This window comes from Nicotiana tomentosiformis, chromosome 7 (assembly GCF_000390325.3).
Source record: "Nicotiana tomentosiformis chromosome 7, ASM39032v3, whole genome shotgun sequence".
NCBI lineage: Eukaryota > Viridiplantae > Streptophyta > Magnoliopsida > Solanales > Solanaceae > Nicotiana > Nicotiana tomentosiformis.
This window is the reverse complement of record NC_090818.1, coordinates 7,477,847-7,549,935: the sequence shown is the minus strand read 5'-3', so window position 1 is coordinate 7,549,935 and position 72,089 is coordinate 7,477,847. Positions and strand designations below refer to the sequence as shown.

The 72,089-nt window shown below is 38.3% G+C and overlaps 5 protein-coding genes across 5 annotated transcripts; 1 reads left to right on the top strand and 4 right to left on the bottom strand.

The window, feature by feature from the left end:
- Window positions 1–19,115: 19,115 nt before the first annotated feature.
- LOC138895218 (uncharacterized) lies at window positions 19,116–19,812 on the top strand. The gene is made up of 2 exons (XM_070179884.1): window positions 19,116–19,464; window positions 19,751–19,812. Exons 1-2 carry the CDS (start codon window positions 19,116–19,118, stop codon window positions 19,810–19,812), a joined length of 411 nt encoding a protein of 136 aa, XP_070035985.1.
- A 3,235-nt stretch (window positions 19,813–23,047) lies between these two features.
- On the bottom strand, window positions 23,048–34,741 carry LOC138895217 (uncharacterized). Its single transcript, XM_070179883.1, has 3 exons — window positions 33,612–34,741; window positions 23,238–23,928; window positions 23,048–23,092 (listed from the first exon to the last, which is right to left on the bottom strand). The coding sequence occupies exons 1-3, from the start codon at window positions 34,739–34,741 to the stop codon at window positions 23,048–23,050; spliced, it is 1,866 nt and encodes a 621-aa protein (XP_070035984.1).
- An 853-nt stretch (window positions 34,742–35,594) lies between these two features.
- Window positions 35,595–36,056, bottom strand: LOC138895216 (uncharacterized). The gene has a single exon (XM_070179882.1). It carries the CDS (start codon window positions 36,054–36,056, stop codon window positions 35,595–35,597), a length of 462 nt encoding a protein of 153 aa, XP_070035983.1.
- Window positions 36,057–52,377: 16,321 nt separating this feature from the next.
- LOC104093817 (2,3-bisphosphoglycerate-independent phosphoglycerate mutase) lies at window positions 52,378–58,579 on the bottom strand. Its single transcript, XM_009599630.4, has 9 exons — window positions 58,418–58,579; window positions 57,462–57,589; window positions 56,685–56,835; window positions 56,017–56,220; window positions 54,417–54,841; window positions 53,915–54,107; window positions 53,720–53,815; window positions 53,412–53,567; window positions 52,378–52,781 (listed from the first exon to the last, which is right to left on the bottom strand). The coding sequence occupies exons 1-9, from the start codon at window positions 58,577–58,579 to the stop codon at window positions 52,617–52,619; spliced, it is 1,680 nt and encodes a 559-aa protein (XP_009597925.1). The 3' UTR covers window positions 52,378–52,616.
- Window positions 58,580–63,082: 4,503 nt separating this feature from the next.
- Window positions 63,083–64,005, bottom strand: LOC104093814 (uncharacterized). Its single transcript, XM_009599629.4, has one exon. The coding sequence runs from the start codon at window positions 63,930–63,932 to the stop codon at window positions 63,288–63,290; it is 645 nt and encodes a 214-aa protein (XP_009597924.1). The 5' UTR covers window positions 63,933–64,005; the 3' UTR covers window positions 63,083–63,287.
- Window positions 64,006–72,089: the final 8,084 nt, after the last annotated feature.

Genomic DNA, 72,089 nt, shown 5'->3' with positions numbered 1-72,089 from the left:
TGCATAACTCGAACACAGACCCATACCAAGTCTGAAGGGGGTAACTAACTTACCCGGCAATGCCAGACTTAACCACATGAGTAACAAGTTGTTCATAAATTAATTAAACCACTCGAAGTCCACACACTTAATTCTTAGGACTGCAACTAACAATATTTTAAACCAGAGCAGGTAGATGAGATCACACGTAGGTATATACATAAGATGCTAGAAGTTCAGAAGACAGGATGAAACATCATAAACCAACAGACAATCCCAAATAGAGTTTCAGGATATAATATGATCTAAGATTAACTTAAACACAATCTTGTCAGTGAAATCTTGCAGAATCACAGGCGAAAACAAGTAAGATACCTAGCATGAGGGTCTGGTGCAAATATGATCAATAACAAATAGGCTAATGAACATAGTCTGTAACAATTCACTCAACTGAGCATGAAGACTTTAACATTATCAATCATACACGAAGGTTTAAATAGCACCAGGACTCATAATGGTCAAGGATATGTCAAATATAGGTTAACAGGACTAGCCTGCACTAGGCTTAATCACATATGGGGGGAAGAGGCTAGACATGAGGTTTTACCTAAGGTCTCAAATAACATTGCACAAGTCAAAGCATACATTAGAACTTAAATGACATGGAAAACAGGCCCTAGATAGTCAGTACAATATCAAGAACTTAGCAAGTTAGACAGGAATGACTTAACAAGGTCTGAAACACATGCATGGATTCATCACAAAGGTACATGACAAGGCAGGGAACGTGCATTAGTTCACAAGTAGTAGGGAAAGCATGCCTCGGCTAATAACATGATCAGAAGTTAATTCTAGAAAAGTATCAAGGTGCGCATGAATGACTCAAGAATTAGAATAGGTTCTGGGCATGACTCGACTCATCACAAGAGTACAGAACACGGCAAGAAACCAAACTCAGAATAAGCAACAGTAATAAGCATTCGAGCACATACATTAGCAAACATACTTAAGAAGGCAGAATCAAGGCAACAAATAGGCAAGTTAGACTACTAGAAGGTATAGAGCCTCAACAAGAGCTTCAAAGCATATAATGGCATGTTGGTTCATAAAAATTCTCAGAGACATAGATATGCAGAACAGGAATTCAAACGGAAAGAAATGAAATTGCAAGAGTCATAGATGCTTACCAGTTACAGATGAATGAACAAGTAAACAAGAGGAATAATTTCAGCAACACTCCAATGTCAATAGAAAACGAATAGTAGAACCCAGGAATCTCAGTGCATCAGAGTTCCCAAGGGTTTCGAATGAACCTCGGGTAGTACTCACACTGATAAAGGTTCGATAATCAATTTCGGTGGCCTTGGATTTCAGCCGACCAAAAGATTTAGCCTCAAAGTAGTATAAGACAAGAAAGAATAAGAGAACAGTAGTAGTTCCAGCGATTAAGGTCCATCCAAAGGGGAAATTAAGGAGGGGTTATATAGTGGTAGAAATCGAACAAGCAAACATGGAAAACAATAACTCAAATATAAATAAGGAAAGAAAATATCACATGCAATCGATAATAGAACCAGTAAAGAAAAAAAAAAGAAATTTCAAACCCTAGTTCGACGGAAATCAAAGAATCGACCAAAGATCTTGGTGAATCAGCCTCATATCACCTTGTCATGAACGTATATAGACGAAATATTGTCTAGATCTTGAAGATTGAAGACGATTGCACATAACTCAAGGCCTGGTACGTGCCAAAAATAGGCATGTACTAGGTGATACCAAAATCGTGGAAGTAACAAGGTGACAGAACATATATGGAAAGAAAATCATGGAGGGGTTCCATATTAAGGTCGGAATCGGAGAGGATTAAGGGATATGGCGGCTAGGGTTTTCTTAAATAAAAAGAGAGTAGAGAGGATTTAGGGGCAGCTGAAGAGTGAGAATGGGATTAGGGTTTGGGGTGAGGGGATATAAGGAAAGGTAGGGATTTATTATGGTCCGTTGATCATTTGAGATCAACGATCAGGATCAAAAAGAGAATGGGGCGGGTCGTTTAAATGGGTCATGACCGGGTTCATTAAAAGATATGATTGGTTTGGGCTGTGGGGGGTATTGGGCTAATAACTTGGGACAAATTTGATCCGAAATTAGCCCTATGTTGGGGCTATAAATTAAATATATGAAATACATTAAAAATAAATTATAAAAATGACTAGTAAAGAATAAAAAATATTATTTATGCAGTAAAATACTTCAAAATAATAGGTTAACATTATAAAAAATATAAGAAATATTATTTTAGCATAAATAAAATAATAAGTACAATTATGTATAGAATATAGGCCGTTATTGCAAAATTGTGTAAATAGCTTTAGAAATACAAATATACTTGTATAAAATAAAGTAAAATATCATGAAACATATACGTGGGTGCAAATAAGTGATCACAACAATATTTTAAAGGGGTAATTAATATATATTCAAATAATTTAAATGCAAGAAATCAATTTTAAAGCTTTAAAGATTATGATAAATTATGAAAAATACTTGTATGATTCTTGTAAATTGGTGATGATGAAGGAATGATATTTTAAAAGCATATATGACATTTATAAAAATATAAGGGCAAAATTGGGTATCAACAATTGTCCCTCTTTACCCGAAAATGATGAAAGAGTAGTCGGGTAAAGAAAATAATGACCAATTTTGTCCGAAGTAAGTGAGGAATGATGAGTTTTGAAAAAAACAATAGGGGTCCGAACCCTGATTCTTGAGTTGCCTACATATCCCTGGTGTTACGGGAATCAGGCCGTGTGTAGTTCTGGATCCAACGACGAACGAAACCGATGGAGTTATTATAAGAGTGGTTGTGTGTTTCAAAAAAGGATCTTTTGAGTAGGATAGTGTCGTGAATAACGAATAATTTCAGGTGGGGCTATGAATGCAAATTGAACATTACGGATGTACAAGGCAGATATTTGAACGGTTATAGAACAAAGGGTAATCAATTGCTGATTGTCGGTTACATTTGAGGTGATCGAAGGATGTGAACGTTGTGAATGGAAATCGGGGCGAGAATTACTCGTGTTTGTAGAACAGTTACCTCCCGAGTTACCTGCAAAACTTAGAACAAGATGCACGCGAATATATTTGGGTTTTTTCGAAAATTTAAACATGATGCAAATTCCCTTCGGACCATAAGAGTTGTCTTTGGACGATGAAGATGATGTCCTTAGGCTATGAAGTCCTGGGCCATGAAGCGTATGATAAGGGATTCGCATGCCATGAAATGGTGTCCTCGGGTCATGAGGATGGTGCCTCTGGACTATGACGCCTTTGAATAATGATATGCAGTTTTGAGAGATCGTTTGGCCATGGCATGATGTCTTCGGGATATAGGTATGATGCCCTCAGACTATGGTGCCTTCGGACAACGTGGCAATTTTTCAGCCCATGAAATGCAAAGGTGCAGCGATATCAATCGTTTGATAGAGGAAACATGCAATGCTAGTCATATGCAAGAATGAGACGAGACAAGGCTTAGTCTTGTATGTGATGAGGGTAATGCTTAGCCCGATGCAAAAAGTGGAGATAATGCTTAGTCTCATGCAAGAAAAGGTAGTGCTTAGCCTTATGCAGTATGGAGGCAGTGCTTAGCCTCATACGGAGAATGGAGACGATGCTAGTCTCATGCAAGAAAGGCGGTGCTTAGCCTTATGCAACAATGAAGGCAGCGCTTAGCCTCATACAAGGAATGGAGATAGTGCTTAGTCTCATGTAAGGAAAGGTAGTGCTTAGTCTTATGCAATATGGAGGACAGTGCTTAGCCTCATGCAAGGTGAGGGCAGTGTTTAGCCCTATGCAAGGAGTAAAGATAATGGTTAGTCTCATGCAAATAATGGCAATGTTTAGCCTTATGCAATAATGGAGGCAGAGCTTAGCCACATGCGAGGAATGGAGACAATGCTTAGTCTCATGCAAAGAAAGGCAATGCTTAACCTTATGCAATGATGGAGGCAGTGCTTAGACACACGCGAGGAATGGAGACAATGCTTAGTCTCATACAAAGAAAGGCAATGCTTAGCCTTATGCGAAGATGGGGGCAATGCTTAGCCCTATACAAGAAAATCAATGACTATGCAAGAGGGCAAAGTATTTCTTAGCTTGACGCGTTTGCATTTGGCGACTTTTGTCGGTGTGAAGATAGTGATCTTGTTGTGTGTGTATTTGCGGACGTTCTTCTTATATCTATTGTGCCTGTATCCAAAGGAAAATTGTGAGTTTGGAGGGGGAAAGGTTGGTTCATGCTCTCGATTCCTTGCTTTGCCTTTGCTCTTGTCTTGAGGTCCTGCTTGAATCACCCCGGGTAACATCTGGCTACTATAAGAAATGAAATTTTCGAAAAACATGCATTTGTGATAAATTGTTTATATAAAATATAGTTGGTTGAAATATGTGATAATGCATGAGAGCGAATAATTTTGTCGAATTGATGACTGTGCCACGCTTTTGAGACATTGCAACTTCCTTAACTCGAAATTTTGAGGATCCTCCTCAAAATTCTGCCCCAGTTTAAATGCAGACTTCTAGCGACATATTCCTTGACGATTCTAAATACGATGAGATTGGGCAAACTCGAGATCTTGCCCCAGTGTCTGATCAAGGGAAAATGAAGATTTTATTATGATGTGACCGAACCCATAGGACTGCCTTCGTATTCCCTCTTAAATGGGAATCAGGTCAAGCGTAGTTCAGGTTACATCAAATAGAAGTGCAAACATAGTCTCAAACATAGTATCTCTTGACCGCATCTAAATTGATAAGTTTTGGCCAAATCTCTCCATCCATCTTTGCGAGTATAAGTCCTCCTCATGTTAGTACTCGGTGAACCATGTAAGGCCCTTGCCAATTGGGTGAGAATTTCCCCCATTGCTTCATTCTGATGTAGGAAGATTCGTTTCAACACTAATTACCCCGTGTGAATTACCTTGACCTAACCTTTTTATTGAAGGCTCTTGCCATTCTGTTCTGGTAGAGTTAACTGTGACACATTGCGTTTATTCTTTTACCATCAATGAGAGCTAGTTGTTCATACCGGTTCCGTACCCATTCCACATCGCTGAGCTCGGCCTCTTGTATGATCCTTAGGGAAGAAATTTCCACTTCGGCAGGGATAACAACTTCGGTACCATAGACCAGTGTAAGCACGTAATTTTTGACCAGTCGCGTTTTCTAGCTGCTTTAACATTTTATACATATTTATTAGGGCTCGTCTTAATCTCCGTAGAATTTTAATTATTTTATAATAGTATTTTACTACTTTAATTTTGTTATCTTAGTATTAAAAAGAAAAACTAAAAAAAAAAAGTTAGTTTTATAATGTTCTTCATCATACTACGGTTTCATCTAATATAAGAAAAATTACTATTTTGAAGTACTAATATTTTAACTAGGAGTAATTATTATTACTTTGTGATATTTTATTTTATAGTGAAGTAAACTAAGACTGACCTTTTTCTTTTTCTTAATCCAAAATACTAAAATCTAAGTCCAATACCCTTCAACTCAGCAGCCCAACATCCCCTATCCCCTGAGCCCAATCCGTCGACCCGCTAACTCATCTGCTACCCGCTCCATCTCCCTTCTTAATCCTAGCCCTTCATCGCTTCTCATCCAATGATCCACATTAATTCCCCACCCCAAATAAAACATAACTTATTCTCCAAACCCTAATCCTAAACCTAAGAATCCCATCCCCAAACGGCAGCCCCCTTCTTCCTCCACCCTCTGCCCGCCCAAAACTCAGGCGAGTTCACCCCAAAATCATCACGTGGTCCCTCCTCTCAAAACCCTTCCATGTGGCCTAACAAATAGCCTATTTTGGTAGCCGAATATTCCCTTCCTCTTTCTCATCCGCGTTTTTTTCTCTCATACGTGAATCTCTTTTAACGGTAGATGATGGACGAAGGGTAGGATATGATTAATGAAAATTAATCATACCCCTCCATTTGCCCAGATTTTTACCGAAAATAAGGGAATTTGCAGATTTTTGAGGGATTTTTTCGAGATTGCTTGGGGAAAAAGGGAGAAGGTTCGAGACCCCCTATATATTGGGGTTATTTTTCAGAATTTTGGGGGAATTAATTTTTGGACAGAAAACATTGGGAGGAAAGAGAGAAGAAAAGTTCTAGGGTTCTATTCAATTTTCAAATTTTTCTAAGTTTAGTTTGAATTCCAGAAAAATGAAAAAAAAAAATAGTCGGAGTTTAGATTCTTGTTCGAGTTTTGTTTCCATTTCAAAAAATCAAAAAATACAAAAATATTTTTAATTTCTTCTCTTGGATTTCCATTTCAAAACCATGGAGTTCGATGGAGACGCTGTCGAGTTGAAGCTGTTGTTCGAGGTTGAAGGTCGTGGTTCACTGCTTCTATTTGAAGTTTCCTATTGAAGCTCGGATTTCGGTAGCTGTTTTCTTCCTTTCAAGCTCTTTGTCGAGCTTTCTCCTCCTTGTATTCACTTTCAGCATTAATCGAAAGCTTTGCGCGCATCCAAGTTTATCTCTTTGATCCTTCCTATTATATTATGGTATTGATCGTAATATGTTGTTAGTTGAGATTTTGCTAAAAATGGAAAATGTATGCAAGTTAGTTTAGGTGTGACTACTCTGTGATGCGATTTTCTCGTGAATCTTATTGATTTTCTTCTAGTTGTAGCATGTTTAAGTGAAACCAGATTAGTGGTATGTGTGAGTGAATGTCTAAATTAACAATGTATTTTTACGATCTTCATGGGTATTTTTGTTGATTACTGTCAGTTTCAGCGTGAAATGAGTGCTGGAATTTCTTTGAAATTATTCTCACTGTTGGTTTAGCTCAATCTTTCTGAGTTAAGTTGCAGTTTCTTGCCTAAATAAGTTAGATTGCTTGGGGGTTAAAATAGTAGATTCTCTGTTAAGTGGAATAGGACATTGAATTGCTTAAAACAAAATTTGAAGGAATGAAGTCCCGCAGTATGTTATTTTAGTAATCTTAAAGGTTTTAATAGCATTTCGTTTGGTTAAGGAGTATTCAAGGTTGTCAATTTCCATGCTAAGTCTAAGTTATGTGCAGTAAACGTCAAAAATGAGATTGAATGATCATTTATGTTCTTTGTTAAGTGCGCGCAGTTAGTCCCGATTCTACATTGTAATTTAGTAATGTGCTTTAAGTTTGAAGAAGCATAAATCAGGTCCTTTCAGTCTAATCTATGTTCGATAACTCATTATGCAATAAACCATCTGTTTTTAGCCTTTAAGAGTTAGTGGCTTTAAACTTTGTTCACATGCCAAGCCACCATTATTATTATGTTATTTTGCTGGACCATTTGCAGAAGAGTTGGAACATGTGATTAATTTGGGTGATAAGAGTATAATTTAGGCTTGATAAGTGGGTTAAAGAATGTGAAACTAATAAAATTAGGGTGGTAAAAAATTTACTAATGGCATTTCCAGTTGTTTGATTCACTCTTTTGCCCCTTTATGTTTTCGTTCCTTATTCTACAGTTTGGTTAGTTGCTTATTCATATCCTTTGAATGGTTTAAGTGCTCGTTGACCGAATGTCTATTTCTGATTTTTGTTTGTGTACACTGTTTATGTTCTTCTTTATGTGGAGGATTTGAATGAATTATTGTGGATGATATTGGGCCGTGGGAATGGGGAGAGACTAGCCCATTACTGATTAAATTTACTCATATACTTTTGGAAATGGCTTGGTCTAAAAATGAATTTAAATGTTAAAAAGAAACAAAAAGAGCATACCATGAACTATTTTTTTAGATTTCTTTTATCTACTTCATTTCTTTGAGCGCTAAGAGTATGTTTAGACCGACCGCACTCGGGTAGGCAAATTTTAGGTCTCGTCTTTTATTTCATTCGAGGCGAGAGGTCGTTCCCTTTAGTTTATATTCAGGGGAATGCCCCGTAGATTTTGTTTATATTTTTATACGGGGTATGACCTGTAGTGAATGTAATCGGAGGCCGTGACGGACATCGTGGGTGAACATAGTATAGATTTTTAGTATTGTCCTCTTATTTTATTTTTCTTTTATTTAGGTGGGGACAACCTCGAGTCTCTTGTGTGTTTATTTTCTTTCGCATATTTTTGTTTCAGTTTGAGTATCCTTTAAAGCCAACTAGATCATGTATGCAATCGTGACCTTCACGGGACTTGAAAAATGCCTAACACCTTCTCCCCGAGTCAAATGAACCCCCTTACTCGGAGTTTCTGGTGCAGACTATGCTTTAGAGTCTAAATGTATTTTGAAGGAAAATTGTTATTTTAAAAAAATGGTGACCTGGCACACTGAAATCAAATATCAGGTTGCGATTCTGAAAAATCCTTTGAAACACAATCTTTTGTCACTTTCGAATTTGAAAACCCTTTTGAGCTTACAAATCTTCTTATTCTATTTAAAGAGGGGTTAGTGAGGTGAAAAAAGGGGTGTGACAACCAGTAGGTAGGGGGTTGCCCCCGTGGACGTGCGAACAGTGGTGCGATACCAGAGCAAAGCAAACGGTAGCTTTTCATGCCATTACTTGTAGTTGTCCACCATTTTCCTTAATATCTTCTTGATATTCTTGTTGGCGGCCTCTACGGCTCCATTCATTTGTGACCTGTATGTTGTAGAGTTCCGATGCTTAATCTTGAATGTTTCACATATATCTTTCATCAGGTCACTATTAATATTGCGGCATTGTCAGTAATGATTGACTTAGGTACTCCAAATCGACAAACAATGCGGTATCGAACAAAATCTGCTATGACCTGCTTAGTTACAGTCTTATAGGATGGCTTCAACCCATTTTGTGAAGTAGTCTATAGCCACCAAAATGAACCTATGTCTGTTTGAAGCAGTGGGTTCGATTGGTCCGATGACATCCATGCCCCAAGAATAGAAAGGCTAGGATGAACTCGTTGCATTGAGTTTGTTGGGCAGTACTCGTATCATATCAGCATGTATCTGGCATTGGTGACACTTTTGAACATATTTGATGTAGTCTATTTCCATAGTCATCCAAAAATACCCTGCTCTTAATATCTTCTTGGCCAAAACGAAACTGTTCATGTGGGGTCTGCAAGTTCCGGCATGTATTTCTTCGAGCAATCTAGATGCCTCATTAGCATTGACACATCGCAATAATCCCAAGTCAGGAGTTCTTCTATACAGAATTCCTTCGCTTTGAAAGAAATAATTGGCCAATCTTCGGAGCGTGCGCTTCTGAGTGTGTGTAGCATTCTCTGGATATTCTCCCTTTTCCAAGTATTACTTGATGTCATGGAACCACGGATTTTCGTCAAACTCTTCTTCAACATGAGCACAATAAGCTAGCTGCTTATGAATTCCTATTGGGATAGGATCGATGAAATTCTTGTCTGGATGTTGTATCATGGAAGACAAGGTGGCTAATGTATCTGCAAACTCATTCTGAATCCTTGGAACATGTTTGAACTCTATCTTTGTGAACCTCTTGATCAACTCTTATACATAATGCAAGTACAATAATATTTTAATGTCCTTAGTAGCCTATTCTCCTAGAACCTGGTACACCAATAGATCAGAATCTCCGATTACTAGCAACTCCTGAATGTTCATGTCGACGGCCAACCTGAGTCCCAAGATGCCGGCTTCGTATTCTGCCATATTGTTGGTGCACGAGAACCTGAGTTTTGCGGATATCGGGTAATGTTGACAGGTTTCTTATACTAAGACAACTCTGATGCCCACTCCCTTGAAGATTGTTGCTCCGTCGAAGAATATCCTCCAACTATAGTACGCTTCGGTAATATCTTCTCCTACAAATGATACCTTTTCGTCGGGAAAATACGTCTTCAGTGGTTCGTATTCTCCGTCTACGGGATTTTCTGCCAAGTGATCAGCCAATGCTTGCCCTTTGACTGCCTTCTGAGTTACATAGATAATGTCGAACTTACTCAGCAATATCTGCCACTTTGCTAACTTACCCGTAGGCATGGGTTTCTGAAAGATATATTTTAGCGGGTCCATCCTTGATATGAGATATGTCATGTATGCACAGAAATAATGTCTCAATTTCTGGGCTATCCATGTCAAAGCACAGCAGGTGCTTTCCAACAAAGAGTATCGGGCTTCGTAGGACATGAACTTCTTGCTCAGATAATATATCGCCTGCTTTTTCCTTCCAGTTTCATCATATTGTCCTAGAACACAGCCAAAGGCCCCATCCAACACAAACAGATAAAGCAGCAGAGGTCTTCGTGGTTCTGGCGGGACCAACACGGGCGGTTTAGATAAATACTCCTTGATTTTGTCGAAGGCTTTCTGGCATTCTTCAGTCCAGCTTGTTGCAACATCTTTCCTCAGCATTTTGAAGATTGGCTCATATATCACCATTGATTGTGCTATAAAACGACTGATATAATTGAGGCACCCTAGAAAACTCATCACATCTTTCTTATTCTTTGGCGGTGGCAAGTCCTGGATAGCTTTGATTTTTGACAGGTCCAATTCACTACCTCGACGATTGACGATGAAACCTAATAATTTTCCAGCAGGGACTCCGAAGGCACATTTTGCAGGGTTCAACTTCAAGTTGTATTTTCAAAGCCGATCGAAAAATTTCTTCAGGTATGCTATGTGATCCGAACTCCTTTTAGATTTGATGATAACATCATCCACGTACACCTCTATTTCCTTGTGTATCATGTCATAGAAGATAGTCGTCATGGCCCTCATGTAGGTGGTGCCAGCATTCTTCTAACCAAACGGTATCATTTTGTAACAATATATTCCCCATGGTGTGATAAATGCGGTCTTTGCAGCATCCTCTTCATCCATCCAAATCTGATGGTATCCTGCAAAGCAATCCACAAAGGATTGGAGTTCATGCGTGGTATAGTTGTCAATCAGTATATGTATGTTAGGCAGCGGAAAATCATCCTTAGGACTTGCTCTGTTCAGATCTCGGTAATCGACAAATATTCTAACTTTCCCATCTTTCTTTGGAACCAGGTCGGGTATTCGACCACTCGGAGGACCTTGGCTTTAATTTGTTTGATGACCTCCTCTTTTATCTTCAAACTCATATCCGGCTTGAACTTTCTGAGCTTCTGTTTTACTAGTGGACACATGGGATTGGTAGGTAGCTTGTGAGCTACTATGGATGTGCTCAACCCAGTCATATCATCGTAGGACCATGCGAAAATATACTTATATTCTTTTAGAAACATGATATACTCTTCCTTCTCTATTGGTGATAGATGGATGCTTATTCGAGTTTCCTTGACTGTTTCGGAATCCCCTAAGTTAACGGCCTCAGTTTTCTCCAAATTGGACTTCAGATTATTTTCAAAATTCTCTACTTCTTGGACAATTTCCTCAGGTATTGCATCATCTTCCAAATCTTTCGAATCCCTGTCCTTATGTTGCGTTGTCTTATTACATGTTACAGTCGTAGGTTCATCAGGATATGTAATAATTATGCCAGGAACTCGGTGAGCCCGGGATGGTGCAGCAGTCCAGTTCTTGAGAATAACTCCCTTTTCCATTGTCTGAATGGTAAGGTGTTCCTCCTCCCCCTCCTCGACAATTGCTCTGCAGTCCATGTCTTCTTTATCCAGAAATAACTTCCTCATGCCAGCCAAAATATCATCTTCCTCAGATCTCTACATTATGTCAGCCTGGTGGAATATCTGGTGCCAAGGTAGTATGGGTTGTTCCAGCGGATAATAGGGGCGCGCCATGGCAGCATCTAATCCTGATATTCTTGCACGGTATATTCATACCTGAGTCCAAAGGTCGTGCCATGATACTGTGGTTGTACGGGTTTGGTGATTCCCTGAAGTTTTTTTACCAAGACCCTTGAATGGTTCATATCATGTCCACAACAATATGCTTTCTATCTTGTTGTTCCACCATCGATCCTTTTCAATTGCGTTAACCCGTTCAATGCGATGATATGCTTCTCCGCCTAACTTTCTCCCATTTTCGATGATTGGAACGGTCTGATTGGTGTAGATGGGGTTGCTTCCATCTCCATGAATGATCACCTCCTTATCATTCCACTCGAACTTCACACCCAGGTGTAGAGTAGAAGCCACTGCCCCAGCTGTATGTATCCATGGTCGTCCCAACAATAGGTTGTAAATAACCGATATATCTATCACTTGGAACTCAACATCAAACCAAGTCGGACCCATCTGTAGATCAAGGTTAATTTCTCCGATAATGGCTCTCTGATATCCATCGAATGCCTTCACATTCATGCTTCCCATTCGTATCATGTGCAGGACCTTACCTAATCTTTTCAGGGTAGTCAGTGGACATATGTTCTGACTCAAATCTCCATCTATCAGGACCCTGGTAATGAACTTGTCCTCAAATTGCACTATGATGTGCAATGCCTTATTGTGACTAAACCCTTCTGGTGGTAACTCATCTTCGTGGAAAGTAATTTTGTGACTCTCCAGTACTTGTCTGACCATGTTAGCCATATCTCCACTAGTAATACTGGTGGATACATAAGCTTCACTCAACACATTCATCAAGGCATTCTTGTGTGTGTATCAGTTTTGCAACAATGATAAGATAGATATCTGAGTAAGAGTCTTGTTTAAGTATTCAACAATGGAGTATTCCCTTGCTTGTATTTTCCTCCAAAGGTCGTCAGTGCTAGCCTCAACAACGGGCAGCTTAGGTGCAGCTTCTTTGCTCGTTCCTCCCAGATTCTTGGGTGTGTCTGCCAGTTCTAGTCATACCTTGCGCGGCACCTGTTTCTTCCATTTTGGCTTTTCCCTTTCTTTTTGCTTCCGCAACATAATCCTACGGGGTGACATCAGACTTGTAAGATGGTGTGGGAGCTACCATTACAGTGAAGGGTGTAGCTACCTCAACTTCAAATGGCGCCTGGGTTTGTACCACAACTATCATGAGGGTGGCCAGAGATATTTTAGGAGAGTCTCCCTCTCGAATGAGTCCGATGGACCTTTCCTGATCCCACTCCTCATCAGTTTCTATTATGTTCACTCCCTCACCTCTGTGATCCGGGAGAGGGTTGTTACGGACATTTGGTGTAGCTTCATTTGCTTGTATAACCTTAGTGTCGATCAACGTCTGAATCTTCTCTTTTAACGTACTGTATTTCTCAATGGTATGACACTTCATGCCTGAATGATAAGCACATATTTTGTTAGGGTTGATCCATTGGGAAGGATTTTCCACAACAACAGCAGGGATATAGGTGACGTAACCAATGACCGTCTCTCATACAGTTAGACTATGGGTTCAGCAATTGGGGTGTATTGTCCAGGAGGTCTGCGGTCGAAATTTGGATGTGGCTTTGGGTAGTTTTGGCGGGCGGGTAGAGGTGAATGGTAATATGCAGTTTGAGTGTTGTATGTATGGTAGGCGGTGGCAGGGTATTGATATTTTGGGGTGAGGGTTGATATGTGGGTAGAGGTGTTTAGTATGTGAGGGGAGACTTAGGGCCTTGGGCTACCATCACGATACCCACTTCTTTCTTCTTTGAAATACCTCATGATTGCAAGGCTTTATTTGTGGATTGCAGTGCCTCAAAATTAGTCACCATCCCGCTCTTGATTCCTTCTTCTATTCTCTCTCCAACTTGATGATGTCTGAGAACTTATGATTCTCGATGACCATCAATCTTTCATAATACTGTGGACCTTGAGCTCTAACAAAGAACTTGTTCATTTGTTTTTCTTCAAGTGTTGGCCTTACCTTTGCGGCCTCTGATCTCTAACGAGTAGCATACTCGTGGAAGGTTTCTGTCAGCTTCTTTTTGAGGTTTTGAATATAGAAAATGTCTGGCGCATTTTCTGTGTTAAACATGAATCTGTCCATGAAGTTTGATGCCATACTTACCCAATTTTCCCACTTCTTCGGGTTTTGACTGATATGCCTTGTATTGGACCATGTTGGAAACCTGAGGTATGACCTGTTTTCTTCCAGCTTGTCTCATTACCCTTATTGGAGCATAAGGGTAGATACCTCACAGCCCGATCAACACCAAGTGAGTAGTCCCCTTCGATCTGATGATGAACTCACTACTAGGAAACCATTCAAACATCCAATGCACCTGCTCGTCTGTCAGATTGCTGAAGAAACGCACCCAACCTATAGCATTTCTAGGCTTTGTAAACTTGTTTGGAATAAACGTCATTCTTTTGGGTGATGGTTGGCTATGTAGTCATATAATGGCCTTCGCAGAAGCTCTTGACGGTACTCTCCCCTTTGAAAGTGTTCCAGCAACAAACTTGTAGCAATAGATTACAACCCTCAAAGTGTCTGAATCCCTGCTTACACCGATCTAGAGTGTGGTACATCTCAGCTAAGATCATGGGGATGATAGTGTAAGTTTGTCCTTCGATTCCATCCATTAAGTTCCTGGCGACCATGGCTAAGTGAGTATGAATCCTTCCTCCTTGCATTGAAAATATCAACCCCAAGAAGCAGACAATGTACACATAAACCCGGCGATGCACCCATCTTAAGAAAGTAATGGCTAGTTTGTCGTGATGAAGGCGATATGATTTGTTATGCCCATAATGCTCGTAGAGAAACTCAAAAGGGATGTATGACTTCTTTAGACAGAGCAGTTCATCATTCATCTTAAAACCCATCATTTTCAGAAAACCGCAGGGGGTGCGATTTTCTGGCACTAGTAATCCCGGACTATCTGATAAGTAGGGATTTTGACTACTTATTTACACTCTTTTACTTTCGTTTTAGCTCAAAATTGCTTAAAGGTATTCCCAAAAATGATGAAATGTGCTTTCTTGCATGAGTATAGGAATATGAGTCAAAGAGATGAAAATCAACTCAAGAAGGAGTAATTTTGGACAAGGACCAAAACAAAGCTAAAAGGGCAAAATACGGACCGCACAATATTGAGTGCAGCTGCAGAACATGAGGAAGCCTCTAACAAAATTTCTATGCAAAGTGCGGACCGCATAATTATTGTGCGACCGTAGAAGATGAGGTTCAGAGAGATGGATTATGGAGTCATGAAGAAGTGCGGACCATACCATTATTGTGCGACCGCAGAATCAAAAGTGCGGCCACACTCAGAAATGTGCGGTCCGTAGAAGTCTTGCATGTCAAAGCTAAAATTCGAGAGTGTGGCCACACTCAGAAATGTGCGAATCGCGGAATTTGAAGAAGTGCGACCGCAACCCAAAATTGTGCGGACGCAGAAGTCCATCCTGTCAAGCTAGTGTCAAAGTGCGGACCACACACATAATTGTGCGGCCGCAGAATCTCCGCAGGGGCAATTTTGTCCGATAATTTTAGTTTGGTATAAATAGCTCTTTTTGTCAAATTTAGGTTAAGCAGAGAACACCTGAGAATAGATAGCCGTTTTTCTTTACTGTTTTGGGTAACTTTGTAATAGTTTATTATTTTAACATTAGATTTTCTTCCCTTAATCATCTATTATGAGTTTTATCTTAGTTTCATCTTTAATTTCTTCATTTTCTATGAGTGGCTAAACTCTTAGCTAGGGTTGTGACCCAACCCTAGTATGGATACTTAATGGGCGATTGATTTAGCGCATATTTATGATTGGGTATATGATATTTAGCCTAGTTCTTGCTTGAATTTGAGAATTGATGGTTGCAAACATTGATTCATGCCTAATTGACTTAGTCTCTACTTGAGAAAGAGAGACTAAGTCTAGAAAAACTTGGCTAACAAGAAATTGGGGTGAACTCAAGAAATTGATAGCCCATATTAAAGGGTCGAATCTAGCGATAGTAAGACCCGACTTGATCATCTATCACTTGTTTTGTGAAATAACCATTTGGACTTGAGAAAGCCAAATTGAGCAAAATCACTCAAACTACCGAGAGGTATAGAGTGAGTAATCGCGTGTGATTGCTATATTGTATCCCGACCAACCAAACATGCCCTAAATCTCTCAATCCGTTAGGTAACCCACTAAGTGGAAGTTACAACCCTAGATCTTTTATAACCTGAAAAACAACAATACCAAAAACATTGTTTCTTAACTTTACAATTACAACATTAGCATAAGATTTAGGAGTAGAAAAGAAACAATCGAATATGTGGAAGTACAATCTTGGGCACGTCATATACTTAGACTAGGTATATACCTAATACAACATAAAGCTCTATGTGGAATTGACCATGACTCGCGTTGGGTATTTATAATTGCATCGACCACCTCACAATCCCAATTAGTGGTGTGAGTTTGGGCGACATAAATTTTTGGCGCCGTTGCCGGGGAGCTAAAAACAAATTTAACTATATATTTGGTTTTGTGTGTGATTTGTCTTCTTTTCCTTTTGGGTTACTAACCTTTTTGTGAATCGATTGTAGGTACAAAAATGGCTCTAAAAAATGATACTCTCGGAAACATGCCTTTGGGGGATGTGGATGTGAAAGATGACCAAGTTGAGGAGGTTCCTCTTGAGCCTCAAGTAAATAGACAAGGCCTACCCCCTCAAGAAAATATTCTCGTTCCACCCCCAAATCCACCAAGAGCGGCTCCACACCGGGTGTGCTGAATGAAGGGTACGCAAGTGCCATAGTCCCGCCCCGCATTAGGGCGGGCAACTTTCAAATCACAAATGTTAAGCTCACATTGGTTGAGCAACAGGGATTCTTCACCGGGGCTCCGAACCAAAATGCGTACAAACATTTAAAAGGATTTTTGGATACTTGCTGGGGGATTAAACAGACCAACGTCTCCGATGATGCTCTAAGGTTGAGGCTATTTCCCTTCTCTCTACGGGGGAAAGCCTTGGACTGGTTAGAAAGATTGTCAAACCATTCTACCCAATTGGCGGAAAAATCCATTGCCAAGTTCTTTTCTCCCGGGCATATGGCTACTCTTAGAGACGAGATTCTAGCATTCAAACAAGAATCCAATGAGCCTTTGCACGAGATATGGGAGAGGTACCGCACTATGGTGAAAGAGTTCCCGAATAATGACATGACTGAGGCTATGATTCAACAAACCTTCTACAAGGGGATCAATACTACCAATCAATGCGTGGTCAATCAACTTTCCGGTGGAAATTTAATGACAACACCATATGCCGAAGCTTGTTTTGGCCTTAATTGTTAAACTTGAAAGCATGCCTACCTTATTATGTTGGAAATTACTATAATTGGACTCAGCTGTGAAGCTCGTCACTACTTTCAGTTCTTTATTTAGTATTGTTACTTGCTGAGTTGATTGTACTCATACTACACCTTGTACCTCGTGTACAGATCCAGGTACTTCTGGACACGACGGTTGCTAGTTCTCAGAGTTTTATCTGTTGGAGATTATCGAGGTAGATGCTTGACGCCCGCAAACCTTGACTCTTTTTCCTTTCAGTTTTTGTACTGTTCTATATTTTCAGATAGTATTTTTAGCAGTAAGATTTTGTTATCATTTAGATGCTCATGTACTCAGTGACACCGGGTTTTGGGAGTGTATTTATATCCAGTATTTGTGAGATTTTCTCTTAAACTTAATTATCATATTTTTCGTATTTAAAAGAAATTATGGGTTATTGATGTTGTTGGCTTGCCTAGTATTGAGATAGGCGTCATCACGACGGGATATGATTTTGGGTCGTGACACCTTCACCATCGACCATCATTCGTAAACGGCATTTAAGTCATTTTAAATAATTCAAATACATCAATTATTTATTATCACGTACTGTTATGAGTACATTGAATTTGTAGATGTCCAACAACTCATACATGAACCATTTTGGACTGTACATGAATATGTTTATTATACTAATGTAATATCTTGTAACCTTCAAGTAAATTGTACACTATATATATGATGTTTCCAATTACAAAGGGCATCAATAACATAGACTTGAATACAACTTGATAGAGGAAAAGTTTTATCTATATTTCTTGGCTTATATTGCTATAATTTTATAATACGTTATCAGCACGAGGTTCTAACCAACTGAGGTTATCTACTTCATCCGAATTTTATCTTCTTCCAAAAAGAGGTAGTTAATTTCTTTTCCGATTCGGGTATACATTCTTATGTTTATAACGTTTCTATTAGGATTTTTTTTAACCTGCAATTTAATTACCATATGCATAACTTATTTTGAATATAGTTATAATAATTGCCTTGGTATGAAAACAATAAGTTTCGGTTAAATTGTTATTTTATTATATAAACTACAAAGAAGTTTAAACCTAAACATAAATGGATAAGTATTAAATTGAATTATAATAATTAGACTAATTAAGCCCACATCCAAATAGTCTGACATAGTAGGCATTTAGAAGGAATTCTTGCAAAATTTTTAAAAGGTTTAAACGTGTCTTCAATGAATTTATCATCTAAGTGTACAAACTAATTAATGAATTTAAAATTAATGACTTAACTATTAGATGAATCGTATTCAATGTTGAAACTTGGCAGAATTCATATCATCTAATTTTATGCCTACTTAACTTATTGAAACGTCTTCTCAGTAGAGAAAAATATACTAGTATCTAATATGAGATTACTTCAACTTATTTATTCTTCGAAAATATACTTACATGTCTAAAGTTCTTATGTGTAATATTAAGCATTAATTTATCATCACACTACACATAAGTATTTGTTCTAACAATTATATATAGAGAATATTAATACACGATTATATTCTGCTTTGAATTTTTTTTTCATTGATAATAATTCTTATCATTCTAATTCACTTATTTTCTATGATAGTTTTCACTATGTTGAATTTGTCAAAACTTGAATTTGAGGCACTTGACATCTCTAGGAATAACTATTTGCTATGGATACTTGATGCTGAAATTTACCTTGACGCTAATGGTCTTAGTGACACTATTAAAGAAGGAAATGAAGCATCAAGTCAAAATAAGGCGAAAGCCATGATTTTCCTTCATCATCATCTCAATGAAGGGTTAAAAAGTGAATATTTAACCTTGAAAGATCCATTTCAATTATGATTAGTTTGAAAGAACGATATGACCACCTAAAGGCCACAGCATTGCCAAGAGCTCGTCGTGAGTGGATGCACTTACGGCTACAAGATTATAAGACCATAAGTGAATATAATTTTGTTGTATATAGAATAATTTCTCAACTAATGTGGGGAACCTATGAATGGTGAGTACATGTTGGAAAAGACTCTTTCCACTTTTCATACCTCAAATATAGTGTTACAACAACAATACCGTGAAAAGGGCTTTAAGAAATATTCTGAATTAATTTCATGCATTTTGGTGGTTGAACAACATAATGCCCTTTTAATAAAAAATCATAAAGCTCCCCTCACTGGATCAGCTCCATTTCCAGAAGCGAATCTGGTAGTGATAGATCCAAAGTCTGAAAGAAGACAAAATAATTATCGTGGGCATGGCAAGGGGCGAAATAATAATCGCCATGGTGGTGGTCGTTATAAACAAGAGAACAATAAGGGTTCTCAGAATAATACTTCAAAAGGCAAAGGTAATATTTGTCACCGATGTGGTATGAAAAATCATTGGGCATAAATTTGTCGTACACCTGAACATTTTATCAAACTTTATCAAGCCTCTATAAAAGGGAAACAAAATAAAGTTGAGACTCACTTGACCTTTCAAAATGATGTTGAAGCGGGCCCTGTGAATAATCATGATAAAGTTGAAGCAAACCTTGCCTATATAGATGATATATTTGAAGGCCTTGATTTTACTCATTTAGAAGCACACGTTATTTACGTACTCATACTACACTTGCTGCACTTTTTGTGCAGGATCTGAGACAGATACTAGTGGAGGACCTATCATCGCACATCCTCGTTATCCAGGGGAGTAGTTGTGAGCTGCCTTTCTGAGCCATCCTGCAGCTACCAGTGCCTCTTCTTCTATTTTTAATTCTGTCTATTTTCATTTCAGACAGTATTTGGAGTTTTGTATAACCTAGTAGATGCTCATACACTTGAGACACCAGGTCTTGGCACACACATTGGTAAAATTTAGTGTCTTATTATTTTTTCTTGGATTTAAATTTTATCGATATATATTTAATTTATTAGTTGGCTTGCCTAGCTATAGTGTTGGGTGCAATCACGACCTATATGTGAAATTGGGTCGTAACAACGTCAAAAACTGCTGAAATTACAATTCACACCTCGATTCGAACTTTTAAGTTTCAAACTTTTCAATCTATAAATCTTGTGCCGAAACATGTTAAATAAATCCGTTGCATAGTAGTTCAACTTCCTTTTACTTCTCTTCCTTCAAAACTCACGCATTCGAAAACAATATCTATAAAATTTGTTTATAAAAAGTTTGGTGATATGATGTTTAGACTATATTACATATTCACCGTCACCGTATAAATTAGTATTGGATAGTCGTTGAACTTCCTCCTCTGTTAGTAATTTCTACTTTACACTCTCGAACATTGCAAGTTCAAACTACATTTTGCTCATTTTGGATTACACATTTTAGTGTTTATTGCTAATCATGTTGTTAATTTCTTGACTTAATTACCTTATGCCTAAGTAGGCTATCTTTCTCCATAATACGTCATCAGGGGACATTTAACTCGGAAATAGGATATTTATAGCTTTGGAGTCTTACTGCTAGAAACAGTTTGAAATTGAATTGCAGCTTGTAAAACTATTTGATAAATTAGAATTTTTATTGAAAATGAAGGATTTAATTAATAGATTGGGAATTGTTGCATTAGAAGGATTTTTGTTATTTCTGCTAATTGAATGAAATTATTGTTAACTTTGTGAATCATGTTGATTTGAATAATTATAATTTATTCCATTTATTGTTGTTGACCCTTAGTGAGTGTCAAAGTCGGCAATCTCGTCTCTAGCACTTCGAGATTAGGCTTGACACTTTTTCCCTCTTTTTTATAGTGTTAGATTCTCATATTAATGCCTTAATAGCGTTATTTTATGTGTGTGATATATATTTTTGTGCAGTGAGTACTGTATATCCACCTTCCTAATAAGGGGCTGAAGTGTTGTATAAACAGATGGCCTCATGGTATTTTTATGCACATGGACTTTGTTTGTCCGATTATTTACCTCGATAAAAGATTAAAATATTTGTTGAAAAAATAACTTAAATTATTTTTTATTTATTTTGCGGATAAAATTCATCTCTGTAACAAGATCCAAGCTCTTGATAGCATCTCTTGAAAAGTAAGATCATGATATTTAAAAAGTCACACTTATTGGTTACATGTTAACCCCTTCAGTTGTTGTTCAATTAACTGAACTATGTGTATATGTAATAAAAATATTGAGCAAGATGTAAATAGGATAATATTCTTAAATTTGTACTCCATTACCTCACTATTCACATATCTCATACATGCACGTTTTAAGACATTAGAACACGAAAATTCTTAAGTACTCCTATGATTTATTTAGAATGCAAATATTTGATTTCTTGTTGGAACGGTACTGTGACTATTAGTGTTCTTGAATAGTATTTTTTTTTTTGGGGGGTAGTTTTTAATATTTCCCAAGTCTCAAAGAAGCATGAACAGTTTGACCGAGTGTGTAGTTGAGGACTATGTCATTGTATATTAATTTTATTGAGTTTCTGGTGTATACTTAACAAAGAATCTGATGATCTGATGAAGTGCATAAGCTTCTTTTTTTCATGTATGATTATTTATTATCCTTTTGAATACTTCTTTCGTTATATATAGCATATATACAAAGAGCATGTTGTTTGAAATTATTGGCTTTCACGACAAGCAAGAAGCCAAGGAAGCTAATATTTTCATAACTTAAATAATTGTTTTTAGAATAATTAAGTTTTTTATTTGCCATATAATATTTTTTTCGGAGCACACTTGTCAAATCAATTATACAATAACATATGCATCTAAATAGTTGCTGCCATGTGACCAGGAGATCACGAGTTCGAGCCGTGTAAACAGCCTCTTGCAAAAATACAGGGTGAGGCTGCGTACAATAGACCCTTGTGGTCCAGCCCTTCCCCGGACCCCACACATAGCGGGAGCTTCGCGCACCACGCTATCCTTTTTATTTTATTTTATATATATGCATCTAAATAGTTTAGTTCTTCATATTCATACGAACTAATGGCATCCAATTATTTTTAACCTCAACTATTAAATCACTAATCAAGGATCATATTATATGATTTTTATGGTGTTGTTAAGAAATGAGAGCACAATAGAATAATATACTAATGGAGACAAAATATATACGAGGGAGAATGATTTTGTTATTTCTTTTCTTGGTATGTTATTCATAGGGTCAAAAGTTCCCTATTTATAAATGTACAAATACATTCAAAGGTTATAAGTTAATGTACTTCTTAATTGAGTACATGAATACAAAGTACGTTAAATGGGCAGACAAATGCATTCATCTCACTCACATGCATTCATCTCATTTATAATACTCCCCCTTGGATGTCCATTTAAAAGATAATGTGCCTCGTTAAAACCTTATTAGGAAAACCCAGTGGGAAAAAGCCTAGTGAAAGAAAAAGAGTACACATATCTTGTAATACGCATTGAGTGCTGCCTCATTAAAAACCTTACCAGGAAAACCCAATTGGTACAAAACCTTGGTTAAGGGAAAAATAGTGCTCCCCCTGATGAGAGCTTTATTTGATATCTTGGAGACAACGCATTCCAATCTTATGTCTCAGCTTCTCAAATGTTGATGTTGGTAATGCCTTAGTGAATAAATCTGCTAGATTGTCACTTAAACGGATTTGTTGAACATCTATCTCACCATTTTGCTAAAGATCGTGTGTGAAAAAGAACTTTGGTGAAATATGTTTTGTTCTGTCTCCTTTGATATATCCTCCTTTAAGTTGAGCAATGCAAGCATCATTGTCTTCATACAATATCGTTGGAATCTTCGGTATTAAAGAAAGACCACATAATTGTTGAATATGTTGAGTTACTGATCTCAACCATACACATTCTCGACTAGCTTCATGAATAAGTATTATCTCTGCATGATTGGAAGATGTAGCAGCTAAAGTTTATTTTGTTGAACGCCATGAAATAGTTGTACCCCCACAAGTAAATAGATAGCCTATTTGAGATCGGGCTTTATATGGGTCAGACAAATAGCCTGCATCTGCATAACCAATCAACTGTGAATCAGATTCATAAGAATAAAATAATCCCATATCAATAGTCCCTCGGAGGTATCTAAAAATATGCTTAACATCATTCAAGTGTCTTGTTGTTAGAAAGGAACTAAATCTTGCTAATAAACTTACTGCAAAAGTTATATCTGGTCGAGTATTATTTGCAAGATACATTAGTGCCCCAATTGCACTAAGATATGGAGTGTCATCACCAAGAAGCTCTCCATCATTTTTATGAGATCGAAATGGATCTTTATTTATATCAAGTGATCTCACAAACATCGGGGTACTCAATGGATGTGCTTTATCCATATAAAAATGATTTAGGATCTTTTCGGTATAAGTTGATTGATGGACAAAAATTCCATCTTTCATATGCTCAATTTGTAGACCAAGACAAAATTTTGTCTTTCCAAGATCTTTCATTTCAAACTCTTTCTTCAAACAGTCTACTCCTTTTGGAAGTTTCCCAGGAGTTCCAATGATATTTAGATCATCAACATACATAACGATTATTACAAATTCAGATTCAGACCTTCTTATAAATACACAAGGACAAATTGGATCATTCTTATACCCTTCTTTCAGCAAATACTCACTCAGGCGATTATACCACATTCGCCCTGATTGTTTCAATCCATATAAGAATTTTTGACGCTTTATTGAACAAGTTTCCCGAAAACCTTTATTAGTTTCAGGAACTTTGAGCCCTTCAGGGATTTTCATATAAATTTTGTTGTCCAATGTGACATACAAATAGGCTGTGACAACATCCATTAGACGCATATCAAGTTTTTCATGGACTGCCAAATTTATAAGATACCTGAAAGTGATTACATCTACCACAGGAGAATATGCCTCCATATAATCAATTCCAGGTCTTTGCGAAAATCCTCGTGCCACAAGTCATGCTTTATATCTAACGACTTCATTTTTATCATTTCGTTTTCGCACAAAAAAACTCATTTGTATCCCATTGGCTTTATTCCTTCAGGTTCAGACTATACGTCCGAATACTTCACGTTTTTCAAGTGACGCTAATTCTGCCTGGATTGCGTCTTTCCATTTTTGCCAATCATTTCTCTGTCTACATTCATCAACGGATCTTGGTTCAAGGTCCTCATCTTATTGCATTATTTCAACAGCAACATTATAAGCAAAAATATTGTCAACAATAATATTATTTCGGTTCCACCTTTTTGCCGTAGAGACATAACTTATTGAGATCTCTCCATTCTTATTATTTTCAGGTACATGGACCTCCTCTGAGGTCTTATCATTTGTTATATCACAGGGCTCTTTTTGAGCAATTACCTCCATATTATGATCTCCTAGATCATTTTCTCCTTTTCGCTTTCGAGGATTTTTATCTTTGGAACTAATTAGTTTACTACGTTTCAAGCGTGGTTTAGACATATTTGCATTTATAGATTGACAACCGGGACATCAATTCGAATAGGAGCATTAGCAGCTGGAATATGTGACTTAGTCACCCTTGGTAGGTTAGTGAATGCATCAGATAGTTGATTTGTAATATTTTTCAAATAAATTATCTTTTGAACCTCGTGTTCACATTGATTGTTCGATAATCTAAATGAGATAGTGATAATGCATTCCAATCTATATCTTTTTGCAGTTGTGTAACGATCTAACCGAATATTTTAATTTTTAGAACCCCGCTCCCCTAAATAAAACTCCTTATATGTGCTTATAATAAATTATGACTTGCGAGAATGGTTGATTCGGGATTTGGAAGTGTTTGGGTTGAAATCGGAACACTTGGTTCCTTAAGTTGGCTTTAAAAGGCCAAGTTTGACTTTAGTCAACATTTTGAGAAAATGACCTCGGAATAGAATTTTGACGATTCCAACAGCTCCCTATGGTGATTTTGGACTTAGGAGCATGTTCGGAATTTTATTTGGAAGTCCGTAGTTAAAATAGGCTTGAAATGGCTAAAACAGGAATTTAAGTTTGGAAGTTTGACCGGGGAGTTGACATTTTGATATCGGGGTCAGAATCCAGTTCTAAAAATTTTCATAGCTCCCTTATGTCATTTGTGACTTGTGTGCAAAATTTGAGGTTAATCGGACTTGATTTGATAGGTTTCGACATCGAATATAGAAGTTGGAAATTTTAAGTTTCATTAAGTTTGAATTGGAGCGTAATTCGTTGTTTTAACGTCATTTTATGTGGTTTGAGGTTTCAAATAAGTTCGTATGATGTTTTATGACTTGTTGGTATATTTGGTTGAGGTCCCTAGGGTCTCGGGTGAGTTTCGGATGGTTAACGGATCAAAAGTTGGACTTAAAAAAGCTGCTGCAATTTTTTTCTCTTCTGTTAGATATTCTGGGATGTGATCGAGCCCAAGATCGAGCCTAGATGTTGAGCCCAGAGTTGACGGCTAGGGTCAAATCTAGGGACGAGTCTCAGGATCGAAGCCATGATCGAAGACCCAGCTCGAGGGCCATGATCGAAGGCAAGGCTCGAGGGCCAAGATCGATACCCAAGATCGAGGGTCACAAAATCGAGGCTCGATTCCATGATCGAGGCCATGACCGAGGCCCAGGCTCGAGGGCCATGATTGAGGCCACGATCGAGGCCCAGGCTCGAGGGCCATGATCGAAGCCACGATCGAGGCCCAGTTCCAAAGGCTGACTGGGCAGATCTATAAAGGAGGGAATTTCGTCCCATTTGCCATTTTTGACAAACTTGAGCTTGAGCAGAGGCGACTTTTGATAGATTTTCAAGGAAAAATATTTGGGTAAGTGATTCTAACTCAGATGTGATCTATATACACAAATATATCATTGTTCTCATCATTTAATTAGCGTTTTGAGATTTCTAAAAATATTAATCCTAGTAAATGCTCATGCACTTGTGACACCGGGATTTGGGAATAGTTATGAATTGTTTAGAAATTTAGTTGCTAAAAATATTTATCATTTACTCTATGAGTTCTATCTTTATTATTTCAATGAAGAAATTTTGATTTCAAAAATACTAAAAGAGGATTTAATTAACTATATAGTGTTGGCTTGCCTGACAGCGGTGTCCGGCGCCATCACGACCTTAAATAGATTTTGGATCGTGACAACATGTTATCAGAGCACTAGGTTCATGTAGGTCTCACGGGTCATGAGCAAGTCTAGTAGAGTCTTGTGGATCGGTACGTAGACGTCTGTTCTTATCTTCGAGAGGCTACAGGGTTGTTAGGAATACTTCCCTTCTTGATTCCTCATCGTGAGATTCGATTCCTTTTAGGCTTATGCCTTCATTTCCTTCTTATTCAATCTTATGCGATGCGAAGCGCTTGTTATACATTGGGGTTCGAGGAAATTTTTAATGGTACTACAGATGTAGTGCAGTATGCTTCTCCTGTGTAATTAATTGGGCTATTGCCGTCGCCTTGCGGAAGGCCGCTCTATCGTTTCAGTTCAGTAACAATACTACCTAAGGTTTTGAGATTTGGCATTAATTGTTATGACGATTCATGTGTTGTTATCGCACAGTATTTATGTAATGGTAGAATGCATGTCTATGTGTCAGGGAAGTAGACGACTTAAAAGAATATTTTTCCCAGTACATTATTCAGAGGTTCCATGTTTTATTTCCAGCAGAGAAAAGGCAATCGGACTATGAATGTTGAGGTTTGGGGTTGATGGAGTAACGAAGCCTGATATCTTCGAGCGTGGGAGAGTTCTCAATTTTGATGTGGTGTCATCGCCTTGTTAAATACGTTAAGGTTGGCCGGTGTTATAGTTTTCTTCAACTCGCTTTCACGGCGGGATGTTAGGAATTGGTATAGGGGAAGCAATTGTTAAGGATCACGGTGTGCAGTGGTTCACGGTCGAAGCAGTGTTCCTAGTATTGATGGCTCGAGAAGGATGATCCTCGGAAAGGTTTAAAGTTGGTAACGACCTATTGGTTCAAGTGCTACAGAGACGGAGTTTTAGTTAAGGCAACAACTGGACAGCGAATGATGAGGAAGAACATGTGGAAGGTGTCTTGTGGTGGTTAAGTTCCTAGAAGGCTAAGTGTGAGAAACAGAAGTCGAGTAGTTGCTTAAAGGAGAGTGGCAAGGTAGCATATGAGTTACGTGATAGGATAACTACACGAATTGAGGAAAATTTGAAGTTATTTGGGATATATGATGGATAGTGACTAGGTCTATGGACTTAGGTTGTAATATTAGCTGCTATATTGAGGAAGAGTGGATACAACATGAGGGAGTTGCTTGATATGAAGAATGATACGACATGACTTTGGATTGTAATGTATTGTCGCACCTTTAGTTGAAGTCCATGAGGAGTGAACGGACTAGTACAGCTGGTGAATGAGCTCGGACTCAGGATGATCTACTGATTTTGTAGTAATTGCACCCAGTGCAGCGACGTTGGAATATGTCAGCATGTAATTTTCACAGGTGGGTTATCTCCTGTGAGCAGGTTATCGGTCGCGTGGTATTGGCAAAGCTTCTGCGAAGAATTCTACTGGCTACCCGGTAACAGATTTAATATGTAAATGTGGCTAGTGGTTCGGAGTGTTTATTAAAGGTTAATAGAAGGATTTTGAGAAATTTGGCAAGTTGCATGTGCAGGATCATGTCAACGATGAAGAAAGAATCTCGGTAGATTCTAGAGTTATGTAATTTTAGCTTCAAGCTAAGTGGGAAAGCCCCACCATCTACAATTGGATTGTATGGTTGTCTATTTATGAGGTTCCTAGTTATCAGTGTATTGGTGGGTCATTGCAACTAAGGGAAGAAAACATCAGTGGTAATTTGAGCAAGGATTTGGGGAATGTGTGCCATATTTGGCCTTATCGATTCATATTCTGGTTTTTGGAAGACTCGGAGTTTATGTTTTGTGTAGATGTAATGCACAGGGAAAGTAACATAGTCGGATGTTTCCTTGAGAAAGTGTCCATATGCTAGAAGGGCCTTCGAGTTGATCATGTTTGTGAATAAGTCAGAGCAAGTGACTCTCAATAACGGTCTTAGAGGGTTCAAAAATTTAAAGTACGGTGCCTAAGGATCTTGAGTCCATAGTATGGTTGAGTATCGAGCTTTTGCAGCAGATTATGAAACGGGGCTCGGAGTACTCTGCGTTATCTTCCGGTTGTGGTGTAGCATTATAGAAACGGAAGAAAATAACTTCGGATTCATAAAAGAAGTATCAGAATGGGTGTACCAATTGAAGATGTAAAAGTGCGCACAAGGAGGAGTATTAGATGATTTGTGGGTTTTGAAACAACGTGGTCTCGTGAAATAAGGTCACTCAGGATGAGTGCGGATTTGAGTTCGTGATGTAATGGATGGAGGTATTATTATTTCTAAGGAAAGTTGAGAATAAATTGAGAAAAATACGAGTCGGCTAACAATGGTTGAATAGGCATGATGGTGACAATGATCAGTTCCTTCAACACATAGAGTTATGCATGTAATTTGTGGCAGTACGTGTGAGGCTTGGCGGCCACTGTAATTGATTTTATTTGGAGGAATTCAAGTATTATGGCATGTTATGTGTAGAGGGATCCCGGAAGAGTTATGGTGGTTTAGACCACTACTTGAGGCCGGTACTTTCTGCGGATATGGGAATTCAGTCACGTGTTGCAATGGTTCTCTTGAAATGAGTTAAGTAGAAGGTTGCTATATGATGAAGTGTTTACCTATTAGTGGTTCGGGAGTTATGATGAAATTCTTGTACTCCTACATATTTGTGTGATTAAGTGTATTAAGTAGCATGAGATTCAAAAGTTGAGGATTTAAGATTTCGGTTCGTTGTTGACAAGGATGTCACAAGCTCGGACGATCAGAAAAGGAGTTAGAGGTTTAAAGCAAGCTGGTATTGTCTTCAGTGTCACCTGAGATCGGTGTTATGTCTAAGAGGCTTTGTGTATTGAATTGCAGATCCTTCATTCTCCTTGCAGTATTAGTATGGTCGGTGGTATGGATGTGCAGACTTGTTATCTGTTGCAGAAGGTCGTGGGAGCGTATTTCACAAGAGAATTGTATAAGTATGACAAGTAGTCACCTGATTGATTAAATATTTAACAACCAAGTATGAAGATTGTGGCGATATCACTAATTCGAGAATTTTTGCCTAGAGGGCGCTCAGCTCATTTGGTTGTGGAATGTGGATGTTTGTTCTAGTTATGATGGTTGCTCTTGTGTGTTATGGGAAAAAGGGTTATTATGGATCCTTGAAAGGTTATTAGCCTAGTACGATGCGATCAGAATCGTCTTGAGGTCTGTGGATGGATTTAAATATGAATACAGGCTCTATATCAGACCGGATGTGTTGATTTCAGCATAAAAGCTCCCTATGGAGGAGTATTCGGACGTTGGATGTCGCTTCGTCATCGGTTATTTCATTTAATACTATATTGTGTCATGTTAGTTGTAAAACGACTTGATAAATTTCTTTTGTGTTGAGGTTCCGCTTAGCGATGGTGTTATGCGAGCAGGATGGCTCTCGAGATTCAGATCATATATCGCACCTTAGTTGTGCTTGAGTTTTGTAGCATATGGCGCTGTCGGTCCTTCCAAGGATGGTATTATGCATTTAGTGTGCTTGTGTCCGATATTCAGATATTTTGTAGTAATGAGCATTCTAACTTGGTAAGTATTTCCTTATAGATTCATTTTGTGCGGATCGGGTGGCACGCCGCCACAGGTATGTTGTTTGGATCAGGTTGCACGCCGCAACAGTGTGATATTGAGTACAGTTCCCTATATTCTATTTTGTGTGTTTGTGTCCCATTTTATTTTTTGAGGAAGGTTCATGACACCTTTTCAGCTGTCTAATTAGTCATGTGGGTTGAGAAATCCTTTCCAAAGTTCGTCTTTCCTTATGTATAGCAATTGAGTCTGTAGCTTATTAGCTCATTGTGGCGTCATATGAGGCTTTTTGTCGTGTATGAGGTGGCTTATTGCTTGGGCAGCTTGTACTGGGGTGAAACGAGATTATTGGACCTGGGATCAGTACGATCATATTTTTATTTTATGAAATATATTAAAGAGCAAATATCGTTATTTAGTTCATAATGAGGCAATGGTTCTTGTCAGAGGGAGAACTCAATAATTTGTTAACTCAACAGTTGGTTATGAATTTCTACACATTTCTTCCATCGTGGAAGCATTTCAAGAGTTGGAACATAACTTATATGTATCATGAGGTGTGTTTTGAACATTAGATTCGTGGAATTTTGGCTATTGTTATCGGAGGATGTTATTATGGTCATGTGAATGATGCGGTGCATGGTCTAAATTCAACAAAGGTATGCAATCCTGTATTGGTGCATCGTGTAGTGATTGATACGGTGTTCATAGGTTGGAAACGGGCATGGTGGAGAATTCTGGATGTTAGAATTGGGCTCTAAGGTTTATTTGCTTAAATAAAGGGGAGAATCTTCATATTGGCTCGAGTTAATGTGCTCAATTGGGTGTGGTAGCACGGATAGGTGCACGAGGTGTTAAACAGTGATTTTGGATAACTACGGAACACTCCTTAGCGCGTTCGAGGACAAACATATATTTAAGTGGGAGAGAATGTAACAACCTAACCGGTCATTTTGACTTTTAGAACCCCGCTCCCCTAAATAAAACTCCCTATATGTGCTTATAATAAATTATGACTTGCGGGAATGGTTAGTTCAGGATTTGGAAGTGTTTGGGTTGAAATCGGAACACTTGGTTCCTTAAGTTGGCTTTAAAAGGCCAACTTTGACTTCGGTCAATATTTTGGAAAAATGATCCCGGAATAGAATTTTGTCGATTCCAACAGCTCCCTATGGTGATTTTGGACTTAGGAGCGTGTTCGAAATTTTATATGGAAGTCCGTAGTTAAAATAGGCTTGAAATGGGTAAAACAGAAATTTAAGTTAGGAAGTTTGATCGGGGAATTGACTATTTAATATCGGGGTCGGAATCCAGTTCCAAAAGTTTTCATAGCTCCGTTATGTTATTTATGACTTGTGTGCAAAATTTGACGTCTATCGGACTTGATTTGATAGGTTTCGACATCGAATGTAGAAGTTGGAAATTTTAAGTTTCATTAAGCTTGAATTGGAGCATAATTCATGGTTTTAACGTCATTTTATGTGGTTTGAGGTTTCAAATAAGTTCGTATGATATTTTAGGACTTGTTGGTATATTTGGTTGAGGTCCCGAGGGTCTCGGCTGAATTTCGGATGGTTAACGGATCAAAAGTTGGACTTAGAAAAGCTGCTGCAATTGTTTTCTCTGCTGCTGGATATTCTGGGTTGTGATCGAGCCCAGATATCGAGCCCATGATCGACGGCCAGGGTCGAAGCTAGAGATGAGTCTCAGGATCGAAGCCATGATCGAAGTCCCAGCTCGAGGGCCATGATCGAAGGCAAGGCTCGAGTGCCAGGATCGATACCCAAGATCGAGGGTCACAAAATCGAGGCTCGATGCCATGATCGAGGCCATGATCGAGGCCCAGGCTCGAGGGCCATGATCGAGGCCCAAGCTCGAGGGCCATGATCGAAGCCACGATCGAGGCCCAGTTCCGAAGGCTGCCTGGGCAGATCTATAAAGGAGGAAATTTCGTCCCATTTGCCATTTTTGACGAACTTGAGCTTGAGTAGAGGCGTCTTTTGATAGATTTTCAAGGAAAAACATTTGGGTAAGTGATTCTGACTCAGATGTGGTGTATATACACAAATATATCATTGTTCTCACCATTTAATTAGCGTTTTGAGATTGAAATTTGGGAAATATTTTTAGAAATCTCATAGAAATGAATTTTTGAGATTTCGGTATCGATTTGGAGTCGGATTTGAGTGAAACTGGTATGGTTGGACTCGTAATTGAATGGGTTGTCGAATTTCGTAACTTTTGCCGAATTCCGAGATGTGGGCCCCACGGACGGAATTTTCATTAATTTTTGGGATTTATATTAAAAAATATAGTATTTTCTTATGAAATTGATTCCTATAATTTTTAGTGATTGTATCGAATTATTTTGGCTAGATTCGAGCGAGATAGAGTTGGATAATCGTGAAAAAGGCCTTCTAGTGGATTAAATTGGAGCAAATTGAGGTAAGTCTCTCGTCTAATCTTGTGAGGGAAAAATTACCCCATAGGTAATTAAAGTAATAATTGTGGCTAATTGTGGGAGCTACGTATGCATGAGGTAACGAGAGTCCGTGCGTAGATACTATTAATACTAAAGTCCGGGTAGTTTAGGACTCAAAGCATGAATTGCTTATGCAAATTGTATTCTTTGTTTAATTTATATATACATATATATATAGTGAATTGTTACATAAAAATATTAAAAGATGAAAATCTCACATGCTTAATTTTTTGTTTAAATTAATTAAATGTTAAAAAAAATTATTTATCCTCTCGAATTTATCTTATTATGAATATACTCTCCTTCCGGAGGTACATAAGAAAATGTCCTCATTTCTTGTGGAGCGGGCTGAATGTCTCGGCAGAATAGATGCATCTATGGATCGTGCCGCACGTCCCTCGGCAGTGTACACGGCACTCTGGATCGGGTTGTACGACCTCGGCAGAAATCATGCCTAATAATAAAAATTACACGATACTTTGCTATTGTAATTGCAGCTTGTGAATTTAATTAATAGATTGAGAATTGTTGCATCTGATGGAATTTAATTGATAAATTTAAAATTATTGGAATTTAAAGAATTAATTATCTCTTCTTGTTAAGGAAATTATGGTTATTCCTGTAAATGAGGCTAATTGATAAATTGGAAATTTATTGGAATTGAAGGAATTTAATTATTTCTGCCGGTTAAAGAAAATCATTGTAAATTATGTAAATCATGTTGATCTAGACATTGCTATCTTTATTTCATTTATTATTATTGACTCTTAGTGAGCGTCAAAGTCGGCCATATCGTCTCTACCTCTTCGAGATTAGGCTTGATATTTATCGGGAACACGTTATTTTTGTACTCATGCCGCACTTGTTGCACACTTTATTGTGCAGGTACATATAAATCTAGCGGCCTTGTGGGCACAGAGGTTGGTTAATAATTGTGGGAACATAGGTAAGCTGCATTCTGTATTTCGATCTGCAGCCAACAGAGTCTCCTTCAGAGTTATTATATTTTCCTGTCTAATTTGTATTTTGGACAGATGCTGTATTTTATTTTTAAAAAATGCTTGTGACACCGGGTTTTGGGAATGGTTATGAATTGTTTAGAAATTTAGTTGCTAAAAATATTTATCATTTACTCTATGAGTTTTATCTTTATTATTTCATTGAATAAATTGTGATTTCAAAAATACTAAAAGAGGATTTAATTAACTATATAGTGTTGGCTTGTCTGACAGAGGTGTCTGGCGCCATCACGACCTTAAATGGATTTTGGGTCGTGACAAGTTGCTTATTTTCTCCCCCTAATATTGGGTATACTGATTCATCAAAATGACAATCGGCAAATCTTACCGTAAATAAATCTCCAGTTATAGGTTCTAAATATTTTATAATAGAAGAAGATTCATACCCAACATATATCCCCAATCTTCTTTGGGGTCCCATCTTTGTGCGTAGTGGTGGAGCAATTGGAACATATACTGCACATCCAAATATTCTAAGATGAAAAATATTTGGCTCCTGACCAAAAGCCAATTGTATTGGGGAGACTTTATGATAACTTGTAGGTCTGATCCGCACAAGAGCTGTTGCATGCAAAATAGCATGGCCCCATGCCGAAATGAGAAGTTTTGTTCTCATAAGCATTGGTCTAGCAATTAATTGGAGGTGTTTGATCAATGATTCCACTAGACCATTTTGAGTATGAACATGAGCAACTGGATGCTTAATTGTTATCCCAGTTGATATGCAATAATCATTAAAGGCTTGAGACGTAAATTCACCAGCATTATCAAGACGAAGTGTCTTAATTGCATAATCTAGAAATTGTGCTCTTAATCTTATTAATTGAGCTAGTAACCTCGCAAAGGCCAAATTGCAGGTTGATAACAAGCACACATGTGACCATCTTGTAGATGAATCTATCAAAACCATATAATATCTGAATGGTCCACATGGAGTGTGTATGAGCCCACATATATTACCCTGTATACGTTTCAAAAATGCAAGAGATTCAGCTCCAACTTTAATTACTGATGGTCTAATAATAAGTTTTCCTTGAGTACATGCAGCACAAGAGAATTCTTTAGTTTGAAGAATCTTCTGGTTCTTCAATGAATGACCATGTGAATTTTCAATTATTTTGCACATCATATTATAACCGGGATGGCCCAACCGGTCATGCCAAATAATAAAATGATTAGTAAACTCCTTGTTTACTATGGCATGTGATTCAAATACACTAATATTAGTGAAGTATAATCCGGAGGAAAATGCGGGAAGCTTTTCAAGCACATACCTCTTTTCCGCTTTTATTGTAGTAATATAAAGGTATTCAACCTTTCTTTCATTAGTGGTCTCAATATGGTAGCCATTTTGGCGAATACCTTTTAAACTGAACAAGTTTCTTTGAGACCTACTATAATATAATACATCATTAACAACCAATATAGTTCCTCCTAGTAGTAATACAGTCGCTCTTCCAGATCCCTCAATTAATTTTGTACTACCAGATATTGTTATGATATTGGATTCTTTCATAATTAAATAAGAGAAATATCTCTTATCTTTTAATATGGTGTGCGTCGTAGCACTATCCAGAAGACATATTTCTTCTTTATTATTCGTACGGACAACTGAAGACTGGGAAGTTTTCATATTCTTCAAGAAGAAAAAAAATATATCATAAGTAATATTGAAAAATTTAAGAACAAAAGAAACTACATTTATGAAATTAAATACTGACAACATAAAAAGTTTTATTCAAAATATGAACTTCATAAAAAGAAATGCATTTATTCTTATAATTTTTCCCAATAATAAATCTTCAGTTATGATTCTCAAAGAAGTCTCCAGCTTCTAAATGAGTAATATCTTCAAGGCCTTCAAAATTATCATCTTAGGCAAGGTTTGCTTCAACTTTATCATGATTATTCATAGGGCCCGCCTCAACATCATTTTGAAAAGTCAAGTGAGTCTCAACTTTATTTTATTTCCTTTTTATAGATGCTTGATAAAGTTTGACAAAATGTTCAGATGTACGACAAATTTGTGCCCAATGATTTTTCATACCACATCGGTGGAAAATATTACCTTTGCCTTTTGAAGGATTATTCTGAGAACCCTTATTGTTCTCTTGTTTATAACGACCACTACCATGGCGATTATTATTTTGCCCCTGGCCACGCCCACGTATATTTATACGGCCACGATAATTATTTTGTCTTTTTTCAGACTTTGGATCTATCGTTCCCAGATTCGCTTCTGGAAATGGAGTTCATCCAGTGGGGCGGGTTTCATGATTTTTCATTAAAAGGGCATCATGTTGTTCATCCACCAAAAGGCATGAAATTAACTCATAATATTTCTTAAAGCCCTTTTCACGGTATTGCTGCTATAACACTATATTTGATGCATGAAAAGTGGAAAGAGTCATTTCCAGCATGTCCTCATCATTCATAGGTTCCCCACATAATTTTAGTTGGGAAATTATTCTATATACAGCAGAATTATATTCACTTATGGTCTTATAATCTTGTAGTCGTAAGTGCATCCACTCACGACGAGCTCTTGGCAATACCGTGGCCTTTAGGTAGTCATATCGTTCCTTCAAACTAGTCCATAATTGAAATGGATCTTTCAAGGTTACATATTTACTTTTTAACCCTTCATCGAGATGATGGCGAAGGAAAATCATGGCTTTCGCCTTATCCTGACTTGATGCTTCATTTCCTTCTTTAATAGTGTCACCAAGACCTTTAGCGTCAAGGTGAATTTCAGCATCAAGTACCCATGGCAAATAGTTATTCCTAGAGATGTCAAGTATCATAAATTCAAGCTTTGACAAATTCGACATAGTGAAAACTATCATAGAAATAAGGGAATTAGAATGACAAGAACTATTATCAATTTAGTGCAGTACTGTAACGACCCGACTTGTCGTTTTAAGAATTTACGCCCCGTTTAGTGATTTAAGGTCTCGAGCAGCTTCGCAATATGTATTATGACCCGCGGGTGTGGTCGAGTTTGACTTACTAAAGATTCGGAGTTGACTTCTAAGCAAACGACTCCGGAATAGAATTTTGATGATGTCAATAGCTCCGTATGGTGATTTTGCACTTAGGAGCGTGTCCGAAAAATTATTTGGAGGTCCGTAGTGGAATTAAGCTTGAAATGCCGAAAGTTGAATTTTTGGGAAGTTTGACCGGGGTTGACTTTTTGACAACGGGGTTGAAATGCGATTCCGAGAGTTGGAACAGCTCCGTTATGTCATTTGAGACGTGCCTCCAAAATTTAACGTCATTCCGGGTTTCTTTGATAGGTTTCGGCACGAGTTTTAAAAGTTGGAAGTTTTGGAAGTTCGTAAGTCCGATTCGTGGTGCGATTTGTATTTTCGGTGTTATTTGATGTGATTTGAGACCTCGAGCGAGTCTGTGTTAGGTTGTGGAACTTGTTGGTATGTTTAGACGGGGTCCCGGGGGCCTCGGGTGTGTTTCGGATGGGCTACAGGCCATTTCCATTTATTTTTGAACTGCTGTTTCTGTTTTCTGGTGTTCTTCTTCGCGTTCGCGAAGATCACCTCGCGTTCGCGAAGTGTTACTGCTGAACACTTTATACTTCTTCTTTGCGTTCGCATTAAACCCATCGCGTTTGCGAAGATTTGTCTTTTCCTCCACCGCATTCGCGATTAGACACTCGCGTTCGCGAAGCTCTTCATGGCAGCCTCATGTTTCTTTTTCGCGTTCGCGAAGGTTTCCTGCTCTTATTCTTCGCGTTCGCGGCCCTTTGCTCGCGTTCACGTAAGTCATTCGTGGGCCATTAGATTTTTCCTCTCCGCGTTCGCGAACAACCCATCGCGTTCGCAAAGCACAACTGGGCAGTTCATTTTTCTTCTTGGCGAACGCGATCCTTTCTCTGCGTTCGCGATGCACAATCACCTGGGCAGAATATAAGATTTTCAAATCGAGGGTTAGGCAATTTTTATTACATTTTGACTTATAGAGCTCGGTTTTGAGCGATTCTTGGTGGTTTTTTCAAGCAATTCAATTAGGTAAGTGTTCTTCACTTAGTATTTAATATATTCCACTATTTTTATCTTCATTTTTATCATTTAATTTGTGTTTTGAGTTGAGGAAAATGTTAGTTTTGAAGAAAACTTTCAAAATGAAAAATCACAATTTGAGGGACGAAATGATATCGGAATTTGATGATTTTAGTATGGTTGAACTCGTGAGTGAATGGGTGTTCGTATTTCATAACTTTCACTGGATTCCGAGACGTGGGCCCCACAGGCAAATTTTTGAGTTAAATTCGGATTTTTATTGAAAAATATAGTATTTTCTTATGAAATTGATTCTATAATTTTTGTTGACTGTATCGAATTAATTATGATTAGATTCGAGTCGATCGGAGTTGGAAAAATCGAGAAAAAGACATACTACTTGATTTAAATTGGAGCAAGTCGAGGTAAGTGTCTTGCTTAACCTCGAGTGGGGTAATTTTCCCTTAGGCATTGAGTCTTATGTGCAATTTGTATAATTGAAAACCATGTACGTGAGGTGACGAGTACGTACTTGATTTATATGTGCAAATTTTATTGAGTTAGAGTCTTGAGCATATTGTGTAGTAAATTGGATAATTGTTGGCATATATTTATTCATCTACTTGTCGTGCCTAAATCCTTGTTGTTGACTTTATTGTTATATGACAATGTGATGTAATTGTTGTTTGATTATTTATGAAATTTCATGAATTTGCTGGTCTGATAATTATTGGAATTTAATTACATTTTGGATTTTCCCCTCTGCAAACAATTAATTAAATGAGCTTAAGAAGAGGTGTTTATATAATTATTAAAAATTTAATTTTTATGAAAATTTTACTTTATGTTGAGTAATTTCTATCTCTATTCATTGTTTTTGGGTGTTGTACATATTGTGTAGAGCTTTTGGCTATTTATTGTGAAATTAATTGACTTGGTTGTAGCTTTGAAATTTTGTTGTGGCCATTGGGCAAATTGTGATATGAATTAATTTTTGTTATGTTGTTGTGATAATTTTCCGTGTAAATTATTGTGTTATGTGAGTTGTTATTTTGGGGAGATAAGGGTGGCATTTCACCGTTGATATTATGTGGTTATAAGGGTGACATTTCATTGTTGTTGTGTTTGTTGGATTATTGTCTGGGCGGAGCAATAAGGGTGGCTATAGGAGTGATAGGAGTGACAATATGAGCGATAAGGGTGGCTACTGATATTGTCTGGGCGGAGCGATAAGGGTGGCTAAAGGAGTGATAAGGGTGGCAATAGGAGCGATAAGGGTGGCTATTGTCAGAGACGATATGTGATGATGTGGGGTTGTGATGTTGATAATTTTCATGTGATGTTGTGATTTTTTTGTGTTTATTTCTATAGCTTGTGCAACTTGTCTTGTTGTTGGTAAATTGATAACAATCTGATTTATATTGAAATTGAGAGCCTGTGGCTATTGCCAGGCGGATTATAAAAAAAATAAAATGTGGGCACGAGGTGCCGTGAGTAAATAATGAGAATATTTGGCACGTGAATTGTTCGTGCAATTGTGATATGAAATGAGGGCACGAGGTGCCAGGTAAATATGATGATTTAATTATGGGCACGAGGTGCCGTGGAAATATGAAAATGGGCTGAGACCCGTATTTACGAAAAATATGAAAATGGGCTGAGACCCGTATTTTTATGATTATGAAATGAGGTGTCACATAGTGACTTTTTAATTGAAAGAATTATATTCAAAATATTTATTTGGAAGAATTTTTACTTAGAAAGTATTATATGAAAGAATTTTATTTGAAAGATATTTATTTGAGAAAATTATATTTGAAAAGATTTATTGAAAGAATTATATTTGAAAAATAATTATTTGAGAAAATTATATTTGAAAGAGAGTTATCTGGAAGAATTATATGTGAAAGACATTTATTTGAAGGGCTTGATTGTCACGACCCAAACTAACCTCTGTCGTGATGGCGCCTATCATGGAGCTAGACAAGCCGACTAATTTCCAAAAACAAATCGATATTTTCAGTTCAAAGATAATTTCAAGGTTATTTAACATAAAACCTCCATTTAAAGAGTTCCAATTAAAGAAAAACAGAAGTGCAGAAAAGAAAAGCCTGACATCGGGGTATCACTAGTCATGAGCATCTTCTACAATCTGTCTAATAATATCAAGGCTAACTCAGCCTGGAAAATAGCTAAATACAACTAGAGGAAGATAAGAGGGAGAAGAGCAGGGGCTACGATCGCCAAACAGCTACCTTGCTATCTCCAAGAAAATCTGTAACCAGAACACTCAATAACCGATACCGTGTCCAGCTACACCTGAATCTGCACACAAGGTGCAGGGAGTAACGTGAGTATGCCAACTCAGTAAGTAACAACAATAAATAAAGACTGAGCAGTAGTGACGAGCAATAAAGCATATAACGTTCATATCAGAAAATCTCAGTAAAATACCACATGCTTTTAAAAAATCAGGATTTGAATCAAATTATCTAGTTTAAACCCAGTTCTAGTAGAAATCATTTAAAGACGTTTTTCCAACAGTTTTTCAAACAAAGGCTCAATGCAAAGGTGAGCAAAAATGATGAAATCATAAACAGCCCCTCGGGCAAAACATCACTCATATACAGCCCCTCGGGCAAACCTCACAGTCAATCATGCCACTCAGGCATACCTCACAATCACTCTTGCCACTCGGGCATACCTCACAATCGCTCATGCCTCCCAGTCACTCAGCACTCGGCACTCGCACTCAGTAGGTACCTACGCTCACTAGGAGTGTGTACAGACTCCGGAGGGGCTCCTTCAGCCCAAGCGCTATAATCTGCACGGACAACTCACATGCCAAAATAATAAAGTATGCTGCAGGCGGGCAGCCCCGATCCACACTCATCCTTCCAAATCAGGCCTTCGGCCTCACTCAATCATAAATATGCTGCAGGCGGGCAGCCCCGATCCACACTCATCCTCACAAATCAGGCCCTCGGCCTCACTCAGTCATAAACCTCTCAAGCCTCTCAGGCATTTCAATAAAACAGGGCATTCGGCCCAAAACATTTATATTCATCAAAATAGAGTCATAAAACTGAGTTATGCGGTAAATAAGTATAAACATGACTGAGTATAGATTTTCAATCGAAAACAATGAGAGGATGGTAAGAAACAGCCCCTAAGGGTCCAAACATGACATTCAGCCCAATTTACAGAAATTCTTTCTAAAAGATATAAGTATCATATGGTTTCAACAAAGTAGGCAACTTTACAGTTGCTACGGGACGGACCAAGTCACAAAAACCCAACAGTTCACGCCCACACGCCCGTCACCTAGCATGTGCGTCACTTCAAAATAGTAGAATGATACGAAAATCCGGGGTTTCATACCCTCAGGACTAGATTTACAATCGTTACTTACCTCAAAACGTGAAACGTTTTACTCTTCTATGCATTTGCCTCGCAATTCGGCCTCCGAATGCCTTGAATCTAGTCACAAATAATTCGTTTCAATCAATAAAATTTATTGGAATTAATTCCATAAAAAATGCTAAATTTTCATAAAAATCCGAAATTTAGCTCAAAAATCGCCTGTGAGGCCCACGTCTCGGAACCCGACAAAAGTTACAAAATCCGAAAGCCCATTCAACCATGAGTCTACCCATACCAATTTTACCAAAATCCGACCTCAACTCGACCCTCAAATCTACAAATCTTATTTCCAAATTTCTAAGTTCCAATCTCCGATTTACACCTAAAAATCATGTAATCTAGTCGGATTATTCGGTGATAATTCAATATTATGGAGTAGAAATGATCACAAGGGACTTATCTCAAGTTTTCCTTGAAAATATATCAAAAATCACCTCTCATCAAGCTCCAATTTGTCAAAAATGGCAAATGGGACGAAGTCCATATTTTTATAATTCTGCCCAGACAACCTCGGTTCTGCCTCGATCTTGGCCTTCGATCTTGGCCTTCGATCGAGGTCCTCGATCATGGTCCTCGATCCTGGCCCTCGATCCTGGTTCTCGATCCTAGGCCTTCGATCCTGGTTCTCGATCCTAGGCCTTCGATCATGACCCTCGACCCTAGGCTAGATCATGGCTTCGATCATGGCCCTCGTATCTGGGCTCGATCATGGCTTCGATCATGGCCCTCGATCATGGCTTTGATCGTGGGCTCGATTTCTGAGAGATTTCTGGGCTCGCATCTCGCAGAAGAAATTTCCAACATAAGGAAATTGCAACAGCTATTGTAGTTCAATTTTTGATCCGTTAACCATCCGAAACTCACCCGAGGCCCTCGGGACCTCAACCAAATATACTAACAAGTCCTAAAACATCATACGAACTTAGTCGAATCCTCAAATCACCTCAAACAATGCTAAAACCATGAATTACGCCCCAATTCAAGCCTAATGGACATTGAAATTTCTAATTTCTACAAAAAAAACTCCGGAACCTATCAAATCACGTCCGATTGACCTCAAATTTTGCACACAAGTCCTAAATGACATAACAGAGGTATTCCAATTTTCGAAATCGGATTCCGACCCCGATATCAAAAAGTCAACCCCCGGTCAAACTTCTCAAAAATAAAACTTTCGGCATTTCAAGCCTAATTCCTCTACGGACTTCCAAATAATATTCCGGACATGCTCCTAAGCCCAAAATTACCATACGGAGCTATTGGAATCATCAAAATTCAAATCCGAGGTCGTTTACACATAGGTCCATATCCGGTCTACTTTTCTAACTTAAAATTTTCAATCATGAGACTAAGTGTCTCATTTCACTTCGAGTTCCTTCCGGACTCGAACCAACTAACCCGATATAACATAATATAGCTGAATAACACAAAAAGAAGTAGGAATGGGAAAAACGGGGTTATAACTCTCAAAACGACCGGTCGGGTCGTTACATCCTCCCCCTATTAAACATTCGTTCGTCCTCGAACGGGTCTAGAAACAAACCTGGAGTCTCGAATAGGCGTGGATATCTGCTCCGCATCTATCGCTCGGTCTCCCAGGTGGCCTCCTCCACAGGATGACCTCTCCATTGCACCTTCACTGAAGCTATATCCTTTGACCTCAACCTTCGAACCTGTCGATCCAAAATAGCCACCGGCTCCACATCATAAGTCATATCACCCTCCAACTGAACCGTGCTGAAATCTAAAACATGGGACGGATCTCCAATATACTTCCGGAGCATGGAAACATGAAACACTGGATGCACACTCGACAAGCTGGGTGGCAAGGCAAGCTTATAAGCCACCTTTCCTATCCTTTGAAGCACCTCAAAAGGCCTAATAAACCGGGGGCTCAACTTGCCCCTCTTCCCAAACCTCATAACACCCGTCATGGGTGATACCTTTAGCAAAACCTTCTCCCCAACCATAAAAGACACATCACGGACCTTCCTATCCGCGTAGCACTTCTGCCTGGATTGCGTCGTGCGAAGCCGCTCCTGAATTAATTTCACCTTATCTAAAGCGTCCTGGACCAAGTCTCTACCTAAGAGCCTAGCCTCACCCGGCTCAAACCATCCAACCAGAGATCTGCACCTCCTCCCATACAAAGCCTCGTACGGAGCCATCTGAATACTCGACTGATAACTGTTGTTATATGCAAACTCCGCGAGTGGCAGAAACTGGTCCCATGAACCCCCAAAGTCAATGACACAAGCACGCAACATGTCCTCCAATATCTGAATAGTGCGCTCGGACTGCCCGTCTGTCTGAGGGTGAAAAGATGTGCTTAACTCAACCTGAGTACCCAACTCTCGCTGCACGGCCCTCCAAAACTGCGGTGTGAACTGAGTAACCCTATCTGAAATGATGGAAACTGGGACACCATGCAGGCGAACGATCTCTGGGATGTAAATTTCAGCCAACCGCTCTGAAGAGTAAGTAGTACCAATTGGAATGAAGTGCGCGGACTTGGTCAGCCGATCCAAAATAACCCAAATAGCGTCGATCTTCCTCGAAGTCCATGGGAGCCTAACTACAAGGTCCATAGTGATCCGCTCCCACTTCCACTTTGGGATCTCTAACCTCTGAAGCAAGCCACCCGTCTCTGATGCTCATACTTAACCTGCTGACAGTTTAGACACCGAGCCACAAACCCAACTATATCCTTCTGTATCCGCCTCCACCAATAGTGCTGCCTCAAATCCTGGTACATCTTCGCGGCACCCGGATGGATGGAATACCGCGAGCTGTGGGCCTCCTCAAGAATCAGCTCTCGAAGCCCATCTATATTAGGCACACATATCTGGCCCTGCATTCTCAGCATGCCGTCATCACCAATAGTCACATCCCTAGCATCACCTCTCCGAACCCTATCCTGAAGAACGAGCAAGTGAGGGTCATCATACTGACGCTCCCTGATACGGTCATAAAGAGAAGACCTGGAGACCACACAAGCCAATACCCGACTAGGCTCCGAAATATCCAATCTGACAAGCTAGCATGCTAAGGTCTGAACATCTAATGCCAAAGGTCTCTCTGCTGCTGGAAGATATGCTAAACTCCCCAAACTCTCTACCCGGCAACTCAAAGCATCGGCCACCACATTGGCCTTCCCCGGATGGTACAAAATAGTGATATCATAGTCCTTAAGAAGCTCCAACTATCTCTGCTGACGCAAATTAAGATCCTTCTACTTTAACAGATACTGCAGACTCCAGTGATCAGTATAGATCTCACAATGAACCCCATACAAATAATGACGCCAAATCTTCAAGGCGTGAACAATGGCTGCTAACTCAAGGTCATGGACAGGATAGTTATTCTCATGGGTCTTCAACTGGCGCGAGGCATAGGCAATCACCCTACCCTCCTGCATCAAAACACAACCAATGCCTATCCTCGAGGCATCATAATACACGGTGTAACAACCTGAAGCTGATGGCAGAACTAACACTGGAGTTGTGGTCAAAGCAGTCTTGAGCTTCTGAAAGCTCTCCTCACATTCATCCGACCACCTGAATGGAGCACCCTTTTGGGTCAATTTGGTCAAGGGCGATGCAATAGATGAAAATCCCTCCACAAAGCGACGGTAGTAACCCGCCAAACCAAGAAAGCTCCTAATCTCCGTGGCTGAGGACGATCTGGGCCAACTCTGCACCGCCTCTATCTTCTTCGGATCTACCTGAATACCCTCACTGGACACCACGTGCCCCAAGAATGCTACTGAACTGATCCAAAACTCGCATTTGGAGAACTTTGCATAAAGCTTCTCCACCCTCAATCTCTGTAATACAATCTTTAAATGCTGAGCATGCTCCTCCTGGCTACGGGAGTACACCAGGATGTCATCAATAAATACAACAATGAATGAGTCCAAATAGGGCTGAAATACACTGTTCATCAAATGCATGAACGTTGTTGGGGCATTAGTCAGCCCAAAAAACATCATCAAGAACTCATAATGGCCATATCGGGTTCTGAAAGCTGTTTTAAGAATATCTGAATCCCGAATCTTCAGCTGGTGATAACCGGACCTCAAATCGATCTTGGAGAACACCCTCGCTCCCTGAAGCTAGTCGAATAAATCATCAATACGAGGAAAAGGATACTTGTTCTTGACTGTGACCTTGTTCAACTACCTGTAATCAATACACATTCTCATGGAACCATCCTTCTTCTTCACAAATAGAACCGGTGCACCCCATGGTGACACACTAGGCTGAATAAACCACTTATCAAGGAGTTCCTGAAGCTGTTCTTTCAATTCCTTCAACTCCGTCAGTGCCATACGATACGGTGGAATATAAATGGGATGAGTGCCCAGCACCAAATCAATACCAAAGTCAATATCCATGCCATGCGGCATGCCCGGTAGGTCTGCAGGAAACACATACGGAAAATCACGTACCACCAGAACAGAATAAATGACAGGAGTCTCTGCACTAACATCCCTCACAAAAGCCAAATAAGATAGGCAACCCTTCTCAACCATGCGCTGAGCCTTCAAATATGAAATCACCCTACTTGGTACATAATCTACAGAACCGCTCCACTTAACCCTCGAAATTCCTGGCATAGCCAATGTCACCGTCTTAGCGTGACAATCTAGAACAACATGACATGGAGATAACCAATCCATACCCAATATCACATCAAAGTCAACCATACTGAGCAACAATAGATCTACTCGGCTCTCCAGACCCCCAATAGTCACCCCACATGACCGATATACGCAGTCCACAATAATAGTATCGCCCACAGAAGTAGATACATGTACAGATGAAACTAAGGACTCACGGGGCATATCCAGAAAATGGGCGAAATACGAGAAAACATATGAATACGTGGAACCAGGGTCAAATAATACTGAGGCATCTCTGTGGCAAACTGAGACAATACCTGTAATCACAGCATCTGAAGCAATAGCATCTGGTCTGGTAGGGAGAGCATAGAAACGGGCCTGACCACCCCCTGATCTGCCTCCCCCTCTAGGGCGACCCCTAGCTGACTGACCTCCACCCCGAGCTGACTGGGCGGGTGGTGAGGTAGTTGGTGCTGTAGTCGGAGGCTGACTCCTCTGCTGAGATAGACCTCTATGACTATGAGGGCATTGCCTCCACATATTCCCAAGCTCCCCACACTCAAAATAACTCTCTGGTGCTGGCGGCGGAAACTGAAGGGAACCCCTAGCACCGGGATGACTGGTAGAAGAACCTGGTATGGAAGAGCCCTGAACAGGTGGAGCACGGGACGTACTCTGAACTGGAAGGGAACTAAGTGATGAGTGGCCCTGATGAGAACTGTGAGAACCATGGCCAGATGATGCACCCCGATGAAATGGCCAAGTTGACTGAGCCTGTCTGAAATGACGACCTCTACCGTGCTGGAACTGACCCCCAAAAGGAGCACCGCTAAATCCACCCTGACAACGAGGCCTCTTGGCCTCCCGCGAACCATCTCAATCTGCCGAGCAATGTCGGCAACCTCATCAAAGGTAGCACCCGAAACTCGCTCCCTGGTCATGAGCAACTGTAGCTGATAAGTGAGGCCATCAATAAACCTCATGATCCTCTCTCTGTCCGTGGGAACCAACCAGATAGCATGACAGGCCAACTCAGAGAACCGCATATCATACTGCGTCATAGACATATCACCCTGGCGAAGCCGCTCAAACTGTCTGTGTATCTCCTCTCTGAGAGATCGAGGCACGAACTACTCCAAAAAGACCATGGAGAACTGCTGCCAAGTAAGGGGTGTTGCGCCAACAGGCCTACGCCTCTCGTAAGTCTCCCACCATCTGAGTACAGCCCCAGAAAACTGAAAGGTAGTGAATGAGACCCCACAAGTCTCCAAAATACCAGCAGTACGGAGTATCCTCTGACACCTGTCCAAAAAGTCCTAAGCATCCTCTCTCTCTGTGCCACTGAAAGGTGGTGGCTGAAGTCTCCCAAACCTCTCCAACCTGCGCTGATCATCCTCAGGCATAGCAGGAACCACATAATCCTAAGCAACAGCAACAGGCTGGGCTGGTGGTAGCTCTGGTGTCTGAAGTCCCTGAATAACCTGCTCGGGTGTGCGAGCGATAGGAGTCTGAGTGCCTCCCCTGGCCTGAGAAGTGGTTGCGGCCGTCGAAATAGAGAGCTTCTGAGCAAGGCCAGTACACGCTGTCAGAATCTGAGCTAGGGCCTCCTGAAGGCCTGGAATCACAATAGGCACATGTGGTGCCTGAGCTGGTGCATCAACATCTGGAACTTGGTCCTGATCTGGGACAACCGGTGGATCTGTAGGTATTGCCCCAACTGATGTACGGGCTGTACCTCTGCCCCTACCACAGCCTTTACTGCGGCCTCGGCCTCTCGCGGCCCTGGCTAGTGGTACTGGTAGCTGGCCCTCCTTACCGGTAGTACGAGTCCTCACCTCTGTGAGAGAATAAAACAACACATGTTTAATTACTAGAATCAACAAATTCGCACGACAAGAATCCAAGAATGTGAAGTTTCCTAAAGGTTCTGCAGCCTCCTGAAGATAAGTACAGACGTCTCCGTACCGATCCGCAAGACTCTACTAAACCCGCTCATGACTCGTGAGACCTATGTAACCTAGGCTCTGATACCAATCTGTCATGACCCAAACTAACCTCTGTCGTGATGGTGCCTATCGTGGAGCTAGGCAAGACGACTAATTTCCAAAAACAAATCGATATTTTCATTTCAAAGATAATTTCAAGATTATTTAACATAAAATCTCCATTTAAAGAGTTCCAATTAAAGAAAAATAGAAGTGCGAAAAAGAAAAGCCCGACATCGGGGTGTCACTAGTCATGAGCATCTTCTACAATCTGTCTAACAATATCAAGGCTAACTCAGCCTAGAAAATAGCTAAATACAACTAGAGGAAGATAAGAGGGAGAAGAGCAGGGGCTGCGATCGCCAAACATCTACCTTGCTATCTCCAAGAAAATCTGGAACCAGAACACTCAATAACCGCTACCGTGTCCAGCTACACCTGAATCTGCACACAAGGTGCAAGGAGTAACATGAGTACGCCAACTCAGTAAGTAACAACAATAAATAAAGACTGAGTAGTAGTGACGAGCAATAAAGCATATAACGTTCATATCAGAAAATCTCAGTAAAATACCACATGCTTTTAAAAAATCAGGATTTGAATCAAATTATCTATTTTAAACCCAGTTCCAGTAAAAATCATTTAAAGACGTTTTTCCAACAGTTTTTCAAACAAAGGCTCAATGCAAAGGTGAGCAAAAATGATGAAATCATAAACAGCCCCTCAAGCAAAACGTCACTCATATACATCCCCTCGGGCAAACCTCACAGTCACTCGTGCCACTCAGGTATACCTCACAATCACTCTTGCCACTCGGACATACCTCACAATCGCTCATGCCTCCGAGTCACTCAGCACTAGGCACTCGCACTCAGTAGGTACTTGTGCTCACTGGGGTGTGTACAGACTCCGGAGTGGCTCCTTCAGCCCAAGCGCTATAATCTGCACGGACAACTCACGTGCCAAACTAATAAAGTATACTGCAGGCGGGCAGCCCCGATCCACACTCATCCCCACAAATCAGGCCTTCGGCCTCACTCAATCATAAATATGCTGCAGGCGGGCAGCCCCGATCCACACTCATCCTCACAAATCAGGCCCTCGGCTTCACTCAGTCATAAACCTCTCAAGCCTCTCGGGCATTTCAATAAAACAGGGCATTCGGCCCAAAACATTTATATGCATCAAAATAGAGTCATAAAACTTAGTTATGCGGTAAACAAGTATAAATATGACTGAGTATAGATTTTCAATCGAAAACAATGAGAGGATGGTAAGAAACAGCCCCTAAGGGTCCAAACATGGCATTCAGCCCAATTTACAGAAATTCTTTCTAAAACATATAAGTATCATATGGTTTCAACAAAGTATACAACTTTACAGTTGCTACGGGACGGACCAAGTCACAAATCCCCAACAGTGCACGCCCACACGCCCGTCACCTAGCATGTGCGTCACTTCAAAATAGTAGAATGATACGAAAATCCGGGGTTTCATACCCTCAGGACTAGATTTACAATCGTTACTTACCTCAAAACGTGAAACTTTTTACTCTTCTATGCCTTTGCCTCGCAATTCGGCCTCCGAATGCCTCAAATCTAGTCACAAATAATTTGTTTCAGTCAATAAAATTTATTGGAATTAATTCCATAAGAAAATACTAAATTTTCATAAAAATTCGAAATTTAGCTCAAAAATCGCATGTGGGGCCCACGTCTCGGAACCCGACAAAAGTTTAAAAAATCCGAAAGCCCATTCAACCACGAGTCTACCCATACAATTTTACCAAAATCCGACCTCAACTCGACCCTCAAATCTACAAATCTTATTTCCAAATTTCTAAGTTCCAATCTCCGATTTATACCTCAAAATCATGTAATCTAGTCGGATTATTCGGTGCTAATTCAATATTATGGAGTAGAAATGATCACAAGGGACTTACCTTAAGTTTTCCTTGAAAATATATCAAAAATCGCCTCTCCTCAAGCTCTAATTTGTCAAAAATGACAAATGGGACGAAGTCCCTATTTTTATAATTCTGCCCAGACAACCTCGGTTCTACCTCGATCTTGGCCTTCGATCTTGTCCTTCGATCGAAGTCCTCGATCCTGGTCCTCAATCCTGGCCCTCGATCCTGGTTCTCGATCCTAGGCCTTCGATCATGACCCTCGACCCTAGGCTCAATTATGGCTTCGATCATGGCCCTCGACTCTGGGCTCGATCATGGCTTCGATCGTGGCCCTCGACCCTGGGCTCGATCATGGCTTCGATCGTGGGCTCGATTTCTTAGAGATTTCTGGGCTCGAATCTGGCAGAAGAAATTTCCAATACAAGGAAATTGCAGCAGCTATTGTAGTTAAATTTTTGATCCGTTAACTATCCGAAACTCACCCAAGGCCCTCGGGACCTCAACCAAATATACCAACAAGTCCTAAAACATCATACAAACTTAGTCGAATCCTCAAATCACCTCAAACAACGCTAAAATCATGAATTACGCCCCAATTCAAGCCTAATGAACTTTGAAATTTCTAATTTCTACAAAAAAAAACTCCGGAACCTATCAAATCACGTCCGATTGACCTCAAATTTTGCACACAAGTCCTAAATGACATAACAGAGGTATTCCAATTTTCGGAATCAGATTCCGACCCCGATATCAAAAAGTCAACCCCCCAGTCAAACTTCTCAAAAATAAAACTTTCGACATTTCAAGCCTAATTCCTCTACGGACTTCCAAATAATATTTCGGACACGCTCCTAAGCCCAAAATCACCATACGGAGCTATTGGAATCATCAAAATTTAAATCCGAGGTCGTTTACACATAGGTCCATATCCGATTCACTTTTCCAACTTAAAATTTTCAATTATGAGACTAAGTGTCTCATTTCACTCCGAGTTCCTTCCGGACTCGAACCAACTAACCCGATATAATATAATATAGCTTAATAACACAAAAAGAAGTAGGAATGGGGAAAACGGGGTTATAACTCTCGAAACGACCGGCCGGGTCATTACATTGATTTAATTGGGTGTACTTGTGTTTATTAATTATTGAGTGATATTAATGGTATTCTTGTTGTCTGTTGTGCATATCACTGGTTGTTCCATGTTGTCCTATTATTATTTGTTTCCTATTATTTTGTATATTATATTGCACAGGTTATTAGGCTAGTGAGTGTCTTGACTGTACCTCGTCTCTACTCCATTGAGGTTAGTCTTGATACTTACTGGGTACCGACCGTGGCGTACTCATACTACACTTCTGCACATTTTTGTGCAGAGCCAGGTATTGAAGATAACGGACTTGAGCAGAGTTAAAGCGGGATCGTAAGTATTCAAGGTAGAGCTACTTGGTTGTCGCAGTCCCTTGGAGTCTTTTCATTTCATTGTACTGTTAACTTGTAATCAAACAGTATTGTATATTCGGTCCTCGTGATCATTCTATGTCTTCAGTTAGAGTTCGTGACTCAGTACTACCAGTCTTGGGAGGTTGTATATTGTAATTATTTCCGTTGTTAGTTTCAAAAAAAAAATAGCTTCAAAAATGTAATGAAAATCGGCTTACCTAGTCTTAGAGACTAGGTGCCATCACGACTCTTGTGGTAAAATTTTGGGTCGTGACAAATACATAATTGTGTATTAATATTCTATATGTAAAATTATCAAACAAACAATTATATGCAGTGCGATGATAAATTAGTGTTTAATATTACCCACAAAAATTTTAGACATGTAAGTATATTTCCATAGAATAAATAAGTTGAATTAATATGTACTAGTATAATTTTGTTCTACTTAGAATACGTTTCAATAAGCTTAGTAGGCATAAAACTAGATGATATCAATTCCGACAAGTTTCAACATTCAATACAATTCATCTAATAGTTCAATTATTAATTTTAAAGTCATTAATTAGTTTGTACACTTAGGTGATAAATTTATTGAAGACACATTTAAACCTTTTGAAAATTCTACAAGAATTCCTTCTAAATGCATATTCTGTTAGAATATTTGAATGTGGGCTTAATTAGTCTAATTATTGTAATTCAATTTTAATCCTTATTTATTTATGTGTAGGATTAAACTTCTTCGTAGTTTATATAATGAAATAATAATTTAACCAAAACTTATTGTTTTCATATCAATGCAATTATTATAATCATATTTAAAACAAGTGATGCATATGGTAATTAAATTGCAGGTTAAAGAAGATCCTAATAGAAACGTTATAAACATAGGAATGTATACCTGAATTGGAAAAGAAACTGACTACCTCTTTTAGGACGAAGATAAAATTCGGATGAAACAGATAACCTCGGTTAGAACCCCGTGTTGATAACGTATTAAGAAATGAGAGCACAATAGAACAATATACTAATGGAGACAAAATATGTGAGGGAGAATGATTTTATTATTTCTTTTCTTGGTGTGTTATTCATAGGGTCAAAAGTTCCCTATTTATAAAGGTACAAATACATTCAAAGGTTTTAAGTTAATGTACTTCTTAATTGAGTACATGAATACAAAGTACGTTAAATGGACAGACAAATGCATTCCTCACTCACATGCATTCATCTCATTTATAACAAATGTGAGAGTTTTTATTTTATTGCTCAAAAACATATTTTAATAATCTTATATGATGGTTTTTTAAAAAAAATGTATTAAATGACTCATGGTTTTCTTAAAATTTTGTACTAAATTACTCATGTGTTTTTAAATATTTTGTACTAAAAAACTTGAGATCAAAGGCGAATCCAAGATTTAAATTCTATGGGTTTCAATCTTTAAGATTTTAGCATTGAATCCATTCACTCGTGGTTTACACTAGATTATTGTTATTTGTTTTATTGAACCTATTATGTTTTAAAAGTTATGGGTTCATATTATTATTTGTTACAATTTTAGGGGATTTTCACACATAAATTATGCTCAACGTCTTACGTGAATCCAATACCATAACCCTGGATCTGTCCCTTCTCGGGATACACATGCAACGCACGTGACGAGAGACTAGTAATAATAATAAGGAGCATCAAACAGATTATGCATTTCATGCTACATATAGTAGAGGATTAAGAACTTTTAGCCACCAAACGAAAACTTAATCTCAAGATGACTTGATGCCTTTAAAGATTACAGGGGTTTAACATGAACAGTATGTTGTATTCTTCCTTCCATCATAGCTTAACAAGGGCCATGGGATAGAATGTCAACTTCTGTTAATACAAGCTCAAAAATGTCTTATTCAAATAAACTGGAAAGAGTATAAGATGTAGTCATTATCACTTTCCAACTTGCGCCAAAATTTCAAACTCCCCTAAAATCTCTGAGATATCTAGTTGCCAACAACCTCAATCAAGCTTGGCTCGTAATCACTTGGTGCCTCGTAGCCATGCAGATTCATAAAGGTTGCAGCGACGTTAGCAAGCCCACCAGTAGGGAGATCTTGGCGGAATCTCACACCGGGTGCCAGTCCAGGACCACCAATTGCAATAGGAACCTATAAGGGGGAAAAAAAAATATCGATTCCACGAACCAAACCAGCAATAGGAGAGCACACATGCAATGATGCAATTGCTAAGTTAAACCTTTCTTTCGAATTTCTAACCAGTGTTTTCAATAACTCTTTGTATATGTTTCAATAGATTTTCATATTACAAAATCTATGGAAAGATGACAAAGATTAGTATTTGAAGTTGTCCTCATAAATGAACACAATCCTGAGATTTACTAATCAGGAGGTCCCCCTTACCCTCCTCCCTACTGGGGTGGAGCTAGAAGCCCGACTACGAGTTCAGCCGAACCCATTAGATTTTGCTCAAACAATATATTTGCGTTAAACATTAAATATGTAGAAATATTAAATTCAGAATCCAGTTATTAGCACTCGAATTCGTCGTTCTAAATGCCAAAACCCATAAAGTTGAAATTATGGCTATGCCTTGCCTCCCTGTACTAATTGATGTCTCATTTCTCCCTAATATTCTTCTAAATAGCGTGAGGAACTGCTGGAAGTATTAGAATAATGCATGCTGTTCCAGTTTTCTATATCTCAGATCTCCACACGAAAAAAGAAAAAACAGATACAAAATTTAGGTTTTCATTGCGAAAAAATGAATGAATTACTTACAGGTTCGCAAGTGTGAGAAGTGAGTATCTGAATATTCCCGTTCTTGTCAAGAGCTGGCTCTCCCTTCTTATTTCTCTTAACCATATCTTCAGCATTTCCATGGTCAGCAGTAACGAGATATATTCCACCAACTTGTTCAATAGCGTCAAGGATCATCTGCAAGAAAGATTAAGTCACAACCATTAGTGATGTCCAATGACAGCTATCATCGCAAAACATTAAAGATATCGCAAAAATGTGAGAAAAAAAAAAATCACAGGAAAATCTTATGACACTCAGAACAATTGAATCCAAAGAAGCATCATTACCTTGACAGCCTCATCAGCGGACTTGCAAGCTTCAATCGTTGCTTTGATATCACCAGTATGCCCCACCATATCACCATTAGGTAGGTTCACACGTACCTAATAAATAATTCGGAAACCAGGGTAAGCTTTCTATTTTTTTAAAAAGAAAGTCTTTTTTGAAAACATAAACACTCGCAAAGCAACTCCATATATTACCTGGTCAAATTTCCCGCTAAGGATGGCATCTCTAGTCTTTTCAGCAATCTCCAGCGCCTTCATTTTTGGCTTAACGTTAAATGTAATCCCACTGTCACTTGGAATTTCTACATACTGTTCCAATTTCTCGTTAAAATACCCGGAGCGGTTTCCGTTCCAAAAGAAGGTGACATGACCAAATTTAACAGTCTCACTGTTTAAACAAGAATAAGAGTTGTTAATACTAGCTCAAAAAAAAATTATAAACTTCTGTATAGATGTTTCTTCATGTAGAATATTTTATTATGTAGAATGGCATATCAATCTATCGAATAAACTCTTAATTTAATCTCTAGTTCACTTTTTTCGAACAATAAAGGCTCTTTGACTTCCAGGTTTATGTTAATAAAATTAGCAGCTGCCTATACAATAAAATCAGGCATTTTGAACAAATAATAGCAATTTCAATCTTCTGCAAGGTATTCCAAACAAAGGCACCAGAAGAGATATCACATCAACCTACCTGCAAGCAAAAGTTCGAACACCATTGCGCACTAGGTACTCCCCAGATGTCCTGTCAATCTCTGGAGGGGAAACAAGGTAGTGGCTTGGAAGCTGCAACTCACCATCATATTGGAGCATACCAGCATAACGGATTTTAGGGACTCGTACACGATCAAATTTATCAAAGTTCTCGTATTCAAGGGCCTTTGCGAGCATGACCATACGATCAGCTCTGAAGTTGAAAGTCACAACAGCATCACCATCCAAAATAGGCCCAACGGGCTTTCCACTATCGTCAACAATAACAAAAGGGGCTAAGTACTGATCATTGGCGTTGGGTTCCTGCCTCAACTTTTTAACTGCTTCAACAGGATCCTCGAACTTGTGTGGAGCCTCACCAAGAACTTGAGCATCCCAACCTCTTTTAACGACATCCCAGTCATTCTGGCATTAAATGAATGAATGAATGATAAGTAACAATAGGACATGAAGAATGAAATCCCAGAAAGTTTGTTTAAAGCATAGAAGTTGGTATGATAACTAATGACAGTTGTGAAGGAAAGATAATAGAAGACAGTACAAGCCTGAAGCATCAGGTCAACTTGATCAAATTGACCTGATGAGCACAGTAGAAAAAAGCAACCAAAGAAAAAAATTCTTGAAGGTTCAGAAGAACTGTTTATATCACAAACAACAGAACACATCAATGTCAAGGTAGTACGGTGGTCCCCGAAAAGTATTGTATATTGAAACTCTGCTCTGTTACCTTTTTTTGATAAGCGGCTATGTGTTATTGGTGTCTGTTAGGAATATGATAATGTAAATAAGCTGCAACTGAGGAGAATGTTGTATATATCAATTAGGGCCAATTAGGGGGATCGTTATTTTGACATGTAAATCTGATTCTATCCGATTTTAGGTTGTCCTGTACACTTTTTGACCCCCGATAAGCTCAGAATTGTCAAAATCTCTTCATCTCTTCATTCATTACATGATATAGCCAGATCTATCCCTATTGTTTGGTTATCCAATGATGAGCCTCTATGTTATGTTATCCACATCTAGTTGTTTAGTTCTGGGCGTACACGGTGTTTGAATGTACCACATTAGTTGAGGTAATGGGCTGTAGTTTCTTTGTATGGTCTTGGACAATCCTCACCTCATGAGCTGGCTTTTGGAGTTGAGTTAGGCCCCGCCCCATTATATTTAGGAGACAACTATAGACATGAAATGTTGATGTTGAAAAGAGTCGAAGGGGTACAACAACATACAGTTAAAACTAAGAGTGGACAGCAATGAAACAAATTGCTTCTTTGGCAAACATATTAAGATAGAAGACAGTTACAAAAGGAAGCACTGAGCAACAACAACAAATTTTATCTGATTAAATTATTCAGCATCAATCATATACCTAGACAAGTTGAAGAAGATAAACTTAAACAAAATTCTATCAAGCCAATGTTAACCAAAAAAGTCTCTTTAACGGATTATTGAAATGAAGGCTGCTTCTAGCTTTACACAGGGCATTAGAAGCTTTGACCAATATTAGATGCAGGAGGCAAACATTATCGGAAGGAAAAAAATTCCAAAATGCAGATATTTAAAAGCCACAAATTTACCTCATATCGATCCATGGTAACATACATGCGACCTCCGCCAGATGCAACCTGGGCATCAATACCTTTTTTACGTAATTGTGCAAGAGAATTCTCAAGAGTCTCCATGAAGCCCACACTAGAGCCATCTAGAACATCACGCCCATCAGTGAGGGCGTGGACACGAATTCTTTTGGCACCATGCTCAGCAGCACCTTTCAGCAACAACTGCAACCAAAATCAAGATTACATGTAGCAATCTCTTTTGGCACTAGAAAATTCAATCAATATACCGACTTAAAGAAAAATAGTACTCCCTCTATTCCACTTTATGTTACACTATTGCTATTTGGGGGAGTCGAACAAGATTTTCTTTGACCACATCCTTTGAAAATACTTTCAAATATTTTGAGTTATGAATTATTGTGATTTATAGTACTCTTTGTATAGTTTCTACACATTATTTCAAAAAACAATTGAGAAGGTAACATATTATTTCAAATAATTTAGGAATTCCATGCTCGAATTCACATCAAAATTTAGTCTGTTTGACTCTCGTACTCCGAGAAGGTTCACATAAAGTAGAACGGAGGGAGTACTTGTTATTGACTTTGAAGTGAGTGGAAACCAATAGGTATCTGGAAAACGTAAATAAATCATCACTGTATTGTTTAAAAAACTGATATGCATACCTGCACTTGATCAAGCCTGGAGTGGACACCCCCATCACTCAAGAGTCCAATGAGGTGCAAAGTTCCTTTTTCAAAACATTCTTTAACGTACTTGAAACCTTCTCCCTCATAGATTTTACCAGAGGCAAGGGCCAGATCAACAAGCTTTGCACTACAAAGAAATACATTAGAGACAACAATAAGCAACTATTTAAATTAAAAAAACACCAAGGGAAGAATAGCTCCCTTAATCCAGTGATTGCATAAAATCATATGGAATCAGTTAAGTATAACCAAGTTCTTAATCACGAATGGTGGTAGAAATAGGCAGTCTCAAAAGCTAATCTGCTTGTACCGCAATGTGGGCCATAGTACGAAAGGTACATCAATTATGCAGCCAATCAAGGAGAGAAAGCAATTGTTCCACGCATTGATGAAAGCTCTTTCTTTGCTTCTGATTTCTGTTTATTTTTCTTTCTCTTTGGTTTGATTAGTTAAGACTGAGTTTTTGGGACTAAACTCTAAGGCATCAAACAAGATTCTGGTCCCAATACCAATCAAAAATCTCCACTCAGTTCCAAAGTACTAATCTCTTTTTTTGCATGAATCATATAACATTAACTTTAAACAACTAATCTCAGACCGAATTTAACAGATAAGAATCCCCCAACAAAAAAGAAAAAAAACATTAACCTACAAGATCTCTGAATACTCCAGCAAAAACAAGCTTTTCAAAAGACAACAACAGAATAACATGTACATGAATTTCTTTCATATGTACAGAAGCAAAGAGCTCACCCTTGAGCAAAGATCCTTCCAGCACCAAGAGCATTGTGACCAACCTCACTGTTACCCATATCATCCTCTGTGGGCAGTCCCACTGCATTACCATGTGCCTTAATCAATCTCCATTTTTCAGGAGCACCCTATAAAATATTTAGCAAACACCAAGATAAATAAAACAAATCATAAATCCAAAAAGCAACAAAGAAAAAAAAACAGTTCCATGAGCCTTAATCAGTCTCCATTTTTCAGAGCATGTACTATAAAACAAAGTTTCGCAAACACCAAGATGAATAAAACATATCATAAATAAATAAAGCAACAATCTTTAACCAAAGGTATTTAAAAAACAGCAGTTCAATGAGCTTAATCAATCTCCATTTTTCAGGAGCACCATATAAAATATTTATTAGTAAAAACCTAGATAAAGAAAAGAAATCATAAATCCATAAAGCAACAATCTTTAACCAAAAAAAAAAAAATAGCAGTTGCATGAGCCTTATTCAATCTCCATTATTCAGGAACACCCAATAAAATATTTTTTTAGCAAAAACTCAGATAAAGAAAACAAAATCATAAATCCATAAAGCAACAATCTTTAAACAACAACAACAAAATGTATTCCCACAAGCGGGGTCTTGGGAGTATACGATGTATCGCAGCCTTATGTTTCCGATAGACCCTCGGCTAAACCATATTTAAACAAAGAAATTAAAAAAAAGCATTTACATGAGCTTTTCCATGAACACCAATAAAAGATTTTTAGCAAAAACCCAGATAAGAAAAACAAATCATAAATCCATAAAGCAACAATCTTTAACCAAAGAAATTAAAAAAAGCATTTACATGAGCTTTTCCAGGAACACCCAATAAAAGATTTTTAACAAAGACCCAGATAAGAAAAACAAATCATAAATCCATTAAGTTACAATCTTTAACCAAAAAAAGAAAATGAGAACCAAAAATCTTACATTCTTGAGGGAGTCCATAACAGGAGTTTCAGCAACATGGATAGCATTAAACTCATTAGGTTTAGCCTCACCCCAACCATCCAAAACAATCACAGCTACTGTCTTTCCCTTTGGAAGTTTAGGGTGGTCCTTCAATTTCCATGCATCTCCTGAACTTCCCATATCTCAGATCTTAAAATTTTCTTCACCCAAAAAAAACAAGAAAATTAGTACATCAATCAGATCTGTAGGGTCAAATCAAAGAACATAAAAGATATAAACATAGATTTATGTAAAAGAGAAAATACCTTAATACAGAGGAGGAGTTATAGGAAGCGATATAGTAGAGGAGAAGAGAGAGCAAAAGGTGTTGTAGTGGAGAAACTAATGAACGGGTGATGGGGTTTTTTTATTGGATTGCTGAGCTGAAAAATCGGAAGCCTACACTTGTTGAACAAATAATAAAAAAGAATATTGTAGAAATTTTCACAAGAAAAAGAAAAGGAAAACTCGAGAAAAGTGAGATTAGTTAGGTTTTACACGTGAGGGGGCACGTGAGAATCTTGAAATAAAATATTTGTTTATTTAGATTTTTATTTGAGCTTAGCTAATATCCATGGGTAATGTAAAAAAATAAAAATTACACTATTAAAATGTTTTTACATGTTATTACAGACTTACAGGTTTATTACTGCTCATATAGATTGTATGGGGCATATATTAATATCTGATTATTTTTTTAAAAAAAATTATAAATATATATATGAAGTTTTTATCGAAATTTTCGGATATCAATGACCCGTCAAGATATAATGTAAGTCCGCATCTGATTATAGGTCTACTTTTTATGAATGCTTACATGTAACTTTCTTTTAAATGATTTGACGTAAATGAATTCAAGTCTTTTAGTTTTTGTAATAAGTAAGGAGAAAGATCTAAAGAAGCATGACTTGTGCACCAATAGTACAGAAACAAGTAAGTAAAAAAGGAACAAAAAAAATATTTTGGATGAAGAAGGCAAAAGAAAATAAAAAAGGAATAAAAGAAAAAGCTAGGGATGAATAGTTATGGTTCATGTTGTTTTTGAGAAAACAATTAATAAAAATGGAATAATTGTTTTAAGTCAAAGGGGAAAAGAAAGAGTTAAGCGTGAATGGTGATGAATTACGCTGTTATTTTTATAAAAATATTATGCAAAAAATATGTTTATTACGTTTTTTTCTTTTTTCTTTTTAAATAAACAAAGGAGGGGGTATATGCTAATGTGCCAAAGTAGTTATGCTTGACCATCAAGAAAGTGATGTTTTCGGAGGCGGCTCGCCGTCGGGCCTTGGGAATGGTCCAATTAGCTTCTTTGGGCCTTCTATTGGGTCGGATACCCATTTTCTCGAAACAAAATTTTTGTCGCTTTACCTTTTTGGTTGGAAAAATGTGTGAAAAAGTTTTTCGTAAAAAGTGTATGTAAGATGATTTTTAAAAGAGGGGTGGGCGTTCAAGGCAGTTCGGATTGGATATGAAAATATCGTTTTTGATTTTTGATTTTTGATTTTTGATTTTCGATTTTCGGATTGAAGAAATGATAATCCAAATCCAATCCAAATAAGCTCGGATTGGATCGGATTTTTTAAATTCGGTTTCGGATTAATCGGTTTGGATATTTTTGGATTTTTCGATTTTGAGCTTATAAGTTGAGATGTTTTTTCTTTTTACAAAAATGAATATCCAAATGAAGTACTCATGTTAAATTGCCTGAAAAGTTTATTCTCACTGCAATCATCCAAATAAAATATTCAAGTAATGAAATTATTATCAAGGAAATGTAATACAGACATTAATAAAGCCGATAAGAAGTAGCAATAATAAAACCATGTCCAAATAGAAAGTATTCTGACAGTAACTTTATAACTAATATTGAATATATGAGATAATATCTAATGAGTAGGGTATTTGAACTTATTACTATTGACATATGGATAATGGACTAAATATAAAGAATAAAATTTTGGATTTTTGGATATTCGAAATTTCGAAGTACCAAATCAAATATCCAATTCAAAATCCAAAATTTTTAAAAATTAAACACAAAATGCAATCCATAATCCGTAAATCCAAACCAAAAATCCAAAAATTCCGGATTTTGGGTTTGCCCAAACTATGCCCACCCCTAGATAAGCTAATAAATATTTTTCAAAACTTTGATTTTTTCTAAAATTTTAGGAAAACTTAAAAATCTCCTAAAAGGTTGCTCTTTATGTTTTCCGAAGAGTTGAAGAGACGTGTAACTTGTTTTGCAAAAACTATCAAACGAGCACCAGTTTTTGAACCCCGTTTCAATCCAAGAATTTGAGGGAGGGGGAGGAATGGACAGAAAATTTCCACCCAATTTTCCTTTGACCAGACACTAACAATTTAATTTTTCATATACTAGGGATTTCACTTGAAAAAACTAAGGAGTTTGGTTCTATACCTATGAATTCAGTGCATGCGATCTTGTAGCACTTACGTCTAAATCGTCAAGTAGGAGTTTTACTTTATTAATCACTAATTTCAATAATGTTATCTACTCCAGCGAGCATAATATAGGTAGCTCTATGATTTGAGGCATCTATGTTTTTCATTCTTTATTTTTCTGCACAAAAGAAATTCCATATGGACAATGGAAATTGTAGCTTTATCCGATACCTTATAACCACCTAATAAATACGTGCTATGTACAATAGACGTAGACAATTTTTGTTTAAAACTAGCATGTATGAGCTTACTCATATTGTCGAATTCAAACCCGAATAAAGGAGGAGTGTTATGGTAAACCGACAATCAACGCAAAACTTGATCATTCGAGTGATTTTATGGTGTGCCTCACACAATTGACTTAGCTAGCGTTTGGCAATAGATTTCCAAATTTATTATACACACAAGTTCTAAAAACTATCACAAATACCCAACAGTACCATAGTCCTAAACATAAATAAATTTGATACAAAATTATCATTTTTATAATGAACTACATGATAAACTATCAGATGACCGACAAGACGAAGCAACATCTTTACATGGGCTCTTTTATAAAATACAAAAGTTTTGGAATTTGGCCAAAATGTAGGCAAAATCTATGGCCAACCGTGTCCTTAGTTGTGTCTTTTTTATCCCACACATTTGTGGACCCATATCTTACACATTTGGGTCCACAAAATTCTGGGACCACAAAGTTGTGTGAGACAAAAAGGAGGCCTCACATAACTAGTGTAGTTGTGTGACACACAAAATAAATTTTTTCTGATTGTTGGAAGACTTTGAATTATCGAAATGTTCCTAACTACTCTGTGCAAGATCTGCACATCCATGAGAATCAACTATTTTCTTACAATTCAAAGGTAAGCATTCTGCAAACTTGAGATCATAAACTCATTAGGCAGCAAACAATCCTGGTGCCTTGGAATAAAAATGTCCAAGGCAATCCAGAATTTACAAACGACTCCAGTCCCATGGCTCAATTCATGCTTTGCTTCTCGTATACAGCTCAGTATTTATGTACTGCTCAATATCTATAAAAATACTTGTATTATAACTAACTACCATCATTAACGCTAAACCAAACACTTTATTTAGTAACTAACTAAACTTAAAATGCAACTAACGTCATGTTCCTTCCTTTCTAAGTGGCCATTGCATAAAGTGGTTAAAGATCAATCCTTTTAACCAAAGCCCTAGTAACTCTTCAAAGAGCCACTAATGAGCAGCTAACACATAAAGCACTCTTGAATGAACTTCTCTCTCTTTTTTTGTGTGTGCGTGGGGAGGTGAGTACGGGTCGAAGCTTGAGGTTTGGGAAAAGCAGCTAAGCTGCCAACACTATTGAAAAGGCAAAATTAATCCAGCACATTGACAAGATTAATGATGGATAATGCCGAAGGCGCAATCCTTGCGTCTGCTAATAATATGTAACATATGTACTATCTCAAGTAATAAACTTACACACATAAAAGCATACAATAATTCCTTTTTAACATAAAAGGACCCAAAGGCAAAGTGGCAAACCTATATTGAGCTGCAAAGTGAATTAGTCATAAGATTAGAAACGCCAAATTGTAACTAATCTTCAACTTGATCAAAATCAGTCACAAACTTCCAGCTACTGCAGTACATTCACTCAACAACTACCCCTTATTATGCCACTTAGAATGGTTTGACATACAAGAAATGCAACCATAAGGCAAAAAGTCATGCAAAAAATGGCATAAATCTGGAAGTGGCAGTCTCAAATAATTAAAACTTTCAAAAGTTATTTATGATAGCTCCCCTTTCCTAATTGCCCGCTTTACAAGTCCATGATCATAAAAATCAATGGGATTAATAGATGTTCTTCAATTGAGACTCCTGCTGAATGACTGGAGCTAAAGCAGGAACCAAGAAGCTAAAATGAAAACACGATGATTTCCAGAGGAAACCCAAATATTCACTTTGAATTCTAAGAAAATGCCTTTTGCAAGATGTAACTTAGTCAAATATTGCTATTTACCTCTTTAATGAAGGATCAGAGAAGCAAAACAACTAGAGTTTCACCACTCCAATTATATCTAAAACTCAATATTAACAATTCTCTACCTTGCCAATTCTATACAGTCGATGTAAAGTCCAATTCCAAGAGTAAACAATACACACAGCTTTAACAATTTAAACAACCGATTGCTCAAAAGACCCAAACCAATTCATTAAGCCAAGCTAAACCAAATACAATATATTATACTCCATTCCACTACTAAAATTGCATAAATTTAAAGACCACAAATAACAGAGTCACAATACATATCTCAGACAAAATTTTCCAATCAGCTCAAAATTTTAATACACTTAAACATTGCAAATCTATAATTCAAAAAAAAAACAAAAATTAAAACATTTCATTCAATCGGGCAGTAACAGATCGAAGCTTAGAATAAACCTTACCAGCAGGAGACCCCATAATAAGGCTACAAAGCGAATCCCTAGCAATTTTAATATTCGTAAACGATCCCAATATATGTATCTTAGTATCCGCAATCACAATTCTCGTCTTCGTCGCATTCTCTATAGCAAACTTCGTCTTCCCTCCTTTCCCCGACAATCTCCCAATAGCCCTAGACAAATGCTCGCCACGCAGCGTCTTCACATCCTTAATCTCAAACGAATCAACGTACAACTCGTCGAGACGGAGCAATGCTACGGCATCACACGTGTCAAACCCTAGCATGAAAGCGTGAACGAAGTCGGCGGATTTTTGGAGGTTGCTGATGTCGGGCGTGTCGGGTCGGGTTTTGAGCTCAACCCGACGTTTTTTGAGGTTCATTCGGATGTCGATTTTCATCTGCTCGTAGATTGGATTGTAGATTTCAAGCCAGGCTTTTTTTAACGGAGTGTAGCGGTGCTGTGGGACTGTGACTTTCCGGAACTGAACTTGGCCGTCGGAGATTTCGTGGGCTTTTAGAGGTTGGAAATTGGGCTTTGCCGGTAGTGTTGTCGCCGGTTTCTCTGTCGGAGGAGGATTGTCGATTTCCATGGTTGGCGCAGGACAGAGAGAACAGGGAGGGGGACGAGACTAGGGTTTTTGAGAGGGGTTTTGAAGGCAACTGTGTTGAAACTATATAAGGGTTTAGATTTCTGCTGGATCAGTACTTAAGAGCCCACTACTATTGGGCTTATTTTCAAATATGTACAACATACCTAAAAGATTCTTATAGCAAACTAATACATCATATTTATTATAAACTAAAATAATTTTAAAATATTATTACATATAGCTACATTTTAAATTTTATAACAAAATACATATTTATTATATGCACTACCATTAAGACGTGAAATACGCCAATTATGTTTTTTCTCTCTCTCTTCCAGTTAGCACACGATCTTTCTCTCTCAGCAAGATTTTAGGAGCAAATTTCTCAAAATGACTCCACCACGATTTTGCTCCTAAAAATCGTGGTTCATTACTAATTGGTAAAGCACATGGATGATTCTTTCTTACTACTCTGTCATTCTTCTTTTTCTCTTCACTCTCCTTTTTAATTTTCGCCATTATTGGATTTTGAGGAAGAAACTTCAATTTTCATCTTTAATGGCTCATTCAAGAACCTCGAAGAAGGTTACACGAGGTATACCCACTAAAACCCTCAATTTTGAAGGGCCATATTTCGATGTGTGAATCACTCAAGAGGAAGCTGTATTTGCAGGTTCTGCAGCAACCATGGAAGCCGAGAGACGAACTGAACTACGCAATGACCCTGTGAAACAAGTTGAAGATGCGAAATCCTTGAAAAGAACCACAGTTGCTAATGTTTAGGTACACAACATAAATGTGAAAAAGAGAAGAAAAATTAGCGATATTGCTTCTAGGAGCAAGGGAAAACAGGTCGCCAAAGGAAGTAGCTCAAAAATACGGAAGGACAAGGTGATGTAATTTTTTTTTTCCATACATGTATTTTGTGTATTCCTATAACCTGTCTCCTTTTAAGATACATGTATTTCTATTTGTTTTGTCCTCATACAATAAATTTAGTTCGTATAGGATTTTGCCTTTTTTGTATTTAGTTGTATTTATGTGTTTGAATTCAGAAAAACAAAAATTTTAAATACACCAACATTCTGTATCATATTGTCATGATTCAAGCTTGTATTTTGTCTGTACCGTATTTTGGGATACAATGAAAATAATGTATTCATATATACAGGTATTTATCTATATTCGAAGTCTGAAACCACCTATTTTAAACACAACCAAAGTATTGTACCAAACCTAGTTGTATTTACTTTTTTGTGGTATTTGTATGCAGGAAATAAAATTCTTGTTAAACACCCGCCTACTTCATCGCCGCTTATATGTTCCTACACTAACACCGACATAATCTCCAACCTCACTGAAAAAGTTAGTCCACAACTGTAACGACCCGACTTGTCGTTTTAAGAATTAATGCCCCGTTCAGTGATTTAAGGTATCGAGCAACTTTGTAATAAGTATTATGACCCAAGGGTGTGGTCGAGTTTGATTTTCGGAATTTAATTAAAAGAACAATTCTTATTTAAGAAGCTTAAAAGAAAAGAGTTGACCGAAGAGTTGACTTTTTGATATTGGGACCGAAATCCGATTCTGAAAATTTGAATACCTACATTATGTCATTTATGACTTGTGTGCAAAATTTGAAGTAATTCCGGATTGATTTGATACGTTTCGGCGCAAAACATAGAAGTTGGGAGATTCGAAAACTCATAATTCGATTAGAGGCGTTATTCATAATTTTGACGTTGTTTGACGAGATTTGAAGCCTCCACTAAGTTCGTATTATATTTTGGGACGTGTTGGTATATTTGGTTGAGATCCCGAGGGGCTTGGGTGTATTTTTGGATCATTGGTTGAGAGATTAGTAAAGTTAACAAATTTGGGAGTTTGACCATGGTCAATATCGGGTCAAGACGACCTCTTTTCAGTGTTTTAAGTATACGAGCAGGTCCGTAGCGTGTTCTATGATTAAAATTCATATATGGTTTGTGTCCAGGGGGGTCCGGATGAGATTCGGGGTGAGTTTTGAGCGAGTCCGGACATTTCGACACTCTAATATTATTCTGGCACTTTTGGGGGTGCGGACCGCGCATTTTGGGGTGCTGAGGCAAAGGAGAGGTGCGAGCAGAATTTCGCGGCCGCGCTTGGAATTTCGGAAACCGCGACAGAATTTCGCGGACCGCGGTTGGAAGTTCTGCAGATCCGCTGGTCCGACTTCGGAAGCCTATATCTTTTGATCTACAAGGAATTTTGAGATGATTTAAAAAACGAAAGTTGTAGACCTTCGTGTCTAGTGTCCAGAAAGGTAAATAAGTCATCATTTAGACATGTGTAGAGAAAGTTATGGCCAAAATACTAAAGCCTAGCAGTGCAGCCCTAAGAATTTTGCGGACGCACCAGTTTTTTGCGATCGCGGGACCCGGGATGCAACCGCGCTCAACATTTTGCGGACCGCGAAGTGGGAGATTAGAGGTGCACTATATAAACAGGGTTTAGGGTATTGTTTCACATTTTGGACCTAGGGAGCTCGGTTTGTGGCGATTTTTCGTCAGTTTTATAAGAAATTCATCAGGGTAAGTGATTCTAACTCGGATTTGATTATTATACATGAATATATCACTGATTTCATTATTTAATTAGTACTTTGAGATATAAATTTGGGGAAAATTGTAGAAACTTCATAAACGGAATTGTTTATCCAATTAAACGATGAATTTTAATAAAGTCAACCATACCAATTTAAGATATAACTTTATTGATATTATTACCTAATATATTTGTTGGTATTTGGATAAGGGTATTATTATCCGGAATTATTTTCGATGAATTTTAATGAAGTTATACAATTAATTTGGATAGAACGGAGCGGTCCGGAAGTCAATTCAAGCAAGAAAGCGATTTTGGAATATCGGCATAACTTCAAAAAGGTAAGTGTCTTGCTTAACCTCGAGTGGGGGAATTACCCCTTAGGCATCGAGTCTTATGTGCCATTTGTGAAATGTGAAAAGCCGTGTACGCGAGGTGACGAGTACATACTCGGCTTATATGTGTAAATTTTATTGAGTTAATGTCTTGAGCATATTGTGTGGTAAACTGGGTAATTGTTGGTATATATTTAATCATCTATTTGTCGTGCCTAAATCCTTTGTATTGTTGAATCTATTGTTATATGACAATTTGATGTGATTGTTACTTGATTATTTATGTAATTCTGTGACTTTGTAGGTTTGATAATGTGATGACCCAAAAGGTCATTTTATGTTTTAGAACTCGAATCTGCACTCTTAAGCCTTAAAATCTCATTTTTACCCTCCTTAATTTGCGTGCACAACCCGGGCAGGTTTTAGGAAAGCTTTTATGTTGAAAATTGATGAAAATAAAAATTTATGACTTAAAAGTTGATTTTAGTTGACTTCGGTCAAAATTTTTGGTAAATAGGCCCGGATCCATATTTTGACAGTCCCGGTAGGTCCGTATCGAATTATGGGACCTGGGCGTATGCCCAGAATTGAATTCGAAGGTCCCTAGTTTAAGTTATGAATTTTTGATAAAAATTAAAAGTCTGGAAATTATTTGTTTTTAATAATTGATTGATATTTGGCATTGTTAGTATCGGGTCCGTATTTTGGTTTCGGAGTCCGGTACAGGTTCATTATGATATTTAAGCCTTGTCTGTGAAATTTGGTGAGAAACATAGTTTATTTGACATGATTCGGACATCCAGTTGAGAATATATGAATTTTAAAGTGTTCTTGAGAGTTTCATTTGATTTGGTACTAAATTCATAGTTCTAAGTGTTATTTTGGCGATTTGATTGCGCGAGAAAGTTCATATGATGTTTTTAGACTTATGTGCATGTTTGGTTTGGAGCCCCGAGGGCTCGTGTGAGTTTCAGATAGGCCACTGGATGTTTTGAACATAGAAAATTTTCTGGTATAACTGAACCTGTTGCAGGCCTCTGATCTCGCAATTGCGAGATCAGGCATCGCAAATACGAACATAACAGGGTCCGCAATTGCGAGGCTTTCATCTTAATTGCGATCAGAAGTGTGGGCCAGCAGTTCTCGCATTTGCGAGGTTACCTTCGCAATTGCGAAGGGAGTCTAGGAAGGGCAGGTTTGCAAATGCGAATATCTACTCGCATTTGCGAGGTTCAGTGGTTGCAAATGTGACACTTTCCTCGCATTTTCGAAGGGAGTGGGATTGTGAAGGGCATCGCAATTGCGATTGTTCCTTCGTATTTGCGAAGCTCAGGTCGCAATTGCGATACTTGCAGGTGAGTAAAATGGGTTTAGACGGGATTTTTCATTCATTCTTCATATTTTCAAAACCTTAAACCTTAAAGAGGCGATTTTCCAAAGACCAAATCTTCCCCAAATCATAGGTAAGTGATTCCTAACTCTTTTCTTTCAATCTTTTACATCTTATAACAAGATTTCAACCTAGAATCTGGATTTTTATGGTGAAATTAGGATTTTCGGGTAGAACTTAGGAATTTTGAAATTTGAGGATTTAGACCTCAATTTAAGGTCGGATTCCAAAACTAATTACATATTCGATCTCGGGTATGAATGGGTAAGAAGATTTTGGTCCGAACCTCGGGTTTTGACCAAGCGGGCCTGGGGTTGATTTTTTAACTTTTTGGAGGAAAATTTGGGGAATTTAATTGATGCAATATAATTGATTTCTTAAATAATATTTTATATTAATGAGTCATTTTTGAATAGATAAGAGTGGTTTGGAGGTGAATTCCAAAGGAAAAGCTGTGATTTTAGAATTAAGTGGCCTTCAGAGCAAGGTAAGTGTTGTGTCTAACTTTGGCTTGAGGGAATAGGCATTGTGTGAGTAATTGCTACGTGTTTTGCTGTTGAATACGATGTATAGTTGAGGTGACGAGCATCTATGCGTTGTGGTCGAGTCATAGCATGCGAGTGAAATTCCATTCTTGCAAATTTGTAGTCTTAAATCTTGTTATCCATGCTTATTGTTGTTATTGAAATATTGGGAGACTTGTATTCAGTTCCACCAAGGTTGATAAAATTGTGAATATTGATTCGAGGTTGAGATGTTAAATTGTGAAAGTAATCATTGATGAAATATTGATTTCTTTGTGAAACTTCTCTCTATCCGTTGTTATTGATTCTCTGAATTGTGAGGAAGAGTGTAAAACACGAAAGGTGATGTCGTGCGTGATTTATTTATATGGTGAGGAAGAGTGTAAAGCACGAAGGGTGATACCGTTCATACATTATTTATAGTGTGAGGAAGAGTGTAAAGCACGAAGGGTGATGCCGTGTATATTATGAGAGGTTTAAAGCACGAAGGGTGATGCCGTGTATATTATGAGAGGTTTAAAGCACGAAGGGTGATGCCGTGTATATTATGAGAGGTTTAATGCACGAAGGGTGATGCCGTGCCGTTCTATTTATTTATTTGGTGAGTTTGAGAGTAAAAGCATGAAGGGTGATGCCGTGCAGTTTTCCTTGCTGTTTTAATTGCTCAATTCGTTTAAGGATTTTGAGTTTAATTCTGTCTTTTCATTATTCTCACTCTTTATGTTGTATTCCCCCATTGTATGTTCCCTTCCCATTATTTCTGCGTTATTTCTTTATTTACTTTTGTTGCCACTAGCATGATTATACTGTTCAGGTTATACGTGGGTGTCTTGTCCTAGCCTCGTCACTACTTCATCGAGGTTAGGCTCGACACTTACCAGTACATGTGGTCGGTTGTACTGATGCTGCACTCTGAATTTTCTGTGCAGACTTTGATACTGGTTCGAGTTGATCGCGATTTTGCTTTTGGTCCGCTGTCCGGAGACTCAAGGTAGATCTGTCGGCGTTCACAGACCTTGAAGTCCCCGCCTATCTTTTCTGTTCTACTGTTTCTTTCATTCAGACAGTTGTATTTCTTTCAGATTATTACTTATAGTTAATTCTAGAATGCTCGTGAATTGTGACTTCAGATACGGGTGGTAGTAATTAATACAGTTTTATGATATTCCGTACTTATTATATTTCATCTTAGTTAATTATTGTTAATTAATGAATGGAAATAAGGAATTATTTTAATGATTCTCTAACGTTGGCTTGCCTAGCAAGTGAAATGTTAGGCGCCCTTACAGTCCCGTCGGTGGGAAATTTCGGGTCGTGACAGTAGGTATTAGAGCCCTAGGTTACATAGGTCTCATGAGTTACGAGCAAGCTTAGTAGAGTATGAAGGATCGGTACAGAGACGTCTGTACTTATCTCTCAGAGGCTATGAAGTTTAGGAACAATATCACATCTTTCATTCCTTATCGCGCGGCATTGATTTTGCTTGAAAACTATATCTCATATTCCTTTGTATCTACTCGTGTATGACATTGCGCACTCGGTATCAGTTGTGCGTCGACGATTCGTGATGCCGCAGATGAACTACGAGGGAGCCAGAGATGCTCAAACATTGCCTCAACGTGTGATTTTGACTGAAGATGCGGACGTATAAAGAGATCACCCAGTGAATAATGTGTGGGGGGAGGGGGGTGCAACGTACCTTGGAATCTGGTTGATTTATACGAGTTGTGAAGGTTAATATTATGGACCATCGGACGTGGTGAACTATGACTTCGCGCCGAGTGGGGGAGTCCACTATCAATGAATGGATTGCGAGTCATGTGTTATATCAGTTTTGGCCTGAAATGTATATATGTAGTACTGTGGCCTGAAATGTATATATGTGGTACTGAAAGGTTCTCCAAAAATTTACATGTGTTTAAGGCCTGAGATTTTGTAGAGGATAAGGTTGGGACTTGCGGTATGTCCGCCTCCATAATAATCTTATACTTCAGTACCAAATGAGTTAGAGAAACAACATTAAATTTACAGAAGGTCTACTCTGCATGGACGTCACGGTTGCAGATTTTGGGGTGCTTCGGAGGAAGTACAGTGGTTGACAAGATTCTGGACTAAGAATTGTCTGTATGGAGCTCTACTTTTGTGATCATTGTATATAAATAGGGGTAAAGTTTACCCCGAAAAAGAATCGAAGAATATGTTAAGAAATGGGTCAGCTCAACAATGTTGAGCCGGCATAACAAAAGAAGAAATTGGCCTTGGGAGAGATAATTCTCCATAGGTGTCTGTGGCAAGCCTATGAAGAGGGCAGACCAGCCAATACAACACCGCCCACTTGGCTCGGTTCTCAGAAATACTTTTGAAAGAGTTTGTTTCCCGGACTCTCCATAATGCATAGCGCATAGGGTTTGAACGATTGCGTCAGGTCACCATGACGATGTCATAATATTCCATCAGGTTCAATAAGTTAGCCCGTCATATTCTTGCTTTGATTCCTACAACCAGAGAGCGAGTCCAAAAACTCATTAAAGGACATAATTATGATCGTAAAATTTTGTATGACTCAGGAGCTACAGACTGAAACTTCATTTCCACTAGTGGTAGAAATTTGCCAAGATATTAGAACGTGTTCGGTGTGAGGAAAAAAAAAAGAAACTAAGGAGACCAAGACGTCTCGAGGTTCTGGGGTATTCAGTGGATTCTACTCTGCGAGTATAAATTATTATGGCGGGGGCTTGGGTAGTCAGCCAGCCCAGTTCGCACATCAGATTAATCAAGGTGCTCCAGTAAGTTCTTTTAATGCACCATTGACATGGGTTTCCTACAATGGTGATTCCAGTTATCTAGAACAGACTCAATATGAGCAGCCAACCCCGAAAAGGGGTTGTTATGAATACAGCGATACTAGGCACATCATGAGAAAATTATCCCAAGCTTGGGAGAGGCATATTTCATCAAAGCACTCAAGCTACGTGACCCATTGTAGTTACTACACCACCCACACGATCAGTTAAGAGTGGAGGACATGCGGGTAGAAGGCGTCCTAGAGGTGGAGACCCAGCCGTTGTTATATTTGTTTAATGGTATGGTGGAGGTCGTTACATCAGATGGTGTCGTTATAGGTACGAACTCAATTTAAAATAAAGGAATAATTTCATTAACTTGATTCGGTTATGAGTATCAAAACGAGTCCTCCTATTGTGCTCCACTTATGAGTGAGCTTCGTAATTCTATAATCTATTTATGTGTTTACTTCTGATGAGAGGTTTTATGGAGATAACTACACCTATCATTCCATGATGGACTCTAATAAGATCTGTGAGGC

Bases quoted from the DNA above. Each gene is read 5' to 3' on its own strand.
- LOC104093814 (XM_009599629.4), bottom strand. From the start codon at position 63,932: ATGGAAATCGACAATCCTCCTCCGACAGAGAAACCGGCGACAACACTA.
- LOC138895216 (XM_070179882.1), bottom strand. From the start codon at position 36,056: ATGTCGAATTTGTCAAAGCTTGAATTTATGATACTTGACATCTCTAGG.
- LOC138895218 (XM_070179884.1), top strand. From the start codon at position 19,116: ATGAATGGTGAGTACATGTTGGAAAAGACTCTTTCCACTTTTCATACC. The intron at 19,465-19,750 runs GTAATATTTGTC...CTTTTTGTGCAG, and splicing joins TAATACTTCAAAAGGCAAAG to GATCTGAGACAGATACTAGT.
- LOC138895217 (XM_070179883.1), bottom strand. From the start codon at position 34,741: ATGAAAGAATCCAATATCATAACAATATCTGGTAGTACAAAATTAATT. The intron at 23,929-33,611 runs GTATGAATCTTC...AATCACTTTCAG, and splicing joins AGATTGGGGATATATGTTGG to GTATCTTATAAATTTGGCAG. The intron at 23,093-23,237 runs GTAAGTTTATTA...TTGGTTATGCAG, and splicing joins GACCAGATATAACTTTTGCA to ATGCAGGCTATTTGTCTGAC.
- LOC104093817 (XM_009599630.4), bottom strand. From the start codon at position 58,579: ATGGGAAGTTCAGGAGATGCATGGAAATTGAAGGACCACCCTAAACTT. The intron at 54,842-56,016 runs GTAAATTTGTGG...ATTTAATGCCAG, and splicing joins TTACCATGGATCGATATGAG to AATGACTGGGATGTCGTTAA. The intron at 53,816-53,914 runs GTAATATATGGA...ATTATTTATTAG, and splicing joins TTAGCGGGAAATTTGACCAG to GTACGTGTGAACCTACCTAA.